Source organism: Schistocerca piceifrons, chromosome 3 (genome assembly GCF_021461385.2).
Source record: "Schistocerca piceifrons isolate TAMUIC-IGC-003096 chromosome 3, iqSchPice1.1, whole genome shotgun sequence".
NCBI lineage: Eukaryota > Metazoa > Arthropoda > Insecta > Orthoptera > Acrididae > Schistocerca > Schistocerca piceifrons.
The window spans coordinates 776223003-776295091 of NC_060140.1; the positions used below are offsets into that span (position 1 = coordinate 776223003).

Consider the following 72089-nt stretch of genomic DNA (forward strand, 5'->3'; position numbering starts at 1 on the left):
TCCGCGTGTGAAGGAATAGCAACTTTCCACCGCATGCAATTAGAGAGGAGAATCTTAAGATAGAAATATGAGAGGGGGCTCATGCCACCTCTCAAGTGTGCAATAACCACTCACACATAGCAGGTGGCAGAATTAGCAGTAGAGGATTTATAAAGCGTGTCGAAGGGACGTCGGAAACAGTGCAGTCGTTGTCGTAATGCGGAAGTGGAGCGATATATCTGACGTCCAAAAAGGACATGATCATTAGTTTTCGGGCTAAACATGAAAATATTTCCCAAACGGTTAAGTTTGTGAACTTTCATTTGCCGCCGTGGTTGAAGTACACCGTGCGTGGCAAAATGGCGCATAAACCACTGCCGCGGTAACTATGGCATACCACGAACCATAGATGAGGGGTGAGCGACGGCTGAAGAGATGTCTACGGCAGAAGAGACATGCAAGTGCTGACCAGCTGACTCCCAAGGTGAACCAACGGGGCTACCAACAGTATCTCCTCAACGATCGTTCAGCCTCTGCAAAGGTGCCTGTCTTCTGTTTATAGGCGTTAAAGACTGTAATTAGCACGCCAATACGCAACTGGGCGTCCACTGACTAGGATAACGTGGCAAATGCCATAACCCTATTCTCCAGAAACATCGTGCAATGGAAGTGGGGTCAAAATAAGCGAACTTATGTCTCGGCTTATCCTTGCCTGAGAAAACGACAGTCAAAGTTTTTGAGGTACTTAACGTGGCTTTTAGCGATTACATAGTTCAACAAAAGCCGCGGAACAATGGCTAGCGTCGTAGCTTCACACTTTCGCGCCCCGGGTTCGAAACCCGACTATTATTTTTATTTTTCATTCATTTGCCCATGTCCGTATAATACACTCCTGGAAATGGAAAAAAAGAACACATTGACACCGGTGTGTCAGACCCACCATACTTGCTCCGGACACTGCGAGAGGGCTGTACAAGCAATGATCACACGCACGGCACAGCGGACACACCAGGAACCGCGGTGTTGGCCGTCGAATGGCGCTAGCTGCGCAGCATTTGTGCACCGCCGCCGTCAGTGTCAGCCAGTTTGCCGTGGCATACGGAGCTCCATCGCAGTCTTTAACACTGGTAGCGTGCCGCGACAGCGTGGACGTGAACCGTATGTGCAGTTGACGGACTTTGAGCGAGGGCGTATAGTGGGCATGCGGGAGGCCGGGTGGACGTACCGCCGAATTGCTCAACACGTGGGGCGTGAGGTCTCCACAGTACATCGATGTTGTCGCCAGTGGTCGGCGGAAGGTGCACGTGCCCGTCGACCAGGGACCGGACCGCAGCGACGCACGGATGCACGCCAAGACCGTAGGATCCTACGCAGTGCCGTAGGGGACCGCACCGCCACTTCCCAGCAAATTAGGGACACTGTTGCTCCTGGGGTATCGGCGAGGACCATTCGCAACCGTCTCCATGAAGCTGGGCTACGGTCCCGCACACCGTTAGGCCGTCTTCCGCTCACGCCCCAACAACGTGCAGCCCGCCTCCAGTGGCGTCGCGACAGGCGCGAATGGAGGGACGAATGGAGACGTGTCGTCTTCAGCGATGAGAGTCGCTTCTGCCTTGGTGCCAATGATGGTCGTATGCGTGTTTGGCGCCGTGCAGGTGAGCGCCACAATCAGGACTGCATACGACCGAGGCACACAGGGCCAACACCCGGCATCATGGTGTGGGGAGCGATATCCTACACTGGCCGTACACCACTGGTGATCGTCGAGGGGACACTGAATAGTGCACGGTACATCCAAACCGTCATCGAACCCATCGTTCTACCATTCCTAGACCGGCAAGGGAACTTGCTGTTCCAACAGGACAATGCACGTCCGCATGTATCCCGTGCCACCCAATGTGCTCTAGAAGGTGTAAGTCAACTACCCTGGCCAGCAAGATCTCCGGATCTGTCCCCCATTGAGCATGTTTGGGACTGGATGAAGCGTCGTCTCACGCGGTCTGCACGCCCAGCACGAACGCTGGTCCAACTGAGGCGCCAGGTGGAAATGGCATGGCAAGCCGTTCCACAGGACTACATCCAGCATCTCTACGATAGTCTCCATGGGAGAATAGCAGCCTGCATTGCTGCGAAAGGTGGATATACACTGTACTAGTGCCGACATTGTGCATGCTCTGTTGCCTGTGTCTACGTGCCTGTGGTTCTGTCAGTGTGATCATGTGATGTATCTGACCCCAGGAATGTGTCAATAAAGTTTCCCCTTCCTGGGACAATGAATTCACGGTGTTCTTATTTTAATTTCCAGGAGTGTATTATGATGTGTCAGCATGGAATTCAACTTTTACACAACGACACAAGCTCAGCACAACAGGCTGTGGAGTGGTAGGACTGGACCAAGTGACACGTCAGGCAATCACCATCGACAGTTGCACTGAACACTTATTTGGCACATTTAAACAAGACAAATAACAAATAAAACCATCAACACATTTTTAAAATTACCACACATCTTTAAATTTACCATTTAGATGAGAGCAAGTTACTTCAAAATTTAAATATTCATAAACCACGGCACTTATGGCCTACTTACACATTTAGTGAAATGAGTTAAAAATTATTTACTCAAAAACTATGATCAACCTGAAGAACAATTTACTAAAATTTAACGAGAAAGTATAGTCTTTCGTTACTACAGTGATTGGTATTACCAAAGTAATTCAGAGTACAGGCAACAACAAATCAGATACCATGGCACACAACCACATTACTTAAATGGCAGGCACCCTACAATGTAGGATATAAAATGTAAAATTTCATGTGACGAAGTAACCTCGTGGGATTCAACAAACTACGCCCAGAAGCGAACGCCCGCTCACTCAGCTGTTTCCAGTACAGGCTCGGCATGGACCCCCGAACGGGAGCAGCAACGGTCACGAATAGGCGCGAAAAATCCCAGAACTAGTGGGTATCTACAACAGACTGACATCTGTCTTAAGTAACTAGAAACACAATAATTCATTACAGCACATCTGTAGAATTAATCACCCTATTAATGAACATCAGCTAAGCAGTACAAATCTGTTATCTTACGCGCGTAAGGCCAGTTATACATTAAGCCGCGAGCGAACTAGATACACGGCTAGACGGCACGCGCGGGCCAAGGGGAGCGGAAAATACACAACAGCACGAGCAGGACACACCCCACGACCCCGCACCCGCTACCAAGACAAACAGCAAAAGTCCCGATAAAATGAAATCAAAATGCAAGTAACTAGCGTGCAGGTTAACAGTATATCGAGTCCCCCCCCCCTCGCCCCCCTCATCACGAAGCAAAACACAAAGCGACTTACAGCAAATAGCCACACTTAAATTTGTGATTAAATCAGAATTAATTACAATATCCACATACTGTCACTGAAGGAATTCTTGTACTTTCATTAACAGAATCAGTTTTAAAATATTTAAACACACAATAACAACTGGCGTCTCAGTAACTCGTAAAAATTTATGAAACTACTCATTTAGAATTAGATACGTGTCTCAGACACACTATCACTTCAGATAGAAACGTAATGATAATGTTATTGTAATTCACGGCAAAATGTATCCAGGGAAAATTTTATCCATGTACCGGGTGATCAGAAAGTCAGCATAAATTTGAAAACTGAATAAATCACGGAATAATGTAGATAGAGAGGTACAAATTGACACACATGCTTGGAATGACATGGGGTTTTATTAGAACCAAAAACAATACAAACGTTCAAAAAATATTCGACAGATGGCGCTTCATCTGATCAGAATAGCAATAATTAGCATAACAAAGTAAGACAAAGCAAAAATGGTGTTCTTTACAGGAAAAGCTCAATATGTCCACCATCATTCCTCAACAATAGCTGTAGTCGAGGAATAATGTTGTGAACAGCACTGTAAAGCATGTCCGGAGTTACCATGAGGCATTGGCGTCGGATGTTGTCTTTCAGCATCCCTAGAGATGTCGGTCGATCACGATACACTTGCGACTTCAGGTAACCCCAAAGCCAATAATCGCACGGACTGAGATTCTGGGGACCTGGGAGGTCAAGCATGACGAAAATGGCGGCTGAGCACACGGTCATCACCAAACGACGCACGCAAGATATCTTTCACGCGTCTAGCAATATGAGGTGTTTTTTTTTGTTCTAATAAAAGCCCCTGTCATTCCAAGCATGTGTGCCAATTTTTACCTTTCTATCTACATTATTCCGTGGTTTATTAAATTTTCAAATTTACACTGACTTTTGATCACCCGGTATATCTATCTCCGTCGTGTGATATAAATACAATAACCAGGCGGCACTTACACAAGGACCAGCCAAACAGAATGTCTCAGCACTCCAGGCGCTAGTAAATGTTAATCATCACATCAGATACAGCACAAGCAAGGCCCTTACACTCTTGCTTGTTCAACGAAGCCAGCCGCCGCAGATTCCGGTAAGCGAAATACACCAACGGCTTTTCAGTAACTTGTCTACTTCCACGCCGGCGATATTTGCTACGGCGCCACCAGGGTAAACAGCCCCTTATAGATATGCTCTTCCTGCTGCCTCGCACGGCACCTGTACTGTCCACCAGACTTGGGTACGACGTTACTGCGAGGCGTCGTAAAGCAAAATTCCCCGCTACTAGCTAGAGCTTACCCCTCGCTCCCCGATCGGCCATTAGGTGGGGCCACCACACGTTCTCCGCACACCACCGGCAAGATGACCCATACCGGCGGCGGGAATATCGCTGATCCAGCCACACGGCTCAGATTACTCCAAGACGGTTTTCCAGGGTATATTGAAATAACGTTGTCCTTATTCGTGTACTAATTGCATATCTGGTGAATGATTTTTAAAAAATAACAAAAAACAGTAACTGAATGAGAAAATTATTTGTAATTGTTTTCGGTGAAATTCCTGTAGTGTATCTTGATCACAATGAATTGCAAGCCCCATTTATCGGGAAAGTGATCTGTTTTGCGTCGTTTGCCGCGAAATTATTGCCAATGCTTGAAATCTTCAGCAATGTTAACGACGTTTCCTTCCCAGTTGGGATTCGTACGAAGAAATGCCACTTTGACAAACTTGTCATCCCACGATGCTCGTGGTGCTCGGAAATTCTGTTTCGAATGTTTCACGCTCCGTATTCCAAAGAAATGCACAAAACATTCTGGAGAATAAACATAAGAACAAAATGTAAGAATTTATATAAGAATGAAATAAAAGAATACGAGATTTTAAAAAAGATTATTACCCTTGAAAATACCGTACATACATATCTATAGTCTTACTTCCATACAAATACACTAAACAGATTCAGAAGGATGTACGTTGCAGTAGGTACTGGGAGATGAAGAGGCTTGCACAGGATAGAGTAGCATGGAGAGCTGCATCAAACCAGTCTCTGGACTGACGACCACAACAACAACATCCATACAAATTATAAAAATGGTTATACGAATGTATGTATGTTCCACATCTATTGCTAAACCACTGGCCTGATTTCAATCAAACTTGGTACACTTATTATACAGGGTGTTACAAAAAGGTAAGGCCAAACTTTCAGGATACATTCCTCACACACAAATAAAGAAAAGCTGTTATGTGGACATGTGTCCGGAAACGCTTAATTTCCATGTTAGAGCTCATTTTAGTTTCGTCAGTATGTACTGTACTTCCTCGATTCACCGCCAGTTGGCCCAATTGAAGGAAGGTAATGTAGACTTCGGTGCTTGTGTTGACATGTGACTCATTGCTCTACAGTACTAGCATCAAGCACATCAGTACGTAGCATCAACAGGTTAGTATTCATCACGAACGTGGTTTTGCAGTCAGTGTAATGTTTACAAATGCGGAGTTGGCAGATGCCCATTTGATGTATGGATTAGCACGGGGCAATAGCCGTGGCGCGGTGCGTTTGTATCGAGACAGATTTCGAGAACGAAGGTGTCCCGACAGGAAGACGTTCGAAGCAATTGATCGGCGTCTTAGGGAGCACGGAACATTCCAGCCTATGACTCGCCACTGGGGAAGACCTAGAACGACGAGGACACCTGCAATGGACGAGGCAAGTCTTCGTGCAGTTGACGATAACCCTAATGTCAGCGTCAGAGAAGTTGCTGCTGTACAAGGTAACGTTGACCACGTCACTGTATGGAGAGTGCTACGGGAGAAACAGTTGTTTCCGTACCATGTACAGTGTGAGCAGGCACTATCAGCAGCTGATTGGCCTCCACGGGTACACTTCTGCGAATGGTTCATCCAACAATGTGTCAGTCCTCATTTCAGTGCAAATGTTCTCTTTACGGATGAGGCTTCATTCCAACGTGATCAAATTGTAAATTTTCACAATCAACATGTGTGGGCTGACGAGAATCCGCACGCAATTGTGCAATCACGTCATCAACACAGATTTTCTGTGAACGTTTGGGCAGGCATTGTTGGTGATGTCTTGATTGGGCCCCATGTTCTTCCACCTACGCTCGATGGAGCACGTTATCATGATTTCATACAGGATACTCTACCTGTGCTGCTAGAACATGTGCCTTTACAAGTACGACACAACATGTGGTTCATGCACGATGGAGCTCCTGCACATTTCAGTCGAAGTGTTCGTACGTTTCTCAACAACAGATTCGGTGACCGATGGATTGGTAGAGGCGGACCAATTCCATGGCCTCCACGCTCTCCTGACCTCAACCCTCTTGACTTTCATTTATGGGGGCATTTGAAAGCTCTTGTCTACGCAACCCCGGTACCAAATGAAGAGACTCTTCGTGCTCGTATTGTGGACGGCTGTGATACAATACGCCATTCTCCAGGGCTGAATCAGCGCATCAGGGATTCCATGCGACGGAGTGTGGATGCATGTATCCTAGTTAACGGAGGGTATTTGAACATTTTCTGTAACAAAGTATTTGAAGTCACGCAGGTACGTTCTGTTGCTGTGTGTTTCCATTCCATGATTAATGCGATTTGAAGAGAAGTAATAAAATGAGCTCTAACATGGAAAGTAAGCGTTTCCGGACACATGTCCACATAACATATTTTCTTTCTTTGTGTGTGAGGAATGTTTCCTGAAAGTTTGGCCGTACCTTTTTGTAACACCCTGTATACTGTCTGGAGGGAGCCACACATCTATCACAGCGGTGTGGTCTGGGGTAAAAAGCGGTGTAGCCCACGACGCGAGAATACCCATAGGCCTATTTGAGTTATCCAGAGTTTGAGAATGAGAGCACTAAGAGATCTGCAACAAATTTTACGCATAATTTCAAACCTTCTCTAAACTTTTTCTCGCTGACGACTACCACAAAATGATAAAGGAAAAAAAGTTTGTCGCTTGCCACACTTCCACTGTTCATGCAGTAAAACTGCCACATGAGGCATAACGTATTTAATTATTACTCCTTTACTACTAACTGTATTTGTGACATATTTTGCTAACAGTATTCGCACATACCACTGAATGTACCATAAATATTACATCATTGTACGATACTTAATTAAGGAGATACGACGTCGTAAACAATGAGGGCGTGAAAAACTATCGCACTATACAAGACGTTTAAATTTATTACTTCGTTGCTACTGACTCTATTCGCAACACTTTTCTCAGGCAGTATCCTCATTTGCCGCTGAATGTACCTACAAAGATATAAAAGCAATCCTATTGGCAGAACATCCGCAACTGAGCATTATAGCAGAGGTTGAAAATTACTTTATTTTCACACGCCCGGTTTCGGACTGTTATAAGCCCATCCTCAGGTGTCGTAGCTGTGCTGTGGTCCCAGAGCGCCGCGTTTACCAGGCGCGGTGTGCTGCCTATGAGCGCAGAACAGGTACACGCGGCACTCAGGGACCACAGCACAGCTACGACACCTGAGGATGGGCTTATAACAGTCCGAAACCGGTCGAGTGAAAATAAAGTAATTTACAACTGAATCGGTATTTTCAACCTCTGCTACAAAGATATAATTGTACTACACATAGTTTAGGAGACATAACGTCATATACTGAGATGGGCGAAGAACTGCCACATCATGCATGATATATTAATTTATTACTCCTTGCTACTGACACTATTTGCAACACATTTCACAGACAGCATACACATATGCCGCGGAATTTACCTAGAATGATACATAATGTTACGGCATATACTTCAGAAGATATGATGTCATAAAACTGAGAGGCGTGAATTACTGACACATCATGCGTAAAGTTTTAATTTATTATTCCTTTACTATTAACTCTGTTTGCTGTTTATTTCACATACGGCATCCACATATGTCGTTGAATGTACCTAGAAAAATATATCATTGTACGGCACATAGTTCAGGAGATATTACGTGATATACACGAAGTTGCGTGAGGAACTGTCGCATCATGCATCTCGTTTTAATTTATTAGTTCAATGCTCTAACTCCATTCACAGCACATTTCTCAGACAGTAGGCACATATATCATTGGATATACCTGCAAAATTATGTCATTATATAGCATATAGTACAAGTGATGCGACGTAATAAACATTAAGCTGCGTGAAAAGGAAATTACAGGCCGAAATTCGCTAGACATACAGATGAAATATGTGTGCAAATACACGTGAAGTATGTTAAATATGTATGAATTATATTTGACATGTGGAAGAAAATCTACAGGTAAAAAGCTTATTCTAAATCCCTGGACCGATTTCGATCAATTTTGGTACATGTAGTATTTATAATCTGGAAATAAATACTGTAGGGCTACGAACCACCATCCTGCTGCTGGTATGAGTGTGATATCGTGAAGAGAGAAATAACCACTAGGAGATGGGCAGGCAGTTAGGAGAAACGAGGATGCATGCACAGACAGGAGGAGGAAGAAATGGGCATAGATAGGGGAGTGGGAAATGGATAGAGAGGGGGGGAGTCAAGGAGAGAGACAGAAAAAGGGAAGAGGAGGAGAGGTACGAGTCAGAGAGAGGAACAAACAAGCAGAGAGGTGAGGGAGAAGGAGAACAGACAAAGAGGGAGGAGGGAATGGACAGAGAAACGTAAGAGGAGAAGATGGACAGAAAGAGGGCAGGGAAGGAGATTGAATGGAATGAATAGGGGAGGAGATGAACAGTGAGAGGGGAGGAGGCAGTGTACAGAGGGGGAAGGAGGAGATGCAGAGGAGGAGGAAGAGGAGACTGACAAAGAAAGAGAGAGAATGAGATGGAATAACTGAGGGAGAGAAGGAGCAGATGGGCAGGAGCAGACTGACAGAGAGGGGGAGAAGGAGGGCATCGACAAATAGAAGGGCAGTAGGAGATGGTCAGAGAGTGGGGATGGAGGAGGTTGATGGAGAGAGGAGGTGATGGAGGTGGACAAAGAGAAGGAGGGGCGGAGGTATGAGGACAGGGGGGATAGACAGAGGGAGGAGGAAGAGAGGTGGATAAAGAGAGAGGTGATGGGTAGAGAGGGGTGGGAGAAAGAGAAGGATAGGAGAAAGGAAATCAGGAGAAAGACAGAGAGAGAGAGGGCAAGAAGAGATGGGGAAAGTGAGGGAAGGGAGGAGATAAACAGAGAGAGGAGGGAGGAGAAGAGGAACTAATAAAAGACTGGAATAAATAAATACTCGGGCAACGCCGAGTTTCTCAGTTAGTTGTATAATAAAAAGTGTGTGGCATTTATTGTGAAACCCTCTGTAATTTTACAGTTAATATAACGCTCTTGTACTCTAATATTGCTGTAGTAACCTTCTATGGACATGGATAGATAAATGAAAAAATAAAATAAATAAAAACAATAATCGAGTTTCGGACACATGGCGCAAAAGTGAGACCGCATCGCTAACCACTGTGCTACCATTTTGGCCGAGATTACTGTGCTCTAAATGGCATTTAAATTACATAGAAAAATTTGACTGTCATTTCCTCAAAATCATTCGAGTATCTACAGGCAAGCTGTGATAAGTAATCCCTTATTTTGACTCCTCTCCAACTGTGCAAAGTTTCTGGTTCAAAAATGGTTCAAACGGCTCTGAGCACTCTGCGACTTAACTTCTGAGGTCACCAGTCGCCTAGAACTAATTAAACCTAACTAACCTAAGGACATCGCACACATCCATGCCCGAGGCAGGATTCGAACCTGTGACCGTAGCGGTCGCTCGGTTCCAGACTGTAGCGCCTAGAACCGCACGGCCACTCCGGCCGGCAAAATTTCTGGGAAATCAGATTATTGCACTTCCGTGTTCTCGTAGTCAATGACGACAGTTGGTCTATTCAGATGAATCGCTTTTTATGCTCCATCGGACAGATGGCCATTGGCCTGTATGTCGTGAAACGTGAGAAACCAAACACCCTGAAACAACTGTCTGAAGAGTCCGGGCCGGAGGAGGGCACAATGGAACGACAAAAGTATGCATCTATTATTGGGGACCATATTCACCCCTACATGCAGTTTCTTTTTCCTCGGTACAATGGCATCTACCAGCAGGACAATGCAACGTGTCACACAGCTCGCAGCTGTATGTGCCTGGTCCCAAGAACACCAGAATGAGTTTACCGTACTCTCCTGGTACCAAACTCCTTGGATTTAAACCCAGTCCGGAATCTGTGAGACCACATGATCTGGCTGTTTCGCGCCATGGATCCTCAGCCAAGAAACGTAGTGCAGATGGTCATAGCACTAGAGTTAGCGTGACTCCGCAACCCTGTCACTAACTTCCAGAACCTCACTGACTGTGTTCCTGCATGTCTCCCATCCGGGCTGCAAAAGGTAGTTTTTCAGGCTTTGGAGAGGTGGTCGCATTAATGTGACTGGACATTGTATAATAGCGTATAATATTCATACAAAAATGTATTCTGTGTTACGGCCCAATCAGCGAGAATATTTTACTCTCATTGACTACGACCACGAAAGGCTGCAGACTTATATTTTGCAAAATATTTAAACTGGTAGTCGCATAGCTGACAACGCCAAGGTATTAATGGGGTTATTTCTCCATGAAAAGCAATTTACTTTTGTGGTGGGAAGCACAATTTTACTATAAAGTACGTGCATTTTTCAGAATTGTGCAGTAACGCGTCAATCTAACTTACAATAGTATTGCTGCTGTAGTAAAGGTAATAACGGCACTCCAACTTATTTGAGAACTTGCTCCTATTATTACCCACGCCCATGCGTTTTTAAGTTTCAGACTTCTTTCTGTTAGTTCTCCAGTATATACACTCCTGGAAATTGAAATAAGAACACCGTGAATTCATTGTCCCAGGAAGGGGAAATTTTATTGACACATTCCTGGGGTCAGATACATCACATGATCACACTGACAGAACCACAGGCACATAGACATAGGCAACAGAGCATGCACAATGTCGGCACTAGTACAGTGTATATCCACCTTTCGCACCAATGCAAGCTGCTATTCTCCCATGGAGACGATCGTAGAGATGCTGGATGTAGTCCTGTGGAACGGCTTGCCATGCCATTTCCACCTGGCGCCTCAGTTGGACCAGCGTTCGTGCTGGACGTGCAGACCGCGTGAGACGACGCTTCATCCAGTCCCAAACATGCTCAATGGGGGACAGATCCGGAGATCTTGCTGGCCAGGGTAGTTGACTTACACCTTCTAGAGCACGTTGGGTGGCACGGGATACATGCGGACGTGCATTGTCCTGTTGGAACAGCAAGTTCCCTTGCCGGTCTAGGAATGGTAGAACGATGGGTTCGATGACGGTTTGGATGTACCGTGCACTATTCTGTGTCCCCTCGACGATCACCAGTGGTGTACGGCCAGTGTAGGAGATCGCTCCCCATACCATGATGCCGGGTGTTGGCCCTGTGTGCCTCGGTCGTATGCAGTCCTGATTGTGGCGCTCACCTGCACGGCACCAAACACGCATACGACCATCATTGGCACCAAGGCAGAAGCGACTCTCATCGCTGAAGACGACACGTCTCCATTCGTCCCTCCATTCACGCCTGTCGCGACACCACTGGAGGCGGGCTGCACGATGTTGGGGCGTGAGCGGAAGACGGCCTAACGGTGTGCGGGACCGTAGCCCAGCTTCATGGAGACGGTTGCGAATGGTCCTCGCCGATACCCCAGGAGCAACAGTGTCCCTAATTTGCTGGGAAGTGGCGGTGCGGTCCCCTACGGCACTGCGTAGGATCCTACGGTCTTGGCGTGCATCCGTGCGTCGCTGCGGTCCGGTCCCAGGTCGACGGGCACGTGCACCTTCCGCCGACCACTGGCGACAACATCGATGTACTGTGGAGACCTCACGCCCCACGTGTTGAGCAATTCGGCGGTACGTCCACCCGGCCTCCCGCATGCCCACTATACGCCCTCGCTCAAAGTCCGTCAACTGCACATACGGTTCACGTCCACGCTGTCGCGGCATGCTACCAGTGTTAAAGACTGCGATGGAGCTCCGTATGCCACGGCAAACTGGCTGACACTGACGGCGGCGGTGCACAAATGCTGCGCAGCTAGCGCCATTCGACGGCCAACACCGCGGTTCCTGGTGTGTCCGCTGTGCCGTGCGTGTGATCATTGCTTGTACAGCCCTCTCGCAGTGTCCGGAGCAAGTATGGTGGGTCTGACACACCGGTGTCAATGTGTTCTTTTTTCCATTTCCAGGAGTGTATTTCAGGATAGGGATGAACATAACGTTCTGTGGCCATACTGATTGCAGGGGCTGTTAGTTCACGAATTTCTGTGGCTACTTGTCGGAAACAAATCGCTGAGAATGTGGCCAGTTATGCTTTTTCGATATTGCACCTAACGTAGGTTGCGTGTCCATAGTCTCGGACAAACTTTTTTTTATTTATTTACTTTGATCCATCTTTGAGAATATTTATGCAATCGATGACGGCATAGGGAGTTTACATATACTGTACAAATACATTTTGTTGACATAGTTGTAGTATACATACTAATAATAATACAAGGTACATAAAATTCTAGGGAACAATTTATTAATTTTACACTACACAGAAAATAATAATCAGAAGTATCAAATAAACTATTGACATACTTAGGTAAATACAGTTAGAAATACACTGAAGTGCCAAATAAACTGGCCTAGGCATGCTTATTCAAATATAGATATATTGAAACAGGAAGAATACAGCGCTGCGGTCCGCAACACCTATATAATACAAGGGTCTGGCGCAGCTGTTAGATCGGTTTAAGTGAGCTTGAACGTGGTCTCATAGCGCACGAGAATCTCCGAAGTAGCGAAGAAGTGGGGATCAACAAGTGTCAGCGTCAACAAGTGTCAACGAAACGTCATCGATATGGGCTTTCGAAAGCCGAAGGCCCACTCGTGTACCCTTGATGACTGCACGACACAAATCTTTGCGCCTCGCCTGGGCCCGTCAACACCGACATTGGACTGTTGATGGCTGGAAACATGTTGCCGGTCGGACGAATCTCTTTCAAATTGTATCGAGTGGATGGACGCGTACGGGTATGTAGACAACCTCATGAATCCATGGACCCTACATGTCAGCAGGGGATTGTTCAAGCTGGTAGAGGCTATGTAATGGTGTGGAGCGTGTGCAGTTGGAGTGATATGGGACCCCCGATGCGTCTAGATACGGCTCTGACATGTGACACGTACTTAAGCATCCTGTCTGATCACCTGCATCCATTCATGTCCATTGTGCATTCCGACGGGATTGGGCAATTCCAGAAGGACAATGCGACACCCCACACGTCCAGAATTGCTACAGAGTGGCTCCAGGAACACTCTTCTGAGCTTAAATACTTCCGCTGGCCACCAAACTCCTCAGACATGAACATCATTGAGCATATCTAGAATGCCTTGCAACGTGCTGTTCAGAAGATATCTCCACCTCCTCGTACTCTTACGGATATACGGACAGCCATGCGGGATTCATGATGTCAATTCCCTCCAGTACTATTTCAGTCCAGTCCATGCCACGTCGTGTTCCTACACTTCTGCGTGCTCGCGGGGGTCCTACACGATATTAGGCAGGTGTACCAGTTTCTTCGGCTCTTCAGTGTAGTTTAGTATCTCAGGTCATCCTTCGAATAGTTTTGAAATTCTGAAATATTGTGGAAAGCCTTTTCTTTCAATCATTTTTCAGTTTCTCTTTTAAAGCCATTAAGTGAGGCATGATGTGCCTGTAAAGGTAAAGTATTAAATAATTTAATGCCCAGGTATTCATAGCTGGACTGTGTTTTCTTTCATCTAGCTGGGGGCATATCTACCTGTTTCATTTGCCTAGTTTATGTTGGTGCACAGCGTCCCTATACATGTAGTTGTTTAAGTTTTCTTTTATCCTTAATAGTCAACAGTATATAAAAAGTTATGGGACTGTCAACACTTTTAAAAAGTTGTCTACATGAGGTTTTAAATTTTGTAACCGCAGAAATAGACCTGATAGCCTTTTTTGCTAGATGAAAACTTTTTGGCCCATGCAGAATTACCCAATAAAAGTATACCATATTGCAGGTGGCAGTGAAAGAAGGCATAGTAGGAGCTGAGTAACAGAGATGTTGTTACACCTGTCTGTAGTTTAGTCAATAAGAAGGTCACACATGTTAGCTTTTTCTATACGTGGTCTGTGTGTTTGTCCTAAGTTAATTTGGAATCAATGTATACATCAAGTCGCTTAACAGTTGGGCACTAATGTCAATGCTCAATAAACTGAAAAAACTTTCATTGTTGCTCGACAGCTCATTGGCATTGACCATGTATTAGACAGGTTAAGGTAGTCTTTGTTTTCCAGTTTCAGTTGGTTTACGCTTTCACAGAGCTAATGAATGTGGTGTCACCAGCATAAAGTACAGATTTACAGAGCATGTTACTGGAAGATCACTCACAAATATTATAAACAGTAAAGAGCGATGCATGGAACCCTGAGGAATGCCTCGAGTTACATCTAAGTATTGGGACTTTTGGGTATTGTAGACTACAGTTTGTTTCCTGTCACTGAGATAGGAGATTATGAGTGAGAGCTCTTAAGTATCTGATTTCATAACACCAAAGTTTCTCCAGTAGTGTTGTATGGTTCACCGAATCAAATGCCTTGCTTAGGTTGACTAGAATGGCTTCAGCAGATCAATTTGATTCGAGGTTTGTATAAAAGAAATGATGTCTTTAACCACTTTCACTGCTGATAATTTGGACCTAACACCACACTGAGATTGAATCATAATATTGTTTTCAGATAGATTGCAAATATCCTGTTGTATGCAGTATTCTGTTATTTTGGAGAGAATAACTATCAGTGAAATTGGACGATAATTGTTTGTGCTTAATTTGTTACTCTTTTTATGTATATGGACGACAACTTTTATTTTTAGACACTCTGGAAAATGGCCACTAGCATACATCCACTTCATTAGTGTACAAAGAGGATTTGATATGAGATTTACTATTTTTTAATCACAAAATCTGATAAGCCATAAATATGCTCAGATTTTGAATTTCCTGCTTTTGTTACGATTTAACCACGTCACATGCTTCTATTTGTGTCCACTTGAAATTTAGCACAGTGTTTGCACAATTTCGAAGAAACTGATTGCCAGATATGGGGTATACATTAGGAGCATACGTTGAATAGCTGACCAGTAGTTGGGGTGGTAGTGAGGTTTGCTGCCTTCACAAAAAATTGATTAAATTCATTTGCTGTGATTTTGACAGCACTTGTGGTTTCTTCGCGGTTTATATCTGTATCCAACTCTGCTTTAATAATCCTCCATGCTGCCTTACATCTATTATTTGAGTTTTCAATGCAAGGTTCATTTGTCCTACATTTGGCTACTCTAATTTGTGATCCATAATGTCCTTTGAGGTTGTCATAAGTAGCTTTGTCCACATTACCGCTTTTTACTTTTTCATGGCAGATAATTACCAAGCTCCTTAGTTTCTGTAAGCCAGGCGTAAACCATTTGTTTTGCGTTAGGTGCCTGGGTCTTATGACTTTATTACTTTTTTTAAAAAATCTTTGGGCAACAGGCATTACAACTTTTACAGATAATGTTCATGAACCTGTTGAAGGCTTTCTCTACATTGTTGGAATAAAGTAAGACAACATTCCAGGCTGCTAGTTTTAATGCACAGGTCCCAACGATTATAGCCACGGATCATGTCTCTGGACTTCTGTTGCTCTTCATTTTCGATGTGCATTTCCTGAAGCACTGCTACGTCAGCTTTATTTTCTATTAAAATTTTTGAAAGAAGCTGACTCTTGGAGCCATTATTCCCCTCTACATTTAGTTGGCAGATCTGATTAATGCTGCCCAGCTCTCACATCAGCACAGACTCAGAAGTGTTATGCTTCTTCATCTTCTTCAAACTTGTTTTAATTAGCCAAAGTGTTTGAATTTAGTTGAAAGTAGACAGATTTACCTGGGCAGTGATCATTCTTTGAATCTTCGTATCCATACGTATCTAAGTCTCACGAGTGGTTTGGCCACCGTGACTTCTGGCACTAGGTTTGTGGCTGTTCTTTCGTACCATCAAGGGGACGTGTCTAGCTTAAGGAGTCGCCATAGTCCCTGCGGTCCTGGAAGCACTCATTGGTCTTAGCAGGGCAGCTATTAGACACAGGCTTCATCATCAACGTGCTGTGGTGGACAGATTGGAGTATCAATATTTTTTGACGACTCACTGGCCCACTTCTGACAGCACACAAAGACCTACTGGGTTCAAATTTCCCCGCTGATAATGGAAGACTCTTAATAGGGTTAGAAATCACATAGAATTTCCCAGGACCTTCTGAGCAAATAGGGCAAAACCTCTAGTCCTTGTGTGACTGTAGTTGTCTGCAAGAGGACCATATTGTGAGTGTAGCATCAGAGCGTACCCAGGACCAAACCCCAATCTATGTCAACTGAAGAAGGCTGCAATTTGCTGGTTGGTCGCCTTAGACATTAATATATAAGGATTCTGTTTGCAGTCCATCTTCCTCAATTCACTGTCAACTTCTTAGTGTAAGTTTATCGTTCATTTTGTTTTTCTTATTATTATTCATTTTATTGTTCGTTTTAATGTTCTTTTTATTGCTGATTTTAATGCTCATTCAGCTGCTCTTCATACTGTTCACATACGTGTTCATTTTTCTGCTTCAGTCTATCGCGCTGCATGTTTTGATGTTCAATTCACTGGATATTTTATGTCTATTTTACAGCTAATTTGCATAAACTCGAAGTAATTTTTTTCTCACCTTCTCAGTTGGAGTAACTTAGATGTGGAGTATTTGCCCATGAAACAACAGCAACTTCCTTCAGATACTTCTGGGTGTCGTCTAGCCGTCCTGCTTTGGTTCCTCTGGTCCTATTTATGACGTGGTGGTTTGTCTTGGTTAATGATGAGTCGTCCACTCGTGGTATACGTCTACAAAATTTCAGGCATCTTCTCTGTCCACGGGACTTGGTAAGAATGTCTTCCACGAGTAATGAGTGTATGGGGTGGGACACTACGTTTGTAGTGTGTGGACATACAAGGTGAGAATGTGGGTCTCACGGGAGGTGTGCGCGAGATAGTTCCTGCAGTCGCGCAGTCCTCTTGCCCTCGGTGACTCAGGTGGATAGAGCGTCTGCCATGTGAGCAGGAGATCCCGGGTTCGAATCCCGGTCGGGGGACACATTTTCACCTGTCCCCGTTGATATGTATCAACGCCCGTCAGCAGCTGAAGCTATTAATATAATTCTAATTACGTTCTAGACGGCTGCAGGTCATCAATGGTCCATTCTTGGACATGTCCGAAAGAACAGACACCATATCCATATAAGTACACAGTTTAATGTCCCATAAAAGTTTTATGTCAATGGCTACAGTGGTTCCTGATATACAGGGAAGCCAAGTCATTAAATTTAAAATTGTCGGGATAGTGCGTTCCAACTTGTTTTAAGTGTCACAGAAAAGGAAGATTAGAGGTTAACGCCCCTTCTACACCGTAAGGACGAAGCACGACTCAGAGGGACAGTTATAGGATGGGGAGAGCCCATCCCAGCATTCGCATGAAAGGATTTTAGTAACACGTGGTGTTGTATTTACTAAACCAAGTCTAGTGCCAAACACACAAGATAGAAGGAAGCGAACCCCAAGCACAGAAAATTAGTTGCGGTACAAGGTAGTTTATTTGCACTCTGCAACTTACGTGCTCAAAGGGCGTTATCTCTAAAACAATTAATGTGAACAACACAGTATGAAACATGTAATAAACATTTATTAAGATAATCGTACAGAATACTCAGTTTTTAGTGTTCAAGATATGTGGCACTGGACGTCAAGTTCTCTACTCTAACTGATCTTACAAATTGAGGAGTGAACCATCTAATCTATAGTTATTCAGTAAAGACTGCTGTGTCTAAAAGTTAGAGTCTGGATCGACACTCAGCGTTTAACTGTGCTATGACGTCTCATTTATAGCGGCAAACAGATGATCAGCTTTGGCCGAAGCTGTAGACTGGCCTATCAGAGGTGAAGAACTGTAAAACTAAAGGAATGTGACAGGAACTGGTGGAGTGTGGCCAAGGGTTTCCATTTATCCGCGACCGGTGGAATCATCTCGCATCTTCCGATCTCTCTGGCGAAAGTAGAACGAAGTTCCTTGTATCAATGCCCTCTGTGGCGACTGACATCGCTATAGGCGGATAGATCTGACGCCTTTGAAGGACCCGTAGGGGAAGCATAAATTAGCTCCAGTATGTGAGCGCCATCCAAACGACGACTGCTCGTCACTTTGAGCTGCCTGCCATGAAGAGTGTTTATTTGGTGGCGACCTCGCGCGTATTGTTATGTACCCTATGGCTACGTATACAGCATGTAGCATTGGCCCCTAAATTTAGATGTGTGAATATGATTCCTCCTGAATTAGCATTCACTGTGTTGTATGCGACGCTACCAGGCCCAACAGCCATGAAGGGAGGGTATACGCTCTACCGCGCCCCTGCTGTGTTGTTAACACGAGAAACGAGAGCCGGAGGCACTAACCAAGGATAAAACAGACATGAAGAGGCAGCGAAAGTTAGGAAGGTTTTTTTGCTTAGCAAGAGTGACTGGATACAAATTGCGCAATATCTGAGTAGTTAGAATCTGTGTTGAGGACGAAGATGTGGAGCACAAATGGAAAAAAAATCGAAAGCATCGTTCAATACGCCTTGGACAAGTACGTTCCGAACGAGGTCTGAAGGAATGGGAAAGATCCACCGTGGTTTAAATGCCGTTTTAGAAAACTGCGCCGGCCGGTGTGGCCGAGCGGTTCTAGGCGCTTCAGTCTGGAACCGTGCTACCGCTACGGTCGCAGGTTCGAATCCTGCCTCGGGCATGGATGTGTGTGATGTCCTTAGGTTAGTTAGGTTTAAGTAGTTCTAAGTTCTAGGTGACTGATGACCACAGATGTTAAGTCCCATAGTGCTCAGAGCCATTTGAACCACTTTTTAGAAAATTGCTCCGTAAACAAAGAACGCTTCACCTCTGATTCAAGGTAAGTCGAAACCTAGTTGACAAACAAAAACTGAACGAAGAGAAAATAAGCGTAGGAAGAGCAATGAGTGAGGCGTTCAATGACTTTGAAAGTAAAGTTTTGTCAACTGATCTGAGTAAAAACCCTAAGAGGGTTTGGTCTCATGTAAAATCAGTAAGAGGCTCGAAATCATCTACTCATTCAGTCAGAGCCCATACTGAACAGAAACGGAAGGTAACAGAGAGAAGGCTGAAGTTCTGAATTCGATCTTCCGAAGTTGTTTCACCGCGGTAGATCTTAACGCAGTTCCTCCCTTCAGTCATCGTACGAACACCGAAATGACAGATATTGGAATAATGGATCGTGGAATAGAAAAGCAGTAACAATCGCTTTGTAGTGGAAGGGCACCCGGATCACATGCGATACCTACAAGACTATATGAACATTATGTGAAAGAACGTTCTGCCCTTCCAGCAGCAATTTATCGTGGATCGCTAGTGCAACAAAGGGTACCTAGCGAGTGGTAAAAAGCGCAGCTCATTCCCGTTTTCTAGAAGGTCAGCAGGACAGATGCACACAATTATAGACGTATTCGTTGACGCCACACTGCTGTAGATTTGTGGAACACGTTTTATGCTCAAGAATTATGATGCTTTTGAAGAAAGAATATCTCCGTTATAAAAATCAGCATGGCTTTCGCAAACAGAGATCTTTCGAAACTCAGCTTGCTCTGTTCCTCCCTGAGACCCATAGCACTATAGACTTCGGCGAACAGTTGATACCGTGTTCTTTCACTTCAGCAAGACATTTGACACTTCCCGCATTGCCGTTTAGTCAAAGAAAAAAAAATCTTATCGAGTATCGGACCAGATATGCAATTGGGTTCAAGACTTCCAAGCAGATAGAACTCAACGCGTCACTCTTAATGGAACTAAATGACAGAGTGCCCCAAAGAAGTGTGATAGGCCCGTTATTGCATACAGATCAGATATAAAAGATCAAGTAGAAAGCGTCGGATGCTCTTTAAGGCTGTTCGCAGATGATGCGGTTGTCTGTAACAAAGTAGCAATGCCAGAAGACAGTATCGATTTGCAGAATGACCTGCAGGCTCTGACAACTGACCTGTATGTAATTAAATGAAAGATATTGCGCAAACATTGGGAAAGAAAGCCGCTACTGTACAACTACACTATTGATGAGAAACTATGTACCGTAAAATACCCGGTTCTAGGCGCTTCAGTCCGGAACCGCGCTGCTGCTCCGGTCGCAGGTTCGAATCCTGCCTCGGGCATGGATGTGTGTGATGTCCTTAGGTTAATTTGGTTTAAGTAGTTCTAAGTCAAGGGGACTGATGACCTCAGATGTTAAGTCCCACAGTGCTTAGAGCCATTTGAACCGTAAAATATCTACGAGTAACTATTCAGGGCCACATAAAACAGATACAGTAGTAGGGAAGCAGATGCCAGGCTCATAGGAAGAATCTTAAGGAAATCTAACTCATCCATGAAGGAAGTGGCTTAGAAGGCGCTTGTTCGACAGATTTTTGGGTATTGTTCATTTATAGGAGATTCTTACCAAATAGGACTGATAGAAGACAGAGAGAGAAGATCCAACAAAGAGCAACGTGTTTCGTCACGGGATCGTTTAGTCGGCGCGGGAGCGTTACTAAGATGCTCAGCAAACTCCATTGGCAGTCGTTACAAGAGTTACGTTGTGTATCACGGATATGTTTACAACTGAAATTTAGAGAGAGCACATTCCAGGAAAAGATGGACAACATATTACTTCCCTCCCACATACACCTCGCGTAATGACCACAAAGAGAAAATTCGAGATATTAGAGCCAATACAGAGGCTTACCGATAGTCATTGTTCCCATGCACCATTCGCTAATGGAACAAGGTAGGAGAATCAGTTTGTGATTGTAGAAGTACACTCCGCCACGCTCCATTAGGGGGCTTACGGAGTATGATGTACACTCACGCTCATAAATTAAGGATAATGCTGATACATGGTGAAACAACGCTCTGATTGGCGGTTTGCGGGTTTAAATCAGCTCGGGGTATGACCATGCGGAGCATTTGACCTACGATCGTCGCACGGTGGCGCTGGCAGCAGTCCACATACGCAGAGGTGCGTTGGTGTATATAAGAGTACGGTGCAGCGAGTAAGTGTGCAGACGTTTTCAGACGCCCTAATGGTGACTGTGGCTCAAAGAACACATATTGATGACGTTATGAGGGGTGGAAGACTAGGGCGACTGGAGGCTGGTCAAACACAGCAGGTCGTAGCACGGGCCCTCCGTGTGCCACAGAGTATGTTCTCAAGATTATGGCAACGATTCCAGCAGACAGCAAAAGTATCCAGGCGCTACAGTACGGGACGTCCACAGTGTACAACACCACAAGAAGACCGATATCTCACCATCAATGCCCGCAGACGGCCACGGAGTACTGCAGGTAGCCTTGCTGGGGACCTTACCGCAGTCACTGGAAGAGTTGTCTCCAGACACTCCAGACACACAGTCTACAGACGACTGAACAGACATGGTTTATTCGCCCGGAGACATGTAAGGTGCATTCCACTGACCCCTAGTCACATTAAAGCCCGTAAAACTTGGTGTCAAGAACACAGTACATGGTCATTGGAACAGTGGTCTCAGGTTATGTTCACAGACGAGTCCAGGTATAGTCTGAACAGTGATTCTCGCCGGGTTTTCATCTGGCGTGAACCAGGAACCAGAAACCAACCCCTTAATGTCCTTGAAAGGGACCTGTATGGAGGTCGTGGTTTGATGGCGTGGGGTTGGATTATGATTGGTGCTCGTACACCCCTGCATGTCTTTGACAGAGGAACTGTAACAGGTCAGGTGTATCGGGACGTCATTTTGCACCAGTATGTCCGCCTTTTCAGGGGTGCAGTGGGTCCCACTTCCTCCTGATGGATGACAACGCACGGCCCCACCGAGCTGCCATCGTGGAGGAGTACCCTGAAACAGAAGATATCAGGTGAATGGAGTGGCCTGCCTGTTCTCCAGACCTAAACCCCATCGAGCATGCCTGGGATGCTCTCGGTCGACGTATCGCTGCACGTCTTCAAACCCCTAGGACACTTCAGGAGTTCCGACAGGCACTGGTGCAAGAGTAGGAGGCTATACCGCAGTAGCTGCTCGACCACCTGATCCAGAGTATACCAACCCGTTCTTTGACCTGTGTACGTGTGCATAGTGATCATATCCCATATTGACGTCGGGGTACATCCGCAGGAAACAGTGGCGTTTTGTAGCACATGTGTTTCAGGCCGGTTTTCTCAACTTATCACCAATACCGTGGACTTACAAATCGGTGTCGGGTGTTCCCTATGTGCCTATGCTATTAGCGCCAATAATTTTGTGTCGTGACAGGTTGTGTGGCACCATATTCTGCAATTATCCTTAATTTATGAGCATGAGTGTAGATGTAGATGAGCATAATGATATGTATTTCTAAATCATGAACACCAGTTCACATACCAGCACCAAGGTAATCAAAGGCTAATCTGTAAGGAAGGAAATGATAACTTTACGCACAATTCACCTGGTTGGTTGTATGTATAACTATCGAGGCCATTAACGCCCTTACCAAAAACAATTTGAGACGACTGTGAAAAAAATGTTTGAGATTGCATTTTAAGAAAAATAAAATTATGAAATGGAAAAAAAATCACAAGATTCACTCTGCAGTTATTTTGTAAATTATACTGTTAAAATACACACTCTATAACTAAACGGTAGGTAAAATTATTTACCAGGGGTATCTCACTGGCTGCTTACTGGGAAAATAGCAAGATACCTTGAAAACATATTAAAATCTTGTACTTAGCAATGTTATGCAGAAAGTCGGACACTGCAGAATCTTAAAATGCGTAACACATATCGTTTCGTCTCCTAAATTACAGGACAGATCAAATGGTAAGTAAGCTACAGCTCTTATGTCTTGACATGGACATATTCTATTAACGTGTAGTGTCCTGATAAATGCGGGTCACAAACATTCCACACTGGAGGCTCCTCTCGCGGAGCAGGAAACCATAGGACAGTGCCTTATCCAGAAATAAGATAAATTTACATCTTTCCGCCCCAGAGGCTGGAAACAGGAATGCGACGTCTGTAACGTTTGTTTCACGGAACACAGCTTCTTGTCACTCAGCCCTACACACAGACGCTTTGTCCTGTGTCTCTTCTTCCCCTACTTTGTACAGTCATAACTAGACCTGCCTCTGCAATTTTTTTCCACCATCCTCCCTTCAACTCCAGGTGCCAGCAATGTCTCATGTCGTAATATGACCAATCATTCCATCGCTTCGATTCTGTTACGTTCTTTATTAAGAATTTTTCCTTTGTTGACTTAATCAATCCATCTGACCTTCAATAGTCTCCTGTAGCACACTACTTTAAACGCTTTTATCGTTTCGTATCTGCCTTGCTCATTGTCAATATTTTGCACCCATTCGCAGCTATGCTCCAACTATAGCTTTTCATGAATCTTTTTCTGGTTCAAGGTTTATGTTTGTGTATGTTAGCAGCTGTTTATTTGTATAGAAAGTTCTTTTGCTTTGTGAAATCTTTGCTAAAATGCTTTCCTGCATCTTCTTTCTTCCCTTTTTCTACTTCCAATATGGCAAAATTCATAACCTTTTCAAGAGTCTCTCGCCCAGTTTTAGGAACCAGTCATCCAGAACGTCCAGCTTACCTCAGTTTTCTTCTTTTTTGTGTGCATATTATTACCATTAGCTAACAATCGACTCAATTCCTCTTCCTAAATTATCAACGAACCCTATCATGCCGCTTATCTGTCTGCATTAACTCCTGCTTCTTTCATTTCCCCTTCCACATGCAAATCAAGCATCATAAGGTGACAATGGGAAATCCTGCCCTACACCATTTTTGATTTTAGCCTCTGGAAAGAGAATGCATTAGCTTTATAATTCATATAACACTGGAGAAAATAACAGTTCAAATTATCAAAAGCTTTCTCCAAATCTACGAATATAATTCATTTTTCCTTGTTTCTCCCTAATCTACCTTTTCTTATTAGCGGCAGCACTAAAATTCCTTCCTGAAATCCCTGTTTCTCCTAGAACTAAATAGTCCTCTCATAATTTCTTTATATTTTCTCTCCCTTTTTTGATATATTACTCTTATATTTTTGAAGCACTGTGCGGTTAAATACGTATCTATCTTCCTATCTTGCTTTCTTCATAAATACAGTAATTATTTTCTTTTCAAAATCCGATAAAACTTCCCCACTTTCCTAAATTCCATTCTCGACTTTGTATAATTCTCACTGGGCTCGTTGGCGTGGTGTTGGTAACGATTCTATGGTATTTTATTGATGCTTGGATATTTCTTTCTTTCGACTTCATTTTAAGCTGTTTCAAATTCGTAAAAGAGTATTGCATCTTCAGTATCATTTTCTTGCATCGTGTATTCGTGTTAAACAGCTTAACTTTTCATGGCAAATTATAAAATTTCTCCAAGCATTTGTTTGCATCTACTTATTTTACACTTCCAGTAACCAATTACATTTATATTTATAATCATTGCGTACATTATTCTGTGCTCCATAAAATGATTGTCTATTAGTCTACGTGCGATATCTACGTTACCCTGCTTCAATATTCTGTTTTATTCTATCCATTTTTCTTGGACTCCTCTCTGTTTCCGTGTAATTTCGTTTCTGACTTACAATAATACTATTTGTTTTCAACATGTTTACATTTTCGTTGTTTCTTATTCATTCAAGTATTTTTAAACCATGATTTGTACAATCCTACTACACTCCTGGAAATTGAAATAAGAACACCGTGAATTCATTGTCCCAGGAAGGGGAAACTTTATTGACACATTCCTGGGGTCAGATACATCACATGATCACACTGACAGAACCACAGGCACATAGACACAGGCAACAGAGCGTGCACAATGTCGGCACTAGTACAGTGTATATCCACCTTTCGCATCAATGTAGGCTGCTATTCTCCCATGGAGACGACCTTAGAGATGCTGGATGTAGTCCCGTGGAATGGCTTGCCATGCCATTTCCACCTGGCGCCTCAGTTGGATCAGCGTTCGTGCTGGACGTGCAGACCGCGTGAGACGACGCTTCATCCAGTCCCAAACATGCTCAATGGGGGACAGATCCGGAGATCTTGCTGGCCAGGGTAGTTGACTTACACCTTCTAGAACACGTTGGGTGGCACGGGATACATGCGGACGTTCATTGTCCTGTTGGAACAGCAAGTTCCCTTGCCGGTCTAGGAATGGTAGAACGATGGGTTCGATGACGGTTTAGATGTACCGTGCACTATTCAGTGTCCCCTCGACGATCACCAGTGGTGTACGGCCAGTGTAGGATATCGCTCCCCACACCATGATGCCGGGTGTTGGCCCTGTGTGCCTCGGTCGTATGCAGTCCTGATTGTGGCGCTCACCTGCACGGCGCCAAACACGCATACGACCATCATTGGCACCAAGGCAGAAGCGACTCTCATCGCTGAAGACGACACGTCTCCATTCGTCCCTCCATTCACGCCTGTCGCGACACCACTGGAGGCGGGCTGCACGATGTTGGGGCGTGAGCGGAAGACGGCCTAACGGTGTGCGGGACCGTAGCCCAGCTTCATGGAGACGGTTGCGAATGGTCCTCGCCGATACCCCAGGAGCAACAGTGTCCCTAATTTGCTGGGAAGTGGCGGTGCGGTCCCCTACGGCACTGCGTAGAATCCTACGGTCTTGGCGTGCATCCGTGCGTCGCTGCGGTCCAGTCCCAGGTCGACGGGCACGTGCACCTTCCGCCGACCACTGGCGACAACATCGATGTACTGTGGAGACCTCACGCCCCACGTGTTGAGCAATTCGGCGGTACGTCCACCCGGCCTCCCGCATGCCCACTATACGCCCTCGCTCAAAGTCCGTCAACTGCACATACGGTTCACGTCCACGCTGTCGCGGCATGCTACCAGTGTTAAGGACTGCGATGGAGCTCCGTATGCCACGGCAAACTGGCTGACACTGACGGCGGCGGTGCACAAATGCTGCGCAGCTAGCGCCATTCGACGGCCAACACCGCGGTTCCTGGTGTGTCCGCTGTGCCGTGCGTGTGATCATTGCTTGTACAGCCCTCTCGCAGTGTCCGGAGCAAGTATGGTGGGTCTGACACAGCGGTGTCAATGTGTTCTTTTTTCCATTTCCAGGAGTGTATATTTCTGCTGCATTTACAGCACTTCTTTTAAAGCAATCATATCAGTAACTCCTTGAAGTGTCATTATTTATCTTGCCGCGTGTTCTTCCAAAGCAGTAGGAATCAGTAACTGGACATTTGCACCTTTCTAGTTCATGCGAGGATTTTTGACATTCAGAGATGAGGAATGAAACTCTCCCATCATTTTCTTGCACAGTGTCTTCATTTTAGTTAGATCTAATTTCTTTTGAGCAGTATAACCCTTCTCGAATTATTGTTTGTAATAAAAAGCAAAGGGTTTTGGTGAAGAATTGATTTCAATAAATATTGTCCAGGAGGCGGATAGGTATCGATCTAATCTCATAGATGAAATTTAAGAATTGGGAATTCACTTAAATGTTGTTATAGTGCGGCTATGTTCACTATGATAAAACTCCTTAGTTACATTTGCAAATACGGTAAACTAAGGACGATAAATTCTACAGTCCTTTTCCGTTTTTAAAAATTGATTTCAGTGATTCGATGAGTTGTAATCATGTATCTGTCACATTAACGTCAAATACACAATATTCAATTGAAGACTATGATCAACTGTGATAGCATATTTGTTCGCCAAGTGGTTGGCAATTACTCCTTTTATTTTTTTTAGTGCTATTCCGTATAACAGTGTTTATGTTTCTTCGCAGAAACTATTGGTGTCTTCTTTTCTCCAGTCATCATTCCGTTCTACGAAAGACCATCTTACATGGAGAGATCAAGGAGCTATGGTGAAATAATCATAATGGATGGGTTTTCAAGTGGCAAACTGTACTTGTGCTTATGAAATGCAACACGACGAACGATACGTCTATCAAGCAGTAGATGACATAATAGCAATATAAACAAATTATTTAAATTGTTGTTACCTATAAAGTTATTTCTCTGGTTCTGTAAACAGACCATTGTCATTCAGATGCTCGTTGACGGTCGACAGTTACGTTCCGCACTGATTTCCCGAACGACATGTCAGCTAACGGGAGAAGCCATTACGGAAATTCTGAGCGCCTTGACAATAATGGGCAGTAGTGCCAGCGAAATATTGGTAGATGTAGCTCGCACCGGCCTAAAATCTAGGAAAAACCGCTGTTCTTCTTTTTCTTGTGCCTTTGTCCCGCATCGGTGCTGTGTCGACATGGTTATTAATGGATTTAGCATGGTTAAATTAAGGGATGCCCAGATGCCCTTCTTGTCGCCACCCCTCAGCCCCGAGACGGAATATGTGTGCCCCAACTGTCTGCGTGTGGTATTATTGATGTGAAAGTGAGCGAAAGTGTTTTAAATGTCTGCGAATAGTGTAAATGAGGTGACAGTTGGGTATCTGCTCGGTATTCACCTAGTGGGATGTGGGATAACGCATAAAAACCACGTATAAGCTGGTCAGTACACGGTCCCTCGATGTTAGTCTGCCGGACGGATTCGATTCGGGAATTCCTAGAGGGAATAATGGTGGCTAACATAAAATAAGTGGAATACAAGCAAGTTATTCAAATTTTTCTTACCTGTAAGGAAAACCTGGAACAACTCGGCGACACAAGTAGCAATGTTGCTTCGAAGAAAGCTGTCATGAACAGTAAACGTGTCCTTGTATGAAAGAAGTTGCGGAAACTTTACAGCTAAAACAAAGTGTCGTGTATAAGTTAAATCTGGGAGAAAAGATGAAACTGGCAGTGTTTGAAACGTGGTTAGAAGGATATTGAAAATTAAGTGAAGAGATAGTAGAATAGTGGACAAAGAAAAGAAGTTACGAAAAACCCTTGCTAGTGGAGGAGACAGATCTACTGAGACTGCTAAGGCATTCAGTAGGTTTATCGTCCCTGCATGGGGCAACGGAAATTGAAAATTGTAAAGGAATTTTTGAGTAGCTATGAACAATTTTATAACTATTTGTGAAGGCCGTATTCATGACTATCCAACGGTCTTGTCGCAGTGGTAACACCAGTTCCCGTTAGATCACCGAAGTTAAGCGCCGTCGGCCTGGGCTAGCAATGGGATGGGTGACCATCCGGTCTGCCGAGCGCTGTTGGCAAGCGGGGTGCACTCAGCCCTTGTGAGGCAAACTGAGGAGCTACTTTATTGAGAAGTAGCGGTTCCGGTCTCGTAAACTGACATGCGGCCGGTAGAGCAGTATGCTGACCACACGCCCCTCCATATCCGCATCCAGTGGCACCTGTGGGATGAGGTTGACACGGCGGCCAGTCGGTGCAGTTGAGCCTTCCCAAGCCTGTTCGGACGGTGTATTCATGACTGTGTGCTTCAGTGTTCAAATACTAAGTAGCCACTCACAGTACGAAATCAGAAGGTTTGCTGTGTGGAACACTAAAACCATATTTAAATTTAATTTTATTAAATAAGACGGTTTCAGAGAATTAGTACCATCTTCAGGCATCCATCTTGGACTTCTGCCTATCAATACAGCTCTCATTAACAATACCGTCAGATGTTCTGCAATTTGGTGCTATTTATGTTGTGTATTACCTGGCGAACTCTACATATGAAAGCTCCACAAACGAATTTTACATTTTTTTTTTATTTTCTGCTTCAAGATGAATCTACGTGACAGCTAAATAAAATTTTAGAGACTGGCAACAGGATGATTTGTTGTTTTAACATACGACTGTTTACTGAGTACGTAAAACACGACAGCTGAGATAAGCTCACAGGACAAAAACTTAGTCACCCCAGCGCACATGCATAGATGAATCATTAAGCCTTTACAGATGGTGCAGCGATAGAGTCACGTGCTCAACCGATAGCGCACTGCCTCTACGTGAGCATAAGGCAGTAGCGATCAGAGAGACATTTATGTTTCATGCGGATGTTGTACGTGAACATGGGTAAATGTAAGGACATGACAGAGTGGCAGAAAGGAGCAGTCGTGTTTGGTCGTGCCCATGGCCACACGCTGTATGTAGTTGCTAGATCTGTTGGTGTTTTGTGGTGGACTGTTTAACTTGTCTGCGAGCAGTGGTGTAACAAATGTGGTCACGAAACACAACGTCAGAATTGTGGGATGGACTGGAGACGCGTTTCATGCCTTGTGAATCAAAATAGTTTCCACACACGACAGAAATCGTTGCAGGCAGTCCTGTTAGCGGGAGAATATTGCGACGAGAACTGCGTGCGATAAACAATTGGCGCCGGTCAACTCACGAGATGCCATCGCTAACGGAGACACATAAAGACAACAACAGCAAATTTCATTGGGCTGGAAGAATACATGACTGGTTTCCTGAACATTCTCCCAACCTGTTACATCTCGATTGGCCTGAAAAAAATCACCTGACTAGAACCCCATAGAAAATGAGTTTCATATGTTGGAACAGTAGGTAAAACGCCGACAACAGCGTCCCAGCAATTTGACAGAATTGTGCAATCAAATCCTCAGTGAGTGTCTTAACCTGATGTGACGTACGTGCACTGGACTCGCTTCTTAAACGAATCCAGGCCGTTTTTCTGTCCAAAGGCGGAATATTGGAAAGGTCGTGTGGTTAGGGCGTCCCGTCGGGTAAATCGTTCGCCTGGTTCAAGTCTTTCGAGTTGACGCCACTTTGGCGACTTGCGTGACGATGGGATGAAATGATGATGATAAGGACAACACAACACCCAGTCCCTGAGCGGAAAAAATGTCCGACCCAGCCGGGAATCGAACCCGGGCCCTTAGGTATGACATTCCGTCTTGCTCACCACTCAGCTGCCAGGGGCGGACAGAGGCGGAATTAGACGGTCTTAAATGGCGTGTTAGACGACCCATGGATTATCACCTGCAAAGAATGAAACAAGACGTCAGGACAACAGTAGATTTGTTTAAATAACTTATTTATTCCGGCCCTTGGGCTTAGTACATCAGGAGCAGCTTGGTGGAGGCGTCCAGTTGCCTCTCATGCGAAGCAATATACGTCCGGCATTGCTGACAGTGCAGAGAGCAGGGTCGACCATGGCATCACTTGAATGCCACTGTCAGCAACGTCTCCAGCTGATGACAGCATGGCAGCGCAGCTGAAATTCCGGGGGGGGGACCTCCCTCCAACGAGCAAGGAAGCTCTCTGCCCCAGCAGCCGCTGCTTTTGTGACTCAGGGCAGGTTGCCCCATCCTGTGGTCGAAGAGCAGACCCCATACTACATTCCAGGATGTCGCTCTGGGCATCACAGACTCATGGTGTAGGCTGTGATACAGAGATGAGAATATTTTAGTACACAAATGGTTGAGTACTTAGATGCTCCAGACTATGTTCATTTAGAGCTTAAGGTATGTACTCGAAACACATCCATAGTGGCAAGTGAGAAAAGGATTCCGTCCTTCCACTAGCATACTGCGGCCTCTGCTGTCGTTATACTGCGCCCAACTGGCTCTGCTTCGCAACACATGTAGGCCATGTCTTACTTTGCAACACATAACGCGCAGGCCCGCCTGTGGCTGGCTCTGTTGCAACTCACTTCCGCTCTGGCCTACTTTTTGAACAAATATGGTCGATACGCTACAGATGCTGTAATGATTTCTCTACGGGTGACTAATTTCTTTCTTTGCATGCCCCACAAATCATATTCAGATATCTCACTATGAAATGGAATGAATCAAGGACTTTTCATCGAATATTTTGGAAAAATATTCAGGACACAACTCCACATAACTGTACTGTAGCGGCACCACCGTTTAAGATGGGAAAAGGTTAGCTTCAGTGCAATATTTCTGAGCGCACGAGTTACAGCCAGGTGCGGGCCTGTTGACAGTAAGTTACACCACCAGCGGTTGCTAAGTAGAATGGAGGCCACAGGGCCTTAGAACCACTGAGAAGAGTTAACGCAGCGGTTTGCATGGCGGAAGTTACAGGCAGAAGGGGCACACTGGCCCAACCCAGGTGTTATGAGTACATGACTCAGAGTGGCGCATTAGTAAAACAGGGGCACACAGTGGCATATAAATAGGCGCCGGTTCACTAACAAGGCATTGAAGTGTGACAGCTCTCCTGGACAGCGGGGCTTGTCACATCACCAGCTACATGCAGCAGCAGATGGGGCGTCAGCATTCCAGTCTACGGTGGGTCGCTGGTTCGACCCTCTGAGGCCAATGCGGCGTCCACAGCCAGCCAGCGGTGGGCCACGCCATGGCTTGCTACTGCAGGCAATCTTGTTGCCTCCCAAAACATGCCGGAGGTATCCCAAGGCAAGGGCCACAGATTCGGATGCCGGATCGCGGGCGCTTGTTGTCGCCGCAATCTTAGCCATGCTGGCAAAGAAACACGCAGTGGGCCACCCTGCGAGCGGCGCTGAGGCAACTGGGGCAGTGACCACTGAGTTGACTGACAGAGCAGCCTGACATCGACACAACTCCACGGCTATACAAGGCCGACACAGAGCTGAGCATTGCATGGATCGCTGAGGCAGCCATTCCGTGCCATTTCGCAGACAGCAGAGTGGTGTCCTCAGCATTGTGGGACCCAGCGATGCAGAGTGAGAGGAATGGGGGCACTGTAGCTGGAAATAATAAATCACTTTGGAAACTCTGGCGAGTTTTAATACGACGCATCCTGACAGTTTCCATCCAAGTCCAACATACTCTCTACAGTATAGTGGCATTTAAACAGGTTTGGACATAGTGGTAAAATGGTGAAGCACACTCTTCTACAAGACGAATGTTAAAAATTTGTCAGTGACGTTCTCCTAAAAGAATAGACAAGTAGCTATAGTAACTTTCAATACAATTTCCAATAAATCAAAGAAATTATGCATTTCCCCACTTCCGAAAGTAAATTGATGACATATCTCTTGGAATAGCAGTAGTTTGATTTTTCCTTCCCATGAAGCTCCAATGCACCACTCATTGTTCTTATAATACAAAGTGATAATAAACTATGATATATTGCCACCATCAACTGTAGTGCTAAAAAGGGGTCAAATGTGGATGTTTCTGGTATGAAAGGGGCAGTGTTTGTACAACAAGATAAATGACACCTGCTGACATATTCATCAAAACATTCGAACAAGCAGAGCCAAGTTCCACACCAAAGTGAACACGTTGTTGGCTGAGGTATATGATTGATATATTCATCATATGGTCGCACAGCCACACAACAGTAAGGTGCCGTGGGCTACAGTGTAGTGCGGCAACTGTCACTGTAGGAAAGATGGACAGAAGCAGAAATAATAAGTGAACAAGTTAACACAACAAACAAAAGATTTACTTAGCTTGTATTTCTCCAAGCATGCAAAGACTTGTTACAAATAATGCAGCAAGCAATAGAGCCTAATTCTTGCAATAGCAACAATGATGAGGATCTGTGAACTAAGCACAATCGATGGTGCTGGAGCCGTAACTAAATGGTCTCTGTGTAGCATCATGTGCCAAAGAGGCTGCAAGCATGAGTGGGCCTAGTGGCTGCCACCAGCTATCCTATGTTGCAGCAGCAGCGGGTGGTCGTAGTCCAGAGCTGCTGGAGGTGTGGCACTGGAGGCATGCACCATTGAGTCCACCCGATCCCATACAAATGCTATCAGCATCTGATGGAAACTTGCAGTTCCATTGCCTGTGGGTCGGTACCAATACATGACACCACAATTTCTTTTCTTGATGTAGAAGTGTGCAGAACATCTACTGGCAAACTGGGACACACTGTGTGCCATAGACTGACGCACAACAATAGATATCTGCATGCAGATTCACACCACCATCCAGCATACAATAATGATGTGCCACGTACGTTGTTAATAGGCCGAGCTCACCAGATTACCAATGCTGACAACCTTCAACATGAACTGAACGAGCTCTAGACGATATTCCATGTGAATGGATATAGCAACAAGAACATACAATGACCTATGAAATACAGTGAAGATAAGACAGACAAATGAATAGAGTGATCTCTTCCGGTTGCTCACTTTCCTTATCTGGGAGATGTTGGCGATCTTGTAGGCAAGGTGCTTCACCATGGAGGAACTAAGCAAATATTGCAGAGCGGCCGCAAGATCCGAGATCTGATGAGGCCCACGAACGATTCCTCAGAGGCTCTCCACACTGCAGGCGTCTACAAACTTCAATGTGAATGTGACGAACTCTGCCTTGTTGAAAGCGGAATTCCTATCAGCAGTTTCATGTCGGAGCATGGAAGCTGCATGCCACTGAGATAACAGAAGTCAGCTATATCGGAACACCACCAGGACTGTGGTCGATATGTCAATTTTGAATAACCTCCTGTACATTGCCTACCAACCACCTGCTAGAGTAACATAGGCAATAGCCTACCCTAGCCACCCCTCCATAGCAGTCTTTACTTCGAATTGTCCAATGGTATCGCATAGTGCATGGGGGCTTAATTAAATATAGTGCAAATGTTTTTAATTTTAGTAGCTGTCTGTCTGGTTATGCAGTCTCGTAACTGGTTGTCCCTGACTAGTATTAGTACGCAAACTGACTGCATAGAATAACAACAAAGAATGAAAGGAAATTTCCGTTAACACAATTAATTAATTAAGTCCCCAGCAACTATAAAAGCTACGAAACAACAAAGCACAAGTGTAACTGTTCTGTGTGTGGAAGTGTGATTCAACGCACACATCTGGCACGGTTCTTCCTCAATACGACAAGATGCTTTAAACGCCATTTACAATGATGTAATTTTAAAAAAAGCAGAAATACTATGGTTGCACATAGAAATCAGAATTACACTCTAATACATGAACACAAGCCAGATGCTTTGTTGACTGAACCTGTGACCAAGAAGCATTGTTATTTAGGAAATTTCAAATACAAAATTTTTTTTTTATTACCTCATATATATTGACGAAAAATACACTCTGATCATTGCAACATCCCCAATCGAACAGCGTCGTCTGTCTAGCCCGTCAGAACAACTGCACACGACATGCTCACAACTAGCACTGCTATCAACATCGTCTCAACAAGCACAGCCCACGGCAACCTCCGAACTACTACTGCCCACCGCTACTTCTGAACAAACACTGCCAGTGGAGGCGGCGGAATAAAACTCTTTGGCGCAACCTCTGGCGCCGTGACCCAGCCACCTTTCATATGCCCCTCCTCCACGGGCTAGAATTTGATGGTATTTTTGCCAGCATTGGTGGTGAAAATACCACCAAATTCGTCAAAAAAAATACAGACAAGAATAAAAGATAATATTAATAAGTAAATATCACATAACTAGATAAATTCTGGCTTTGCACTGACCTTTCAATAACCTAATATAAAATACAGTAGGGAATACAAATGCTTGCATACATGTGATTTTACATAACAGTTTACACAAGTATCATGTGGTTAAACAATTCAATAAATAGCGTCAGGAATGACGAATATGTGCAGGTAAGAGTCTCATAACATTTCATAAACAGTAAATACACAAAAAATCAGTTTATACAAATATTCACATAAAATCTTGTCAATAGTTCAATAAACAAGTAGCACTCCTCAGAGTAATTGATAGTTCCAACAGTAGCACCCAGCAATGGTGAACAGGTGCAAATAGCAGTCTCATAACATTTCATCAGCAGTATTTAAACAGCTCCAACAGTGGCACCCAGCAATGGCGAGCAGGCGCAGACACCAACAAGTGACATCATTTCAGTAGAAACAGTTCCATCAGTGGCACCCAGCAATGGCGAGCAGGCGCAGACACCAAGAAGTGACATCATTTCAGTAGAAACAGTTCCATCAGTGGCACCCAGCAATGTTGAGCAGGTGCACACACCAACAAGTGACATTATTTCAGTAGAAGCAGTTCCATCAGCGGCACCCAGCAATGTTGAGCAGGTGCACACACCAACAAGTGACATTATTTCAGTAGAAGCAGTTCCATCAGTGGAACCCAGCAATGTTGAACAGGTGCAGACAGCAACAAGTGACATCATTTCAGTAGAAGCAGTTCCATCAGTGGCACCCAGCAATGGCGAGCAGGTGCAGACACCAACAAGTGACATCATTTCAGTAGAAGCAGTTCCATCAGTCGCACCCAGCAATGTTGAACAGGTGCAGACAGCAACAAGTGACATCATTTCAGTAGAAGCAGTTCCATCAGTGGCACCCAGCAATGTTGAACAGGTGCAGACACCAACAAGTGACATCATTTCAGTAGAAGCAGTTCCATCAGTCGCACCCAGCAATGTTGAACAAGTGCAGGTAACAGTCCATAATATTCACTATCACTAATTAGACAGTTCATCAGAGTTCATTAGCAGAAATTAAACATCTCCTAGTGGCACCCATCATGTTGAACAAGTGCAGGTAACAGTCCATAATATTCACTATCACTAATTAGACAGTTCATCAGAGTTCATTAGCAGAAATTAAACATCTCATAGTGGCACCCATCATGTTGAACAAGTGCAGGTAACAGTCCATAATATTCACTATCACTAATCAGACAGTTCATCAGAGTTTATCAGCAGAAATTAAACATTTCCAAGTGGCACCCATCATGTTGAACAGGTGCAAGCTCATACAACAGTTTGAAGGCACACACAATTGCTTTTACAAAATTATCATCAATGCTCTTACACTAAACATACAAATTATAATAAACACACAAATGATATCAAATAATTGTCATATTAAATATTACAAATACGCAAATATCAGTAAACCTATAATATTTATGGGAGTCAGTGCAAGCCACAACAAACAAGTAAAATAATATTTAGGAGATAGGTCGGTACCAATTATTTGGGATTAGGAAAGGAAAACACACAAAACACACTGATCTTTCATCCACATTAAGTGCTACTGTGTAATTGAATAGTGTTAACTGTGTAAATGCAATTCTGTCAAAGATCTGATGTTCGACATGTGTATCAAGTAGTAGTGGCAGCAATGTATAACAGTCAATAATAGTTAGTCAATGTCATAGTCATCATGTCAAGACCAATGTTTGCCAAGCCAAATCAGAATGTATGGTTGCTGAACAACTGTCAGTGTGCCAAGATATGCATATACTTCCTCTCTCAAAAAAAAGTATATATTGCTTATTGATTTAACAAAGTGTGTGTGTAGATAATCTTCCTTCTATTTGAGTGTTCTAGTCTGCCATCTTCATCCTCCTTGTTCCATATAAACCAACAAAAAAATATGCTCCTCACTTACTTTACCTCTTATCCACCAAAACCCCAATAATCATCAGCATCACATAATCTCAATACTTCAATAATACCTTTTACGTCGATACATATAAACCTTATCATCAATATCATTTACCTTACCTCTTGTCCACCAAAACTCCAATAATCATCAACTTCACACAATCTCAATACCTCAACAATACCTCTTCAATACGTCGATACACATAAACCTTATCACCAATATCATTTCACTTCCATAACAACTCTTTCCTCTAGTCAGTCTCCTCGAACAAGTACAGATAAAATCCTATTGCAAACTTCAATTTATCATCCCATACAATCAATGTCGACACACAACCTCTGTGTAATCCATCTGACCCAAATCTTCTATTCATTATGAATTATAAAATACACTTTGGTTACCTTGTCCATCATTAAATAAAAGAAATGCATACATGACCTCTAACAGCCTTTAGTTTGAATAACTTTCAGCAAGTAAGCACGAGTATGGAGAGTGAATGATCGTAATATTTCACAGTGTGTACACCACTTCAAGAATCATGGCAAAACAGAAGCAAACATGTGGAGTATTTTTTGTGTCAAGTGCCACTTGCTAATTCAATTGCTCGCAAAGAATGCAATGTAATAACTGTCAATGGTCCAAACCTAGTGTTGGTATGTCATGTCGTTAGCTTCCTTCCCATTAGCATAAATTTATACAGCTTCCATAAAACCTCCAGCTCATATGACTTCAATGAAGTTTTTTTGTACCAATGTCGTTCGTAGAATTATAGCAGTTCATTTTAAAATATAAGGCACTGAGCGTAAGCAAAACACGCAATAGCGAGTAAATATACCAGTAGAGAACAGAATGTTAACAAGTGGATGCAGCACAATCCCTATAACGAGGCTCTGCCAAGCGAACAATCTATAATTAATACCATAGTGTGACCTAAACTCCATGTTCGTACACCGTATATCAGCATTTCTATATAGCAAATTAAAGAGTAGTTATGACAACAAAACAGAAATGTGTAAATATGCAATCCATACGCAAAGCAGCAAATATATATCTTACATAATAAACAGGTCATTAGCATCATATCAGCATAAGCAAATAAATGTTCATATGTAATCTTAATAAGTAAACATGAAGACGCAAGCAGATAAATCACAAAGTATAACCTACACATAACCATATCAGCACAATTAATCAGGTGACAATTATAACTTAAATAAATAAGCACAGCAGACACATAATAAAAAAAATATGACATCATTGAAAAAGCAGAGCAGCCACGCGATGCATAATAAACATAAGGAATGACCCTGTTCATTAATAAAACATTGTCAAAATCAGCAAATGTATGCAAGCACGTCGCTTCACAAGTAAATTCATAGAACATAAAATTTAGCACAAAGTATTAATCACGTAAACGCGAGCAGCAAATTACGTCTAAAGTACGTACCTAAGTGGAAATATGTTACCTGAAATATAAACTCAATAAATAGTTACCTTTTTAGTTTATTAGTTTCTTCTTCGAAATTACATTTTTCCTGAAATTTTCTCGATAGCAAGTCCTCTTAACGTCGGACACACACAGAATTTACCTGAAGGTCTTAAATATTTTATACAACCGTATCCTGAAAAATACTGAACGTTAATAACATAATTTATCAAGGCACTATAGCTTTATACTGAATTTAATCAGAGAAATTAGACTGTGTATGTTTACGGCTGTCAGTGCATTCGCACTGAGCGCTCGATCAGCTGTAGGTACGCGTGACGTAGGAAGTAATTGTTTGCGGTCAACGACTGCCTTGTGCGGCGCGCAGACTTGACTGTTGCTTTGAGTATGTGCCGCCACCGGAACACGGCGCGGTATCCTTGTACTCTCCGTGTGTTTACGTATAACTGTTAGTTTCTCAAAAGTATGTCATTCCACAAAAATTTTGACGTTCGATTTAAGAGTTTCTACTTCGACAGTGTTATCATGAATAATTTGCGAACTCTATATGGACCGTTATAAAGGAGAAAAAATTTACGACACAAGCCTTTTCCTTTGTGAGACAAACGATGAGACTTAATTAACACTTTTTGACCAACTGACAAGGTTTTTATACGACCAGGACGTTTAGCTGATTTCTCTCTTCTAGCAGCCGCAGATGCAATATTTTGCAGAGCCAGGTTCACAACTTCAGAATGCCGCAGTTTCCGTGTAGGCGGAAAAGGAACGATTTCAGAAATGCGATTTGTCGGTGCTTTATTTTTTAATATCAATATAGGCGGTAAGGAAGTTGAATCATTAGGGAGTTCATTCATAATGTTTTGAAAAATATGAAGATACTGATCCCACGTTCTGTGATTCTGATGACAATAAAGTCGACACAATTTATTGATTTCCTTCATCCATCTCTCTGAAGCGTTAGATTGACGGTGAAAAAGTGAAATGAATATTGGTTTAATCTTACGACGCCGTAGAGTACGAAGCCAAATTTTAGAGCGAAACTGTGATCCATTATCTAATATAACCTTATCAACATGACCCACTTCTTTAAGAAATTGTTTGATGAAAGCGTTAGATACTGAACGAGCTGTTGCTTTGCGTAAAGGTGTAAAACACACATATTTTGATGTCAATTCTACTGCTACCAAAATGTATGCAAAACCATTAGTAGAACTAACCACTGAACCGAACAAATCGACTGCACCCATCTCCTTTAATTTCGCTAGAATGATAGGAAACAACGGTGCTCTGTGAGAAATAGTTGGCGGCTTAGCCTTTTGACATAGTTTGCATTTGGCAAGAACAGATCGAATACGTTTTTCCATATTACTGAAGTAGCAATTTTCTCGTAATTTATGAAAGCATTTTCTGGGACCAAAGTGTGCATAACTGAAATGTGTATACCAAATCAATTTATTGACCCACTCATCAGGAATACAAACTAACCAAACAGAGTTGTCGACCGATTTTCGTTTAAAAAGAATATCATTGCGAACTAAATAATACTGTCTAATCGCTACGCTTTCTTTTCCTTTCTCCTCCACTTCTCCTTAATGTCCTTCCATATGGGATCCTTATTTTGCTCCTTAGCGATGTCCTGTAGCGAAGGCGAAATAAAAATTTTCAAACGCAACACCTTGAATATACATCAAACAATAATTGTTTTCTTTGCAGTCCTCTTCAGCACTTTGTTTCAAACCCATAGGTGCACGTGATAAAGCATCAGCAATAATATTTGAAGAACCCTGTATGTAAACAATACTAAAATCAAATTCCTGTAGATACAGCGCCCATCGTGACAATATTCCATGTGTTAATTTTGTTGACATAAGAAATTCCAGAGCTCGATGATCGGTGTAAACCTTAGTATGTCTCCCATACAAAAAATGTCCGAAATTTTGTGAAAGCCCAAACAACAGCCAAGGCCTCAAGTTCCGTAATCGAATAATTCTTTTCTGATTTAGAGAGAACACGACTTCCAAATGCAATAGTTTTCTGTACTACAACGCTGTTTTCTTCTATCTCTTGAAATAAGTGTGCACCTAGGCCTTTGTATGATGAGTCCATCGCCAAACAAAAATCTTTAGATAAATCTGGATGTGAAAGAAGTGGAGCAGCAACTAAAGCATCACGAAGTTGTTCAAATCCTGATTGAGCTTCCTCATTCCAACACCAATTAGAATTCTTTCCAGATAGTTCACATAAATGAGGTGTGGCCAAATTGTCCAATCTAACAAAGCGTCTAAGAAAATTACAGATACCATGAAAACTACGAACATCACGTTTTGTACTAGGAACAGCATAATTACGAATAGCATCTAGTTTCTCTGGATCAGGAAGAATACCTTCTGTAGAAATATAATGACCAAGAAATTTCTCCTGAGAACGACCAAATTCAGATTTTTCCAAGTTCACTGTAATGCCAACTCTTGCAAAAATACGTAATAACGAATCCAAAATTTTGTTTATACTACGAATGAATGCTGCTGAAGATACAGTAAGTCCAAATGGTAATTTCCGAAATCACTTTTGGGTAAAATAGTCATATCCGGTTATTCTTTACTGACTCTCCAGATATATTGATAGTTGAAGAGTTGTTTTGATAGATACAAAGAATAGTAAAAGAGTAGGTACTGGTGCAGAAAACTAAAAGAGAAATAGCACCACTACAGCTCGGGGCCCTGTGCACGCTACGGCACATATTCATTTAGTGTAGCGAATCCCCTGTGGACTTAAATAGCTGCACATAAATTCCAGTTTGTGACTTAGTGGCCAGTTTGGTGGAAGTGCGTACATAAATTGATCTAACCATGAACATGGATGTATGTCATTCTTAGAATTGCGAAAGATCTTAAATTTCCGAACAGTTAAAAAGTGTTTATAGTCAAAGTTTTCGCCTCGTGGCGACAAAGACCTACCGCGTCTGTCCCAGTCCGAATGTCGATTATTGTCAAGTTCGCACGCCTGGCGCTCTCTTGTTGCATCTCGTAAATGAAATAAATTATTTTCTTCAAAGCCCTCTGCTATCTGTGATTCTAAATTTCTTCTACTGTCCTTTCCTACGATTTCGCTTTCAATTTGTTTGACTTGCTTTCATAACGCCTCAAATTCCCTTTTAACGCGTTCATTAAATTTTCCCTGATTTTCAACATGTTTATTTATGTTCTGGTACTCTTCGGTTTCTGCAAATGGCAATGGAGCTGTATCATCTGAATCTCTGTCCCCATTTAAACTAAGACTTGTCAGTTTATCTGATATCTCCTCAACTCTTTCCGATAAGTCACCTATCTGTTCTCTCTGTTTAATTACGTCTTCCGTAAGTGTCACGACTCGGGTTTCAGTATTGACACATTTAGTAGTTAACTGTTCATATTGTTGTCTTAGGTTATTTATTCTGTCATTTGGTACGGATTCCTCGATTCTTTCAAATATTTCTTCCTTATCGTGTGCACATTGTAAATTTAACTCTGAAAATTTTTGTACTATCACGCTATCTCTTTCTTCCTGTTCTCTATCCTGTTCCTTTTGTCTAATTTCTATTGCAATTAATCTATTATTGTGAGAATTCAAAATCGGTTGTACTTCTCTAATTTCTTTCTTTAATTCATCTTTCATATTTTGAAACATGTCCCTATTCGTGAGTTTAACCGTGTTGCCAGTGTTCCCATCTCTGTTTTTAATTCAGATCTTAACTGTGTTTCCATTGTTACCATATCAGTTTCTAACCGTGTTGCCACTGTTTTTAATTCAGATCCTAACTGTGATCTCACTGTTTTTAATTCAGATCCCAAATTAAATATTGCACTCATCAACTGCTCCATATTAACTAGTTCGAAATTCTTTTCACCCCTAACATTTCCCGCGAAACCAACTTCTTCTGTCAAAGCTGTAAAGATATCTGTGTTCGATACTATTCCAGAATCTTCTATCGTTAATCTCGTATTCTGTGAATTTTTTGATTGAGAAAAATTTTGAACTGGTTCTGGACCATTTTCCCGACTTATCAAATTGCTTTCTACTTCATTATTCATCATACTGTTCTCCTGTGTTGGCGAGTTTGCCATGTTAACGATTTCATCATTCTGACTATCCATCATTTTTGCCTTTTTCATCGATAGCGTAATCATTTACAAAACATACAAAACTCGTCACTATACGAAAATTACACACAATGACACTTTATCTCCAACAATACCATTCGAACGAAATGCTTTCCGACAAACACGATTAACAAACAATTGTAATCTTCATAATTGCACAAAATTGTCAAACCCGTATACAAGACATCAAAAATTAAATTCTGCAAAAATACCATTAGAAGAAAGACAAGACAACTACAAATGTTCAATTACCAAATCTACACATGCAATATAGACTACAATTGCTAAACTACAAATTACTACAACAATACTCCCTGCCGCCGTTGGATAAGCAGCTGAGCAGCAAGTCGTATACTCCTAGCTCACTCATTTGTTAAATAGTTTAATTCTTAATTTCTTTGCGTGTTTTTGGTACTTGCATTGTTTAGTTCATAAATTTCGGGCGTATTATAGTATTTGAGAGTTGTAGCATCGCGTTTTAGTACCTGAATAGTGTAAATTCGCGTAGTCTCCTTCCGCCGCCGAGCAGTGTCAGCAGTGCGCAAGTAGCAGCATTACTGCATTTACTAGGCAATCTTGTATTTTAATAACCGTTTAAATTTTGTTGATTTGTTTGCGCTCTCTGTAGATTAGTTCAGACGTTCTTTGCAAAACAGTTTTTAGCATGGATAGGGACTGCAACTGCTGTGTTCGGATGCAGGCTGAGTTGGCATCCCTTCGCTCCCAGCTTCAGGCAGTGTTGGCATCGGTCACACAGCTTGAGGCTGTTGCCAATGGGCATCACTGTGGGGGTCCGGATGGGGGTTTGTCGGGGACGGCCAGCTCGTCCCACGCATCCCCTGATCGGACTACGACTGTGGTTGCCCGGGATACTGCCCGCATTGAGGCTGATCCCTCACTTGTGGTAGAGTCGGAGGTCGTCTCAAGGTGTGGCAGGGGGCGAAAGACATTCCGGAGGGCTGAACGGAAAGCCTCTCCAGTTTGTCTGACGAACCGGTTTCAGGCTCTGTCTCAGGCTGATACTGATCTTCGGCCTGACATGGCTGCTTGTCCTGTTCCAGAGGTTGCCCCTCAGTCTGCAAGATCCGGGCAGTCGCAGAGGGTGGGCTTACTGGTAGTTGGGAGCTCCAACGTCAGGCGCGTAATGGGGCCCCTTAGGGAAATGGCAGCAAGAGAGGGGAAGAAAACCAATGTGCACTCCGTGTGCATACCGGGGGGAGTCATTCCAGATGTGGAAAGGGTCCTTCCGGATGCAATGAAGGGTACAGGGTGCACCCATCTGCAGGTGGTCGCTCATGTCGGCACCAATGATGTGTGTCGCTATGGATCGGAGGAAATCCTCTCTGGCTTCCGGCGGCTATCTGATTTGGTGAAGACTGCCAGTCTCGCTACCGGGATGAAAGCAGAGCTCACCATCTGCAGCATCGTCGACAGGACTGACTGCGGACCTTTGGTACAGAGCCGAGTGGAGGGTCTGAATCAGAGGCTGAGACGGTTCTGCGACCGTGTGGGCTGCAGATTCCTCGACTTGCGCCATAGGGTGGTGGGGTTTCGGGTTCCGATGGATAGGTCAGGAGTCCACTACACGCAACATGCGGCTACACGGGTAGCAGGGGTTGTGTGGCGTGGGCTGGGCGGTTTTTTAGGTTAGATGGCCTTGGGCAAGTACAGAAAGGGCAACAGCCTCAACGGGTGCGGGGCAAAGTCAGGACATGCGGGGAACAAGCAGCAATCGGTATTGTAATTGTCAACTGTCGAAGCTGCGTTGGTAAAGTACCAGAACTTCAAGCGCTGATAGAAAGCACCGAAGCTGAAATCGTTATAGGTACAGAAAGCTGGCTGAAGCCAGAGATAAATTCTGCCGAAATTTTTACAAAGGTACAGACGGTGTTTAGAAAGGATAGACTGCATGCAACCGGTGGTGGAGTGTTCGTCGCTGTTAGTAGTAGTTTATCCTGTAGTGAAGTAGAAGTGGATAGTTCCTGTGAATTATTATGGGTGGAGGTTACACTCAACAACCGAACTAGGTTAATAATTGGCTCCTTTTACCGACCTCCCGACTCAGCAGCATTAGTGGCAGAACAACTGAGAGAAAATTTGGAATACATTTCACATAAATTTTCTCAGCATGTTATAGTCTTAGGTGGAGATTTCAATTTACCAGATATAGACTGGGACACTCAGATGTTTAGGACGGGTGGTAGGGACAGAGCATCGAGTGACATTATACTGGGTGCACTATCCGAAAATTACCTCGAGCAATTAAACAGAGAACCGACTCGTGGAGATAACATCTTGGACCTACTGATAACAAACAGACCCGAACTTTTCGACTCTGTATGTACAGAACAGGGAATCAGTGATCATAAGGCCGTTGCAGCATCCCTGAATATGGAAGTTAATAGGAATATAAAAAAAAGGGAGGAAGGTTTATCTGTTTAGCAAGAGTAATAGAAGGCAGATTTAAGACTACCTAACAGATCAAAACGAAAATTTCTGTTCCGACACTGACAATGTTGAGTGTTTATGGAAAAAGTTCAAGGCAATCGTAAAATGCGTTTTAGACAGGTACGTGCCGAGTAAAACTGTGAGGGACGGGAAAAACCCACCGTGGTACAACAACAAAGTTAGGAAACTATTGCGAAAGCAAAGAGAGCTTCACTCCAAGTTTAAACGCAGCCAAAACCTCTCAGACAAACAGAAGCTAAACGATGTCAAAGTTAGCGTAAGGAGGGCTATGCGTGAAGCGTTCAGTGAATTCGAAAGTAAAATTCTATGTACCGACCTGACAGAAAATCCTAGGAAGTTCTGGTCTTACGTTAAATCAGTAAGTGGCTCGATACAGCATATCCAGACACTCCGGGATGATGATGGCATTGAAACAGAGGATGACACGCGTAAAGCTGAAATACTAAACACCTATATCTCTGACGTCGATCTGTTGTAGAATTTTAGAACATGTTTTTTGCTCGAGTATCATGTCGTTTTTGGAAACCCAGAATCTACTATGTAGGAATCAACATGGATTCCGGAAACAGCGATCGTGTGAGACCCAACTCGCTTTATTTGTTCATGAGACCCAGAAAATATTAGATACAGGCTCCCAGGTAGATGCTATTTTTCTTGACTTCCGGAAGGCGTTCGATACAGTTCCGCACTGTCGCCTGATAAACAAAGTAAGAGCCTACGGAATATCAGACCAGCTGTGTGGCTGGATTGAAGAGTTTTTAGCAAACAGAACACAGCATGTTGTTATCAATGGAGAGACGTCTACAGACGTTAAAGTAACCTCTGGCGTGCCACAGGGGAGTGTTATGGGACCATTGCTTTTCACAATATATATAAATGACCTAGTAGATAGTGTCGGAAGTTCCATGCGGCTTTTCGCGGATGATGCTGTAGTATACAGAGAAGTTGCAGCATTAGAAAATTGTAGCGAAATGCAGGAAGATCTGCAGCGGATAGGCACTTGGTGCAGGGAGTGGCAACTGACCCTTAACATAGACAAATGTAATGTATTGCGAATACATAGAAAGAAGGATCCTTTATTGTATGATTATATGATAGCGGAACAAACATTGGTAGCAGTTACTTCTGTAAAATATCTGGGAGTATGCGTGCGGAACGATTTGAAGTGGAATGATCATATAAAATTAATTGTTGGTAAGGCGGATACCAGGTTGAGATTCATTGGGAGAGTGCTTAGAAAATGTAGTCCATCAACAAAGGAGGTGGCTTACAAAACACTCGTTCGACCTATACTTGAGTATTGCTCATCAGTGTGGGATCCGTACCAGATCGGTCTGACGGAGGAGACAGAGAAGATCCAAAGAAGAGCGGCGCGTTTCGTAACAGGGTTATTTGGTAACCGTGATAGTGTTACGGAGATGTTTAATAAACTCAAGTGGCAGACTCTGCAAGAGAGGCGCTCTGCATCGCGGTGTAGCTTGCTCGCCAGGTTTCGAGAGGGTGCGTTTCTGGATGAGGTATCGAATATATTGCTTCCCCCTACTTATACCTCCCGAGGAGATCACGAATGTAAAATTAGAGAGATTAGAGCGCGCACGGAGGCTTTCAGACAGTCGTTCTTCCCGCGAACCATACGCGACTGGAACAGGAAAGGGAGGTAATGACAGTGGCACGTAAAGTGCCCTCCGCCACACACCGTTGGGTGGCTTGCGGAGTATAAATGTAGATGTAGATGTACTACTGTCTGCTATTTTTACTATCAAAAGAATTCCAAGGTACGATCCGAAGCAGCGGTCGCCACGTGCATCGGGGCTTAATTAAATATAATGCAAATGTTTTTAATTTTAGTAGCTGTCTGTCCGGTTACGCAGTCTCGTAACCGGTTGGCCGTGACTAGTATTAGTACGCAAACTGACTGCATAGAATAACAACAAAGAATGAAAGGAAATTTCCGTTAACACAATTAATTAATTAAGTCCCCAGCAACTATAAAAGCTACGAAACAACAAAGCACAAGTGTAACTGTTCTGTGTGTGATTCAACGTACACATCTGGCACGGTTCTTCCCCAATACGACAAGATGCTTTAAACGCCACTTACAATGAAGTAATTAAAAAAAAAACAGAAATACTATGGTTGCACATAGAAATCAGAATTACACTCTAATACATGAACATAAGCCAGATGCTTTGTTGACTGATCCTGTGACCAAGAAGCATTGTTATTTCGGAAATTTGAAATACCAAACTTTTTTTTATTACCTCATATATATATATATTGACGAAAAATACACTCTGATCATTACAACATCCCCAATCGAACAGCATCGTCTGTCTAGCCCATCAGAACAACTGCACACGACATGCTTACAACTAGCACTGCTATCAACATCGTCTCAACAAGCACAGCCCACGGCAACCTCCGAACTACTACTGCCCACCGCAACTTCGGAACAAACACTGCCATTTTTTTTTTTTTTTTTTAAAGGACTTGTAGTTCGGGGTGATATGTTACAATACAGCATCACCGGTCTATTGCGGTCTAACTGTGTTGGTGAGGCAGTAAATTTCCACAGGGCAGTGACTGCGTCACTGCAATTCACTTTGGAGGTGTGGCGGTGGGACTTGTAGTCCCGTACCACCCTCTGACGGTGATAGTACTACATGAGTCAGGCAGAAAAATATTGCCCAACATAGGCAGGTGAAGGTGTGGCGGTGAAACACTGCCAGTGGAGGCAGCGGAATAAAACTCTTTGGCGCAATCTCTGGCGCTGTGACTCAGTGTAGCCACCTTTCAATAGTGGTGAGGTCGGTGGAGGCGGCGGAATAAAACTCTTTGGCGCAGTCTCTGGCGCTGTGACTCAGTGTAGCCATCTTTCAATAGTGGTGAGGTCGGTAGCCACCTGACAACCGAAATAAGACAGAACATCTGGGAAGACCATTAGAATCCAGCAACTAGCCGTGCTTAACTGTTTTAATGTTTCATAATGACGATGCCTACACCCAAACTGATTTTATTCGAATTCGCATTCGCCGTGGAAGCATACTAACGTTATATCTTATTACTTCTGTCACAGTGGGGCATAATTTACATAACTGCACGTTGGGAACAGACGAATTGAGTTGTAGTTCTGATGGAATCCGGTAAGAAGGGCTCCTGTTTTTTTAATAAACAACTAGACTGGATCTTCTAGCATCTTCTGTCGCAGTAGAACCGAATTTACACAACTGCACGCTGCAAACAGACCATTTTAGCTGTAGGGCTGATGGAATCCGATAATAAGTGTTTTTTAACCACACAAGCAACTAAGGATAAGAAAGATTGAATATTAACGAAAATTCTCAGTTATGTAACTTCTGAGGCATATCCAGCGTCATTGATAGATGGGTGGATGCTGAAAAACATACCATCCAAAATTCCGTTGTTGGTATCAAAAATATATGATTTCTTCATTACTTTATTATAAACGTACATAACAAGTGCATTTACTGACCGACAAGAAAGAAGCAGCAGTGGCAGCACGCATTATACAGAATAGTCAGAAACAGTCCAAAAAAGCCTGTAAGGTTGTTGCAGGATAGGTTGTTCTGAGGAGGAAATCTGTTCTAAAACGGATTTCCGGAAAGTGTGAGATAGAGTCAACGGCAACAGATTAGGTTGTTTAATTATATTTCACTCTAATTTACGGGTATAGCTACTGATAATAACATTCAAAATAAAAGAATCAAATGTACAAAATTGTTCATGTAAAAGAACAAGCACGTCATAGCTGACTTTCAGCTTTATGTAACGTGTCAGATTTTGCTGTCCTGGAAAGACACTAAAGCAAACTCTGATTACAGTTTCACTACTCGCTGGGACACACGCCATTCGTTCGACAATATGGTTAAAGAACATTCAACGTACTTTCGAGCCTGTAACAAATACTAGTTGAATATTGTTTTCTCACGCGACTACAAAATTTTACCTGCATGGTCTCAGTAAGTGTACAGAGGGCCAAAAATTTTCGTCACCTGCAAATGTCGCTGGCGTTTGGTAAGCATGAAGGCTCTGGCGTACGGTAGAGAGTGTATTTTCGTTATGATGTTACCACCAAGTGTGTTTTTAATTGTGCTGTCTGAACCTTTGCTGTTAAAATCAATATAAAAAATAATGAACCTATAATCTGAGGCGGATAATGCTAGAAGATTATTCATTCTAACATAATGTCCCGCTGTACTAAAATGAATAGCGTAAGTTTTCTCACTTGTCCTGGTTTTCTGTTGTCATTTTTTCGCAAGGCACTTTCTTGTCAGGTTGCTTTTACATATGCTTTTTTTTTAAGGTTTGTTAGCCGTGACTGTTACCGACTGGTCGTGAATGTTCTGTCTGTGCTGACAAAATAACACGTCGCTTCCAATAATTTGAAATGAAAATAAGTGTTGGCACAATGGTAACTCTGTGTAGTTCATAAGCCGCATACAAATAAACAAACGCAAGGCCCATCTGTTAACTCTGCACAGAACGCAGCGTTAGTCCAGCACTAGGTCACAGGGTGTAGGGTATGGCGCGTTGTAGCCTGTAGCGGACAACCGGCAACTAATTTGACCTATTTACTCTTGATTGTACGAGGTATGGCGTAGATCCAATCATTAATCGCATCACTCGCCAATGTATTTTCTGTATAGCTGCTAGAAACAGTGACACTCCGTAAGTACTTCACTTGCATGTTGTACCTTACATCCATTACGAACAATTCACTACGTTCGAAGTTCGTACACGAATTCTTCGTCTGGTACCATAGTGTGCCCATAAATTATCTTTACAAATTAATACTTTAGTACCTTTAAAACTATACCAGATATTAACAAATGGTTTTCAACGTGTGATAACTCTTAAAAGTTTTGTTTTCTCATTCATACACATCAATGTGTGCACCCTTAGTGGCATGGATAATATCTGGCCAGCGTTCCATTCCTCTCCACATACGATTAAAGATCTCTGCAGTAAAATGTTCAAATGCATTGCTAATGCGTGCCTTCAAGTCCTGCAGGTCTCTAACCTTGGTTCGGCACACCAGATCCTTTACAGAACTCCACAGGTAGAAGTCTAGTGGTGTGGGGTGAGAGGATCGTGACGGCCACACAATGAGCTTTCTCCTGTGGCGTCAATATTTTACTGTATCAGGTTTTCAAGTTCTGTACTGCATCAAAATTGCTTCACCTGGATGGTAAAAAAACTTCATGAGTTATCTTATCTCATGTCGGAAACCATTTGTTAATGTCTAGTATAGTTTTGAAGTTATTAAAGTCTTAATTTGTAAAGATAATTTATGGACACCCTGTATGTTTTATTTATACTGTAACGTGTCTCCTACGCTTGGCTGACATTTATCATTCGATTCATTGAGCTATAGTTACTTCAGTGGTTTCTTGAAGATGACCGAAACGACAATGTAACCGAAGGTGGATGCATGACGCTGGAAAACATACGGGACCGACATGGATGCAAACAGCTGAAGACCGTAATTTACGAAAACATCTAAAGTAGGCCTTCATTCGATAAAGAATGTCAAATAGTTTATGATGATGATTTTCCCGTGATTCGTGGAAATTAGTTACCCCATGATTTAACTGCACTGTTCACAGGAAAATAATTAGGAAAGAATTAATACGCACATGGGTTGGACAAAATTAAGAATTCCTATAGCATCATAGCATAGATCCATCGAGTTCATGATACTTTGCTCTGCAAAACTGAAGGACGAGACAGATAAAATAATATAACATATTAACTACTTGGTGGAAATGAATGTAAGTGCGGGAGCAAGTTGCCAGAGGTCTCCCAGTCTGGACGACGCGTGGCGTGAGGTTAACATGGCTATAGCACCAAATGACGCTGGCGCCGCAATACGAGGCAGTTCAAGGAACGGCAAAAGACACTGTGTGACACTCATCGAGCAGTTAGGCGGGTTGCACACTAGGTGGAATTTTCCGTCGCGGTCATTTGACCGTTGCCGCCGTTCCAACAATAGAGCACTGAAGTAAACTAGAACTTACGCACTTAGCGGCAAATAATACGCGCGGTAAATTCGCATTCGGCATCAATTATGTCACCGCCGGCTGCCCTAGGCACCGGCGGTAGTTTAACCGTCACTGCCCAAGAAGTGGCGTACGTTACCAAATGCGCGTTTACACACATATCGGTTTTTCTAACGTCGAGAGCTGCTTTGTTCAGTGTGATTTGAGCCTTCGTTAGTGTACACAGTTTTCAAGTAATTTTTAAATTGCAAACATGTGTAATATAGATATGGACAATGAAATTTTAATTTAATTATTTAAAGGAAGACCTGTTTTGCGGAATAAAGCCCACGACATATTCAAGGACCGAGACGCTACGACATACACTTGGCATGAAGTTTATCTGGGACTTAGTAGCAAGTTTGAAATGCTCGACGAGAGAGAGAGAAAAGATCTTGGTAAGTACATACTTTTTCACATTCGTATAGTTACTAGAAGAAATTAAATCCATAAATTATAGACGTGCTATTGCCCACACTCTGCAGTGACATAGAATCTTTACATTACACAGCCGGCCGGAGTGGCCGAGCGGTTCTAGGCGCTACAGTCTGGAACCGCGCGACCGCTACGGTCGCAGGTTCGAATCCTGCCTCGGGCATGGATGTGTGTGATGTCCTTAGGTTAGTTAGGTTTAAGTAGTTCTAAGTTCTAGGGGACTGATGACCTCAGAAGTTAAGTCCCATAGTGCTCAGAGCCATTTGAACCATTCATGACACAAGTTTCCTGATTTAATTATTTATTTGGTTTTTGTTATTGTTGTGACCACCCAGGTGGCATATTATTAACAAATGTTTTATGTGTAGAAATATAAACATTATTGGAAAATCAGGTCCAATGTCGTGTTTTTTAAATGTTATATTGTGCTTGTATGAATGCGTTGTCTCGCAGCGATACGATGCAATAAAATAGATCTCCTCTCCCAGTTATTCGGTAATATACTTGTGTGATTACTTAAGTACACTGTGACATCATCGTATTTCCAACTAGGTACCTAATGTCTCACTCTCTTGAGGTAAGGTTCCAGCCACGTCAATGGACAAATTTCTACTGGATGGATTTAAATGAAACGCTGTTTTGTTACCTGTATAAATACTTATAGGTTTAGCATTCTGGCAAATAGTGCAAGTGCATAATAATTTTTGTGTTGGTAGATTTAAGTTCGGAAGGTAGTCGTATGGCAATCTTTATTTTACACGTTTACACACCAAAATACCCCCACACTAAATGAGGGTACCAAGGGAGATGAACTCGGTAGACAGGCGGAATGCGCGCACACGTAAATCTGAGTCAGTAGTTCGTTGATGAAACAATACATGATTGCGAATTTTGTAATATGGTACCATCTTGTAAGCTTTCCAAATGCTTACACATTTCCCAGCAGTAACGTCCGTCTGTCAGAGCCTTCATTAATAATACATTATAATCTGATATTTGATCAACTAACTCTGAAAATTCAGGAAGATCTTGTGGTAACCTTGAAAGAATGTTAGTCATTACAACTATACAGTTTCAGAGTCACCGTCTTTCAGAAAAAGGTACTATTTAACTAAACTCGAGTGCAATAGTTTACAGGTCAACACAAAGATTAATACCAGATGATCACAAAATACTTTTATTCTCTTGCCATAGCTATAGTAATGGTACTTCTCGGACAGACCACATAATGATTAGTGCTTTTAGTTCTGTTGTTGAGTAAGCTCTTTCTTACCGTAATAATACCTTACTAGCGAAGCTGATAATATTCACTTCAGTTTTTCCATCATTCTCTACACAGAGGAACCTCGCTTAACGAGCACCTCCCATAACGCGCAATTCGCTTAACGAGCAAAACAAACTGTAAAAAAATGACTCTCTTAATGCGAGCGATGTTTCGCATAACGAGTGACGACGGTTTAGTGTGACGCTACGAGCCGTTCGCGCGCGGCGGGGGAAACGCTCAACTATTTGAATACCTTTCATTATCGGCAGCGGCATATGAACAATGTCCTTAGTACTTACTGCAGTCTGGGTTTAGCATTCTCTCTGTTACCATCTTAATGCAGCTTGTGATCACACACTTTTCTAAACTTGTGTTCATAGAATGTGTTTTTGGGTGCAAATTTTAATAACCTTCGTAGAAATGTCCCCGAAGATAAAGCCGCAAGAAGACAGCCATAAGAGAAAGAAAATGACCCTAGAAATGAAACGTAAAGTCATTGAAAAACGCGAACGTGATATGAGCGTTGCTGACATAGCATACACATAAAATCGGTCTACATCAATTATTTGCACAATCCTTAAGAACAAGGACAAGATAGGGAAATAGATGCTACAAAGAGAGCGACAAGAGTATATCAACGACGGTATCGTATTCTGGACGATGTCGAAAGGTTGCTCCTTTTATGGATAAATGAAAAGCAATTGGAAGGCGACACTATTAAAGAGAACATCATTTGTGAGAAGGCGAGAACGATTTTCGCCGACCTAGTTAAGAAGATGCCAGGATCATCAGCGGCCGAAGAAGTGTTTAAGGGAAGCCGTAGGTGATTCGAGAAGTTTAAGAGAAGAACCGCCATCCACAGCGTTGAGAGGCATGGCGAAGCAAACAGCTCCGACACAAAGGCAGTAGAGAACTTCATCAGTAACTTCAAGATGCTCGTAAATTCTGAGGGTTATCTGCCACAACAGGTTTTTGTGACGAGACGAGTCTATTGTGGAGAAAGATGCTGAAGCGTTTTTTATAACAGCAGAGGAGAATGCATTGGCCGGTTACAAGCCAATGAAAGACCGTCATTCACTGCTCTTCTGTGAAAATAAAAGCAGCGATTTGAAAATTAGACTGCTGCTTGTTTACCATTCAGAAATTCCACGAGCCTTCAAGAAGTGTAAAGGCCAGAACAGCAAGTTAAATATGATCTGGAAGCCCAACAACAAGGTGTGGGTGACACGTGATCATTTTTGTGATTGGATCAATGAATTGTTTGATCCTTCATTAAAAAAAAAATATTTGCTTGAGATAAATCTGCCACTCTATGTCTTGCTTGTTATGGAAAACGCTTCCGCCCATTCTCCAGGCCTACAAGACCACCTTCTTGAAGAAGTTCAGTTCATCAGGATACGACCTCTGGCTCCCAACACCACTGCGTCATTCCAGTCTATAAACCAGCAGATTATTTCTAACTTTATACACCAGAGCACTATTCGACCATTGTTTTGAGCTGACTAAGTTACCAATCCCACTCTCAGACAGTTTTGGAAATCACTTCGACATCGTTGCCTGCTTCAAGAAGATGGAAAAAGCATGGGAAGGGGTTACCAAGAGAACTCTCACTTCAGCTTGGACGAAGCTTTGGCCGGAGTGCGTTGGCGAATGTAACTCTGAGGCATTTGAGTCAGTACCTGTGGTGCCTGTAGTCAACGATTGTGCCTTTGACCAAGAGCGTGGGAGTAGAAGTGGCTAACAATGATATCGATGAGCTTGTGAAAGATCACAGCCAAGAGATGACCACCAAAGAGCTTCTGGAGTTGCAGTGTGTTTCAGAGCATGAAGTTGTGGAGAGAAGTTCTTCAGCGGAGGAGAAGGAGGTGGTAACAATAAAGCAACAATTTTCTGGCACAATAAGAGAAATGCTGAAAGCATAGGAATCGGTTGCATCGTACACTGAAAACCACTACTTCAATGAATCAATGGCTGCGCAGGCTACAAATTTATTTGACGATAATACTGCGACGCAGTTTCGCCAAATGTTGAAGCGTCGGCAGACACAAATGACTATAGATAGCTTCCTAGTAAAAAAAGTATTAGTTATGTATCGTGAATAACAAAGTACATAATACTGTATCTATAATTTTCTTTGAATAAATGGCATGAATAAGACAAAAGTTTTAGTACTTTTTCTGCATGGAATCCATTATCGTATTCTACATTAATTTACATGGGATAAATTGTTTCGCTTAACGAGTGACTCGCACTGCAAGTAAGATTCTGGAACGAATTATGCTCGCCATACGAGGTTCCACTGTAATTTGGAATAAGCAAGAAGTATCTATCTGAAGCAATGCAAAAATCTTTCTACATTTCGGGATGGTGCAAAATCTCAGAATATACTAAAGCATCTTTAATTTTATCAAACTTCTCCAGCATTCAGCTAACCAAAATCAGCCGACATTCTTACAAGACAAGTTGGGTAACACATTGCTGTTTAATAGCTGACTGGGAACAAACTTTCTAAAGCAGTTGTTCCCAACCTTTCTTAGATTGTAACCCCAGAATGCAATTAGACACTAGCTAGCAACCCCCCCCCCCCCCCTCCCGTGCCGTCTGTTGTTGCCCCTCCCCCCCCCCCCCTCCCACCTCTCCCACATTATCACCAACTTTAGCACCTAACTAAACTGTAGAACGAAAGACATTTTCTTGAAATATTTAGCATTTGTTACATCTTTGTCTCACTTCTATCATCAGCAACGTACAGGACAAAGTACAATATATGTGTGTAGTGGGTGGACTATGTGAGTAACATGTAACCTTCACCGGATTAATGCTACTAATTGAGAAAAAGTAATTATTGATCATTTACATAATCAATATGACAGTCTTACAAAACTGTGATAATAGAAATGATCTTTTGAAAATAACTTAGTTTTGTGACTGAAAGCGAATCGAATTGTTTAGTTTTTACCCCTCAGAAAATTTTATCTTACCCCTCAGGGGGTAATTGCCACCAGGTTGGGAACCACTGCCATAAACAAACATGCAAGCCCTAGGAACACTTTCAATCACTTTTCGAAGTGGGAGTGGGAAAATTTTCTGTAGCCTTTATTTTTTCTTGATCAAGTAGGATTCCACCAGGTGAAATAATTTGCGCAAGATAGTTCGATCTTTAGCAAGTTTTATTTGTCTAAATTGGCTGTTACCTCACTATTTGAGAACTTCTACAGCACTTTTCCCAGCAAATGAATATGTTCCTTCCACATTGAAGTGGCCATTAACAAGTCACCTACGTATAGCGTGGCCTAGCTCTGGTCCAGGTACAATATCTGCAACTGTTATAAACACTCCTGAGACCAAATGGTAATACTCTGAATTAGTACGATCTGCCTGCAAAAAGTAAGTGCAGTGTAGTTTTGTGACCCCTCAGCCATGGGAACTTGCCAAAAACTAGGTCTGCGATCAGTGGTGGTTAGATCTTTTATCCAACGAAAATTTTGTAGCTCTTCTTCCAATGCTTCAGGTCTGGTTCTTACAGCTACTATAATCGTATTAATAGTCCTAGCTTATAGGACAATACGTACCCCTCCTCCAGGATTCCTAGTAGCAGGGTGATAATGATGTCTCCGTTACATCCCAAGTCGACATCTTTCAAAACACACACTTTACAACCTCTCTTCTGATCCAGGGGTGGAACATGTCAGATGACAGTAAGTTTGATAAGGTACTACTCGCCTATGATATTAGTATCCTTTCCATAACATCAGGCTGGGTCAAAAAGACGCTGATGTACTTTAATAACAAATTTGCTTGTTCAGTTTTCTGTTGTTCATTTAAGTACTCCAATTCTGCTGTATTTAGCTGGATGTGAGTTAAGGTATTCTGGATGTCCTCTGAAATCTGCGATCCTGGTGCATCATGTAAATACACATCACTTCAGTTTCTAACATTTTTACTTTAACTTTTCTGCAGTCTCTACCATGCCTTAACTCATTTCAAATCCAAAACTTTATTGTTACCAGCTTCTACCACATGGTGTTTGCTGCTTGGAAGGTCGTGCCTAGCTTTCCCTCCTCCCAGGAGATCCATTCCGAACAAACAGATCATGGACAGGCCTTTGACTACAAGGAACGTGCTTTTGATCGCTCCGCCCTCAAACATCGCTATTTGTCGTTTAGCGTCATGTTCCAGATACTATGCAGTTTTGAACTGACAACATTGGTACATGTGTCGTGTTAGTTACTCTTTGGAAAAAATTAGTTGCCATTACATTTATGTTCGCACCGATGTTGATCACTACTGTTGTTGGTATTCCGTCCACTGCAGCCTGGAATCTTTGCATGATTTTGAGTCGTTACAAAGTTCTTCTCTAATGTCAACGTCTTCATTGAACCTCAACATGTGATGTTGCTCACGTGAACAAGTGCCCCCATTCCATCCCTATCCAACCGGTATCGGGGAGCGCGATATGGTCGAATTTGGTTTGATGTTTTGTTAGCAACTGAGGGCTGTTCTTTAGTTACCTCAACTACACGTACCGCACGACTTTGTGGGGGTGCCCAATTAGGAGGAGTCTCTAAGTTTGATATAGGTCTACCTGTACTGTTACTATTTTGATTTGATGGCGGGTCCAAAATATGGTTGTCACTGGTTGCCATAATATTGCTAACACTGACCAGTGTTTTGCTCATTCTGGGTGGTATTATATTCCGGATTAAAACGATTATCGTTATTTTCTACTGCCGGTTGAAATGTGGCTGACCTTGTGTATTTGTTTGCCTGTTATGATATTCAGATCCGGCGTGCGGCGCTGCACCACTGTCACGGAGCTCGCAGGGACGTATGTGAGTGTTCCTCCAGCCATCGGAATACAGAATCTGGGCACCACTGTTGCCACCATTATTCGTACTGGCTTCCTGGTTGTTGCTTGGTACAGTAATTAGATTTTCATGGATACAGCGTTCTCGCTTCCCGCGCACGGGGTACCGGGTTCGATTCCCGGTGGGGTCAGGTATTTTCCCTACTTCGAGATGACTGGGTGTTGTTGTGTCGTCTTCATCATCATCATTCATCCTCATTACGGTTGGAGGAAGGCAATGGCAAACCACCTCCGCTAGGACCTTGCCTAGTACGGCGGTGCGGGTCTCCCGCATCGTCCCCTAGGCTCCTCGGAGTATGTGACCTCATCATCCTAATAGGCAATTTGGCCTTCAGTATTCACAACAGATCCTTATTTACCATGGGCTCATCCCAGTCGCGTGTATTTGTAATGTACCTCCCGAAACACTTTCAGAGACTATCTTACTTCGGGTTATGAACCTCGGGGCTAAAAACCTCCTTTCTAAGTATCTCCTGGACGCATCCCGACCAGTATTTTGCAAGCGATGCATTCACGACCTCGTTATACCTCACAATTATCAGCTGCCTCAGTCGCCCACAAGGATGTGTCGCCCCGGATTTAAGGTGTGGCAAACTGAATTTTTTGCTTTTCATTCCATGATTTCGGCAGTACTCGCCTAAAAGCCTACATCAAAAGGACAGGGTGAGGGGATTTCCTTTCTGGGTAGAAAACCTGGAACTGTCGATGTTTTAAATTACTTTCCTCTAAAAGTAACACACTCCAGAGTCGGAGTGGCTCGTACCGAATCAGTTGAACAGTTAGTCACGTCCACGGATCATGTTTTATGAATCTGCTGTCTCATACACCTCATGTGCATGGGTAGGTATAAGTGATGCTTCCTGCACTGTACATCTGATTGCGACACAGTTCAGTGACATTTGCGGTGACGTTATCGCGCCAGCCAGGCAGCTCGTTCTTCAATACATGTTTCATTTGTCCTGATTCGCTTTGGATTCACCCGAAGCGCCCGATTCAAGCGATGCTTCTGCAGCCGTAGACTGAGCAGCACCATGCAATTCTGTGTCAAGTTGTTTTTCATTAATCAAAGTTTGTTTCTCATCTAACTGTCGATTAAAATACTCTATGAATCTCGTTCCCTTGGTTACAAGACCCTCGACAATTTTGGATTATTGTTTGACTGCTCAATTAACTGCTTAAAATTCGCTACTAACAGGTTAGCTTCTTGACCATTTCCAGTATTCCTTTAACTCGGTTATTTCTGTACAGATAGCATCAAAATTTTCGCTGATCTATGTTGCCTGTTCTTTTGCGACTCTTCCAATAACTGCATTGATTTGCACGGTTTGTTGTTGCGTAACCTGTTCAATCTTTACTCTTAAATGTTCCTTGGCGATCTGATGAAAATCGGTTTTTAAGTGCTTGGATTGTCCTTTTGAGACTTGTTCAAAAGTCGTGTTATGAGAAATGCCTGATCCTGCGCTGGGCGATTGAAAGTAGTGTTCATGCCATCTGTTTGTTTCTTTGCCATGTGATAAAACTCTCTCTCATCATGGCTGCTAGTTTGTTGAAAATTCCTTATGGGTCATGAGCTTCACTTGTTTGTGGAGTCTCCTCAGTAGACTCGGATTGCATATTTGATTCATTTTCTACATTGGCAGAATCCACATCTTGTATTTTCGGATCGACAACATTGTCGCCATCGATGTTAACATCAGTTACGTATATTGTCATATTAACCATGTCGACATTAAAATCAGTTACTATATTGTCATATTAACCATGTTTATTAGCTTTCCAAATTTAGTCATATTACAGAACAACAAAGTTAATTAAACGACAAGGTGGATGCCAGCAAATAAACATCACGCAGTTTCCATCCATCTTCTTTGCACGCAGCTTAATGCTGGCCATGTTGCATACGACTTTTCACAATAATGAGATCTATAAATATTGAATGTTTGTAAATAAAAAATCTGAGATATCTATATAAGTGGGTCATGATCTACTTAAAACACTGTCCGAAAAATCGTAACAAAATGCAAGCATATAACGATGATGTCCTTACCATATTGTGATGCGTTGTGGCTTCCTTTGACGATAAAGTTTGTGGTAAAACAACAGATTTTTTTTCTTTTTTATGATTCCTTTCATAGTATGGTTTCAGATTATTATTTCTAGCTTTACTCCACACTCGGTAAACAAACATTCAACAAAAAAACAAAGTTTGTAGCCACATGCAATGAAATTTTAATTTTCAAGCCCCACGTGGGCGCCATTTGAAGCATTTCTACTTCTCTCTCCACAGATAGATGTTTCAATAAAAAATGCTCATTAAGTCACGATATGAAGACACTATGACTACCAAGAAATTTTTTCGTAACTAGAAAACCGCAATGAAAAAGAGAAACCTCCAATGACGATTTTTTTTAGACAAAATGCTGTAATATACTGAATCAGTCAGCATGCACCTATGAAACACTTCATCGTCAAAATTAAGTTGTGGGGCTGTAGACATTAGACCATTGAGGCGATTGACAACGACATTGTTCGGTGATAGATGACCGATCAGTTTGACGAAGTTCTTACATAAAAATCTACGCGAAAATCTCAGGGTGGTTCCGCTTGTAAAATGGAATAAACAACGAAAGGACCTTAAAGTGTCTGGTCGTTATACCACCGAACAATCTACCCTCCATCTTTTCGATGCGGCCATTGAAAAAGGAAAGAAATACATACGAAATTGTATACATCACACAGGAAACGAGAAAAGTAATGTGTTTTGAAATAAATCTGCATCAAGATTACAGTATAATCTACTTCGGTCCAGTAAAACGAGAATGTCATTTACGTGTCCACAGGTCGAGATCAGGCAAGAAAAAGGCGCAAATTTGCGGAAGGAAAAAAATGAAGACAGCTAGTTTCATTTGTCAGAACTTATAGAACGACTTCTGGACACTTGTAGAAGTGTGGCTCGTTAATTTCAGTTTCTGACCACGAGAAAATGAAATTATTCCTCTAATTTTTACAATTCAGGTTATTTCACAAGAGAGAAAATAAAAAATACAGTGTATCAAAGTAACAGGAGAACAGATAAACGTCCAAAGAACCCTAAACAACGGCCTACCGCAGAGCTCCGTGTTGGCTCCACTAGTTTTCAGCTTATATATTGTCGATATGCCATCCACATGTTCCAGGAAGTTTGGATGCACAGACGACTGGGTCTTGGCAACACAACACAAGAACTTTGAGCTCATGGAAACAACCTTGACATCTGACTTGGAGACATTAAGTACATACTTTCGTAAATGGAGATTACAGACAAATCCTACGACAACCGAAATTACATGTTTCCATCTCAATAATAAATTAGCAAGCAAACAACTTGACGTTCTTCTCGAGGGAAATCAGCTCCGATCTAATGAGCATTCAAAGTACCTTGGAGTCACTTTGGACAGAGCGCTCACTTATAAACATCTGGAAAATACTGCAGCCAAACAAAGACGAGATATAATGTTCTCCAGAAGCTGTGCTGCACTACTTGGGGCTCCTCGGCTGACACGCTACACACGTCGGCACTCGGATTGGTCTACTCGGCCGCGGAGTACTGCGCTCCGGTCTGGATGAACAGTGTTCACACAAAAAAAAGAAAAATCGATGCGCAGCTAACAGCACGACGCGAATTGTCAGCGGAACCATGAGGTCAACCTCAACACATTGGCTGCCAATTCTAAGCCACATACCACCTGCGGAACTACGTCGGAAGAATGCTTTTCTCTGGGAATATAGGAAGATACTCGACAACGCCCAGCTCCATATACACTGCGACATGCCTAACCGGGAAAGAAACAGACTTCGGTCTAGACATCCAACAATAACAGCCAAGGAATTGCGAAGTATAAACTTTGATTCAATAAAGACCTGGAGGGACCGTGACGAGAGATGTGCCCTGAGTATTGTCAAGCCCTCCCCTGCATCACTGAGAGACCGCCCGGATATGAACTACCACCTAAAATATGGTCATCCCTTAACAGAATACGGACAAATCACGAAAGATGTGCAGATACCCTTTACAAATGGGAAAAAACACCAACTCCCAACTGTGACTGCGGAGCCTACAGACAGACCATCCGCCACATCGTCCAAGAGTGCGACAGAAGAACATACAGTGGCAAGTTCAGTGATTTTCTGATGCCAACAGGCGCCTCAAAAGACTTTATATATAATCTTGATGTTTGTATTTAATTGTGTTGTTCGTATATAATCTTGATGTATCTATTTAATTGTATTGCCCATTATCTGTTCAAAAATGGTTCAAATGACTCTGAGCGCTATGGGACTCAACTTCAGAGGTCATCAGTCCCCTAGAAGTTAGAACTAGACTGTAGCGCCTAGAACCTCTCGGCCACACCGGCCGGCCCCCATTATCTGTATGTTTTATTGTGTTTTTATGTATATCTTTGTTTAAACATTTGTTAGAAGTGTAAAATGATGTGCACTGCCATACGCTAAATAAATAAATAATAATGTACAGTCACATATACAGAGGGAGGAACACGCATTATACCCATCAACTTTGTGGAACATGATCGTTTCGGTGGTCCACGTGTTATGTTGTGGGGAAGCATAATGTTACATGGACGTGCTGACTTCAAAATGTTTGACCAAGGTACACTCATCATCAACGTCACTGAAACACTGTACTTTTTCCCCATATGGTGCTTTTTAGGGGTGCATTCGGCCTGATTTCATCTTTATGGACGACAAAGGGCGACCGCATCCAACAGCGAAGGTTGAGGAGCCCTTAGAACGAGAGGATATTCGTGGAATGGACTGGCCTTCTGATTTACCTGACTTAAACCCCATCGTGCACCTGAGGGGTGTGTTGTAGCGCATCCACATACATAAACTACCTTCCAGCAGTTGTCAGCCATGCTGGTGGAGGAATGGAGCGCCTTATCGCACGAACTCCTTACCAACCCTGTGGCGAGAGTGGATTACCCTCAACAATCACTAGACGTGTACGTTGGCCCAATGTAGTGTCACTCCAGAACGACACTCCACCAACACTCTCTTGCACATGTGGGACACCGTGTTGGAGGCGTTCCATACTACATGGTTGTCTCTAAGCACGTTGCCTGCGATTGTCAGGGTACAAACAGATCCTAATTTCGTCCATAAACAACACCTGACGCCAGTTTTTGGGCATTCATTCTGCATAATATCTTGCCCATCTATAAAGGGTTCCATGGTTAATGTGTTGTACGACATGGTGCTCGCCACGATCGCAGGGAGTCGAGATTCGCATCATGCAATCGTCTCCTAACAATTTGATGCGATACACGGTGTCCTCCGTACCGTCTTCGAACGGCGAATTCAGTTCTGGAGCACTAAGCTCACGATTTCTTTTGCTGAAAAATCGTAGATATATATCATCCTGTGCATCTGTCGAACGTGGACGGCCTGTGCGTTGTAAGGTGTTAACATTACCTGTGAACTGGAATCCATCCACGTCCGCAACACATCACTTTGACTGCGGTGCACAGGTAGAGCAATTTGCCTAGTTGACAAGTCTTCTACGCGTAACGCGACGATGCGGACCAATCATTGGTCGCGATTGTCCTTCGTGACATTATGGATGTTAATTGTACTTGTTAATTGTACTGTTCCATCGACGTCTCTAATGAGTCCCTACTGGTGCCTTACTTTCAACTGAAGTGCTGCAATCCACCCAAATGCGGCGTTCTAACCGTAGGTAGCGCTTATGGTAACTTTGTGTATGTCTGCAGACATCGTGTGTGATCTTCCCTATCGGTACAGGAACAGTCACAATAACAACGCACTTGCACAAAATGTTGGGGAGATGCAAAACTTTTGTTGAAGTGTGTGTGTTCAATCTCTCTCTCTCTCTCTGTCACTCTGTCACTCACTCACTCACTCCTTCTTTCTATTTCCGAAAACACACACATTAACACACAGCATATTATCACATATTTGGGTATTCTCCTCTCAAGCAGAAGGAGCTGTCAAGGAGATATGAGCTCAGTTTGTGTTTGGAGGTGAGTTTACTAACTGAGAAACCTAACATTTATTTATTCCATTCTACTATCAGTCCATCCTACCTCCCTCCTCTTTCTGTTCATCTCCTCCTGCCCCCTCCCCTCGGTCCACCTCTTCCTCCCTCATCCTTCTATCCACACCCACTGTCTCTGTCCATCTCCTCCTGCCCCCTCCCCTCGATACACCTCTTCCTCCCTCCTCCTTCTATCCACACCCACTGTCTCTCTCCATCTCCTCCTACCTCCTCCCCTCGATCCACCTCTTCCTCCCTCCTCCTTCTATCCACACCCACTGTCTCTGTCCATCTCCTCCTGCCCCCTCCCCTCGATCCACCTCTTCCTCCCTCCTCCTTCTATCCACACCCACTGTCTCTGTCCATCTCCACCTGCCCCCTCCCCTCGATCCACCTCTTCCTCCCTCCTCCTTCTATCCACACCCACTGTCTCTCTCCATCTCCTCCGGCCCCCTCCCCTCGATCCACCTCTTCCTCCCTCCTCCTTCTATCCACACTCACTGTCTCTGTCCATCTCCTACAGCCCCCTCCCCTCGATCCACCTCTTCCTCCCTCCTCCTTCTATCCACACCCACTGTCTCTGTCCATCTCCTCCCCCTTTCTGTCCATATCCTCCTCCCCCTCTCTCTCTCTCCATGTGCTTCTCTTCCCCTCTATTTGTCCATCTCCTCCTCTCTCTCTCAACCATCTCCTCCTACCACCTCTGTCCAACTCCTCCCCCTCTCTCTGTCCATCCCCTGCTCCCCCTCTCTCTGACCATCTCTCTCCTCTCTTTCTGTCCATATCCTCCTCGCCCTCTCTATCCACATGCTTCTCCTCCCCTCTCTTTATCCATCTCCTCCTCCCTCTCTCAACTATCTCCTCCTACCACCTCTGTCCAACTCCTCCCCTTCTCTCTGTCCATCCCCTACACCCCTTCTCTCTGTCCATCTCTCTCCTCTCTTTCTGTCCATATCCTCCTCTTCCTCTCTATCCACTTGCTTCTCCTCCCCTCTCTTTGTCCATCTCCTCCTCTCTCTCTCAACCATTTCCTCCTACCACCTCTGTCCAACTCCTCCCCCTCTCTCTGTCCATCCCCTGCTCACCCTCTCTCTTTCCATCTCTCTCCTCTCTTTCTGTCCATATCCTCCTCCCCCTCTCTATCCACTTGCTTCTCCTCCCCTCTCTTTGTCCATCTCCTCCTCCCTCTGTCAACCATTACTACCACCTCTGTCCAACTCCTCCCCCTCTCTTTGTCCATCCCCTGCTCCCCCTCGCTCTGTGCCTCACCTCCCCCTCTCCATCCACCTCCCACACACTCCTCTCCCTATCAATCCCCTTTGTCCCAACCCATATCCTCCTCACTGCTCTTTCTGTACATCTTCTCTACCCTCTTCTCCCTATCCACATCTTCCTTCCTCCTTTGTCAAACCCCCTTTTCTCTGCCCATCTCCTCCTCCCTCCTCTCTCTGACCACAACCTCTTCCTCTCCTTCTCTGTCGACCACCCCATTACCACCCCCACTCCAGTGGGAGGTTCTATAGAGATAGTAAGTAACATGTGTACCAAGTTCGGTTGAAAATAGGCATTTGTGACAATTATTGCACATATAAATGTCTGTATCTCTGCTGTTTTACACCAAACGACTGCAGAGAGATGTTAAATTTATCTGTGATATTCAGCCATGTGGCTTGATCGTTGGTTCCTAAACACTGTGACAAAATTATTGGTTCGCTGTAGTGTTCATTCTCGCGACCTGGTTGACACACTGAACAGCATAAATAGAAGTATTCCAAGTCAACTAAATACATTAGACACTCCTTATAATCGGCGCCAACATCCGTATTCGTAGCAGAGAACCTTACTCCCACAAGTAATAAGTCATTTACCTAAAAAATTTGGTTTAAATTGCTTCAGGTGTTCCTGAGTTACTTCAACGGCACCCTATCCTCATTCCCACCCGTATTGGATGTAGGTGGATCTTACCCCCATAGTGCTACTTTCTACATAGTAACTAACCTGTAAGCTCATATTCTTCAAAGAAGCGAACTCCTCTGTATAAATTAGCTTCAAACCTCTGATTACTTTACAAATGAGGTAATGTACCCTACTGTCCATTACAATAGCTACACCAAGAAGAAATGCAGATGATAAACGGGTATTCATTGGACAAGTATATTACACTAGAACTAACATGTGATTACGTTTTCATGCAATTTGGGTGCATAGATCCTGAGAAACCAGTACCCAGAACAAACATCTCTGGCCATAATAACGGCCTTGATACGCCTGAGCATTGAGTCCAACAGAGCTTGGATGGCGTGTACAGGTACAGCTGCCCACGCATCTTCAACACGGTACCACGGTTCATCAAGTGTAGTGACTGGCGTATTGTGACTAGCCAGTTGCTCGGCCACCATTGACCACACGTTTACAATTGGTGAGAGATCTGGAGAATGTGCTGGCCAGGGCAGCAGTCGAACATTTTCTGCATCCAGAAAGGCCCGTACAGGACCTGCAACATGAGGTCGTGCATTATCTTGCTGAAATATAGGGTTTCGCAGGGATCAAATGAAGGGTAGAGCCACGGGTCTTAACACATCTGAAATGTAACGTCCACTGTTCAAAGTGCCGTCAGTGCGAACAAGAGGTGACCGAGACGTGTAACCAATGGCACCCCATACCATCTCCTCGGGTGATACGCCAGTACGGCGATGACGAATACACGCTTCCAATGTGCGTTCACTGCGATGTCGCCAAACACGGATGCAACCATCATGATGCTGTAAACAGAACCTGGATTCATCCCAAAAATGACGTTTTGCCATTTGTGCACCATCACAGGTGCTCCTGTCTGTGATTCAGCGTCAAGGGTAAACGCAGACATGGTTTCCGAGCTGATAGTCCATGCTGCTGCAAACGTCGTCAAACTGTTCGTGCAAATGGTTGTTGTCTTGCAAAAGTCCCCATTTGTTGTCTCAGGGATCGAGACGTGGATGCACGATCCGTTACAGCCATGCGGATAAGATGCCTGTCATCTTGACTGCTAGTGATACGAGGCCATTTTGATCCAGCAAGGCGTTCCGTATTACCCTCTGAACCCACCGATTCCAAATACTGCTAACAGTCATTGGATCTCGACCAACGGGAGCAGCAATGTCGCGATACGATAAACCGCAGTCGCGATAGGCTACAATCCGACCTTTATCAAAGTCGGAAACGTGATGATACGCATTTCTCCTCCTTACACGAGGCATCACGACAACGTTTCACCAGCCATCGCCGGTCAACTGCTGTTTGTGTATGAGAAATCGGTTGGAAACTTTCCTCATGTCAGCACGTTGTAGGTGTCGCCACCGGCGCCAACCTTGTGTGAATGCTCTGAAAAGCTAATCATTTGCATATCATAGCATCTTCTTCCTGTCGGTTAAATTTCGCGTCTGTAGCATGTCATCTTCGTGGCGTAGAAATTTTAATGGCCAGTAGTGTATTAGGTATTTCATATTAACAATATATGCGAGAAAAAGTTTAGAAATGATATTTAAAATTTATTGTAGGTCGCTAAGTGATGTAATTACCAAACCCCGGATGAGAGTAGTCTCCCTAATCTGGACTCCGTTTTAAGAAAGCCTAGTTCTTCCCGCATCTCATTGTTTATGACATCATATCTCCCGAGCTGTGTGTCGTAGAGTGACATAATTTTTCAGGTAGATTCAGTGGTCGACGCGGATACCCTACGCGGAGTATGTTGCGAACAGACGTTGTACTGCTGCAAAATGTGTTACGATTAGAGTGTTTAGTAAAGAAGTAATAAATTAAAACGTCATGCTTGAGGCGTCAGTTTTACAGCTTGAACAGCGAAATACAGCTATTAAGCTATCAATCTTTTTCCTTTAGTCATTTTGTGAGGGGTTTCAACTATAAAAAGGTTCGTAAAGGTTTGAAATTATGTGTAATGTTGTTTTAAGCCCTAATTGTTGTCATTCCCAAACTATGGATGATTTGGATGACTATCGTCTGGGTATTTATGAGCTGTGCGTTACGCTTGTTTTTCATCCTCACCCTCACACCCGCCATTTGAGATCTAGGTGGTTATTTTAATAATACATGGCATGGGTGTGAAATTCTTGATACACACACACACACACACACACACACACACACACACACAATCTCTGACGATATATATATATATATATATATATATATATATATATATATATATATATATATATATTACTGGCCATTAAAATTGCTACACCACGAAGATGACGTGCTACAGACGCGAAATTTAACCGACAGGAAGAAGATGCTGTGATATGCAAATGATTAGCTTTTCAGAGCATTCACACAAGGTTGGCAGCGGTGGCGACACCTACAACGTGCTGACATGAGGAAAGTTTCCAACCGATTTCTCATACACAAACAGCAGTGGACCGACGTTGCCTGGTGAAACGTTGTTGTGATATCTCGTGTAAGGAAGAGAAATGCGTACCATCACGTTTCCGACTTTGATAAAGGTCGGATTGTAGCCTATAGCGATTGCGGTTTATCGTATCGCGACATTGCTGCTCGCGTTGGTAGAGATCCGATGACTGTTAGCAGAATATGGAATCGGTGGGTTCAGGAGGGTAATACGAAACGCCTTGCTGGATCAAAACGACCTCGTATCACTAGCAGTCGAGATGACAGGCATATAATCCGCATGGCTGTAACGGATCGTGCATCCACGTCTCGATCCCTGAGACAACAAATGGGGACTTTTGCAAGACAACAACCATCTGCACGAACAGTTCGACGACGTTTGCAGCAGCATGGACTATCAGCTCGGAGACCATGGCTGCGGTTACCCTTGACGCTGCACCACAGACAGGAGCGCCCGTGATGGTGTACTCAACAACGAACCTGGGTGCACGAATGGCAAAACGTCATTTTTTGGATGAATCCAGGTTCTGTTTACAGCATCATGATGGTCGCATCCGTGTTTGGCGACATCGCGGCGAATGCACATTGGAAGTTTGTATTCGTCATCGCCATATTGGCGTATCACCCGGCGTGATAGTATGGGGTGCCATTGGTTACACGTCTCGGTCACCTCTTGTTCGCATTGACGGCACTTTGGACAGTGGACGTTACATTTCAGATGTGTTACGACCCGTGGCTCTACCCTTCAATCGATCCCTGCGAAACCCTACATTTCAGCAGGATAATGCACGACCGCATGTTGCAGGTCCTGTACGGGCCTTTCTGGATACAGAAAATGTTCGACTGCTGCCCTGGCCAGCACATTCTCCACATCTCTCACCAACTGAAAAAGTCTGATCAATGGTGACCGAGCAACTGGCTCGTCACAATACGCCAGTCACTACTCTTGATGAACTGTGGTACCGTGTTGAAGCTGCATGGGCAGCTGTACCTGTACACGCCATCCAAGCTCTGGTTGACTCAATGCCGAGGTGTATCAAGGCCGTTGTTAGGGCCAGAGGTGGTTGTTCTGGGTACTGATTTCTCAGGATCTATGCACCCAAATTGCATGAAAATGTGATCACATGTCAGTTCTAGTATAATATATTTGTCCAATGAATACCCATGTATCATCTGCATTGCTTCTTGGTGTAGCAATTTTGATGGCCAGTAGTGTACAATGGGTGCATAAACTGGTCGATTAGTTTGTTTTCAGTGAGCGTTTCAACTTAATTTTTACAAGCGTCCACTATATGTCACAACTGAGGTGTAGCATTACTATTGTGATTGTTAATGCAACGGGTGTTCAGAAACTGGTCGAATAGTTTGTTTTCAGGGAGCGCTCAAGAAATTGTTGTGAAAAAATGGTTTTCTTCGTGAAGGTCTAACTCAACAACAGTGCCTCAAATTGATTTGAAAAATTTCGTCGTGGTGGCGACAGATGTCGTGAAGGTCAACCGAAATCGGTTACTCTTCCAAAAACACCGATGATATGAGCAACATCATTTAAGAGGATTGACATATGACTTGCCGTGAGATAGTCGCGTCCTTCAGGTGCGTTTACACCTGTGCGATTGTCCATACACAGTTGGCGCATACGGCCTTTCCACGTAGAAGTAAGGAGGCGCATGCTGCGGTGCAAAGTTACGCATGCCTGTGATGTGTGCTCACGGGCCACCGTGCGCAGGTGCAAGAGTGGGGGGAGGCGCGTGGATAGTCGTGCTCATGTCCGCAACTCTCTCCATTTATTGGTTTGTTTCACTGTAACTGATAGTTGAAAGATACAGTTTCTTGCAGCGTTTGCGTTAGCTCCATGGCTGATTGGGCTAATGGGAAACAAACATAATTTGTGTAGGATTATCGTTCCTTCCTTGCTTGTGGTTCATCAGTTCTGCAGATTAGATACAACTTTAAGAGGCCTGATTGTCTACAGTCCTGACAAATAACTATAACATGCAAACGATGAAGGTGAATTGTATGATAGACAGTGTGACTCGTTTGGTAGATTAGAGAGTGGTAAATAGGTAATCGATGGATTTCTGGTTCGAATACTGCCCACAGTCTTTTTTCTAGAATTCATTGCAAAGACAACTTCTTAATTACTGATATTTAAAAAAAGATGGTTAGTAGAAATTAAATGCTTTTTATTTTTAAAATGTTTATTATCGTCCTTTATATATTGTCGATAATTAAGAATTTATGTATGTAATTAACACAGGAATTTTGCATGTGATATGTAATTAGAAACCAAACCCGCCAGGATAGCCGAGTGCGCTAACGCGCTGCTTCCTGGACTCCGGTAGGCGCGCCGGCCCCGGATCGAATCCGCCTGGCGGATTAACGACGAGGGCTGATGTGCCGGCCAGCCTGGATGTGGTTTTTAGGCGGTTTTCCACATACCGCTAGTTGAATACCGGGCTGGTCCCTATGTTCCGCCTCAGTTACACGGCTCGCAGACATATGTACACATTCGCACTAGTCCATGGATTCCACTAGACACAGACAGTTGGGCAGTTGGGGTACACTATTTCCGTCCCGGGGGGGGGGGGGGGGGGGGGGGGGTACAGGGTGGCGGCAGGAAGGGCATCCGGCCACCTCTTAAACATTAACATGCCAAATCCGATTAACGATGGCTTACCCTGCGTAACTGCGGGACGAGGCTCAACTGATAGATAGATATGTAATTAGAAACCAGAAGACGTGAATTTTTCATAAAAATAATGGTTAGACATGTGTTAATTAGCATGTATTTGATGAATCTTATGTAAAATTATATAAAATGATGTAGGTATTCGAATTGAACTAAAAATATCCCACCGAAAAAAATTTTTAGTTAATTCTGATGCTATATATGACAGCCGTATCATTGTGAATAAAGGTGGAAGTGAGTGTGACACAAAGAAATCAATTTTCTCGAAATGGGAGACAGATATCGACTTCCTCCGTAGCCTAAAGAAAAATTCAATATGTTAGCTGCATTACGTACGCAGCAATGTAAGACCTTACGTGCACCAAAGGCAAGCTCATAGTAATCCCTATTTTTCAATACAGACTATATGAATTTCGTGAGGTGACGTACGTAATTTCTAAATATCGCAAGAACTATGACCATTAACGTAAAAATAGGAAGTTCATCTTGAAGCTGATGTAAGAGGCTATAAATAACAGAAGAATCAAACTTTTTCATCCAGTACATTCCGTAATATCGTTTGAGAAGGAGTGTATGGTAGCCGAGTTGCGCTCGCCTTCGTTTTACCAGAGTAGCGCGCAGACGTTGGCAAAGAATCTAGATGTAAATGGGATCACTCATGCGCATAAACTGAGAAAGAAGCATGCGCTTACACGCATGCCTCTGTTTGCGTGTGGAGCAAGCACAGCCGCAAGGTTACTAGTCGCAACGCGCACGGGTGTAAACGCAATTTTAAGGCTGCGGTCAGAGTGGTTATTACAACGTTCATCAGAGGCTGCTGCCAGAGGTCACACGCTAACATCGGCCTGCAGCTCGATCAGAGTGCGTCCGATGTCATTCGTCAGTTTTTGACGGGATCGAGGAGGTTAGGTTAGGTTAGAATCTATTTTATGTATGAAGTAGGCTTCATTTCAACCTACAAGGACGGGACGTATACCACGACGCTTCTGTGCTTGGAGACGAGTGCTGCAGTGCGTATTCTGCTATTATAGGAAGCATGTAAGTGAGCTGTATCTGTCTCTGTCCTCAGCTACTGGAATTACCAGACAAATTTAACGAATATACGAGATGAAGGAAACACACCATGCCACAAAAGCTAAAAACGCTTTAACTTTGTGACATCACTTTCCTCCTCTCACCAGCGATTAGCATCAGAAACTAGGAACAGAATCTCTTAGAAACTAAGACGTCGTAGTTGATGTTTTCGCATTTATACGCGTATATTACGATAATATGTAGTTTTAGTGAAACACTGCACTAATGATCTCTCCAAAACACGTTGTTCAGAATGTGGTTTACCATGCTGCAGTGGCAGGCTGTGCGACTTCGGTCTGTAAAGTTTTTGCCAATGAAGTTATGAGCACATAATGGTTAATTTACGTGGTGGAAGTACACTACTGGCCATTAAAACTGCTACACCACGAAGATAACGTGCTACATAAGTGAAATTTGACTGACAGGA

The 72089-nt window shown here is 43.4% G+C and overlaps 1 non-coding gene and 1 pseudogene across 1 annotated transcript; both read left to right on the plus strand.

The window, feature by feature from the left end:
• Positions 1-17520: 17520 nt before the first annotated feature.
• Trnat-ugu lies at positions 17521-17594 on the plus strand. Its single transcript has one exon. It is a non-coding gene; the product is annotated as a tRNA-Thr (tRNA).
• A 10993-nt stretch (positions 17595-28587) lies between these two features.
• On the plus strand, positions 28588-28705 carry LOC124790357 (annotated as a pseudogene).
• Positions 28706-72089: the final 43384 nt, after the last annotated feature.